The sequence below is a fragment of the Aquarana catesbeiana genome, linkage group LG07 (genome assembly GCF_042186555.1).
Source record: "Aquarana catesbeiana isolate 2022-GZ linkage group LG07, ASM4218655v1, whole genome shotgun sequence".
Taxonomy (NCBI): Eukaryota; Metazoa; Chordata; class Amphibia; order Anura; family Ranidae; genus Aquarana; species Aquarana catesbeiana.
This window is the reverse complement of record NC_133330.1, coordinates 30511745-30583583: the sequence shown is the minus strand read 5'-3', so window position 1 is coordinate 30583583 and position 71839 is coordinate 30511745. Positions and strand designations below refer to the sequence as shown.

The 71839-nt window shown below is 44.8% G+C and overlaps 1 protein-coding gene across 1 annotated transcript; it reads left to right on the top strand.

Moving 5' to 3' along the window:
- The first annotated feature begins 35160 nt into the window (after positions 1-35160).
- Positions 35161-50344, top strand: SEC61A1 (SEC61 translocon subunit alpha 1). The gene is made up of 12 exons (XM_073591897.1): positions 35161-35339; positions 40167-40234; positions 41971-42036; positions 42815-42893; positions 44187-44318; positions 45086-45195; positions 45282-45435; positions 45858-46018; positions 46153-46350; positions 46515-46706; positions 46788-46864; positions 49717-50344. The coding sequence occupies exons 1-12, from the start codon at positions 35333-35335 to the stop codon at positions 49901-49903; spliced, it is 1431 nt and encodes a 476-aa protein (XP_073447998.1). The 5' UTR covers positions 35161-35332; the 3' UTR covers positions 49904-50344.
- Positions 50345-71839: the final 21495 nt, after the last annotated feature.

The window sequence follows — 71839 nt, the reverse complement described above, 5'->3', positions numbered from 1 at the left end:
ATCTCTCTCTCTCCCTCTCTCCCCATCTCTCTCTCTCGATAGATAGAGAGATATATATAGATACTGTATATATAAGAGCGAAAGAGAGAGATATAGGCTCAAACTTGTCTTGCATACACACGGTCGCACAAAGTTGTCGGAAAATCCGATCATTCTGAACGCGTTGACGTAAAACACGTATGTCGGGACTATAAACGGGGCAGTAGCCAATAGCTTTCATCTCTTTATTTATTCTGAGCATGCGTGGCACTTTGTGAGTCGGATTTGTGTACACACGATCGGAATTTAATAGCGGGCTCTCAAACTTTGTGTGTCGGAAATTCCTATGGAAAATGTGTGCTGTAGCCCACACACGGTCGGAATTTCCGACAACAAGGTCCTATCACACGTTTTCCATCGGAAAATCCGACCGTGTGTACGGGGCATGAAGTCTGTAGGGTTCAATATTGAATTGGCCCACCCTTTGCAGCTATAACAGCTTCAACTCTTCTGGGAAGGCTGTCCACCAGGTTTAGGAGTGTGTCTATGGGAATGTTTGACTATTCTTCCAGAAGCACATTTGTGAGGTCAGGCACTGATGTTGGATGAGAAGGCCTGGCTGGCAGTCTCCACTCTAATTCATCCCAAAGGTGTTCTATCGGGTTGAGGTCAGGACTATGTGCAGGCAAATCAAGTTCCTCCACCCCAAACTCGCTCATCCATGTCTTTATGGACCTTGCTTTGTGCACTGGTCCAAATCATTTGCTGGAGGGGGGATTATGGTGTGGGGGTTGTATTTCAGGGGTTGGACTTGGCCCCTTAGTTCCAGTGAAGGGAACTCTTAAGGCGTCAGCATAACAAGACATTTTGGACAATTTCATGTTCCCAACTTAGTGGGAACAGTTTGGGGATGGCCCCTTCCTGTTCCAACATGACTGAGCACCAGTGTACAAAGCAAGGTCCATAAAGATATGGATGAGCGAGTTTGGGGTGGAGGAACTTGTCTGGCCTGCACAGAGTCCTGACCTCAACCCGATAGAACACCTTTGGGATGAATTAGAGTGGAAACTGTGAGCCAGGCCTTCTTGTCCAACATCAGTGCCTGACCTCACAAATGCGCTTCTGGAAGAATGGTCAAACATTCCCATAGACACACTCCTAAACCTTGTGGACGGCCTTCGCAGAAGAGTTGAAGCTGTTATAGCTGCAAAAGGTGGGCCAACTCAATATTGAACCCTACGGACTAAGACTGGGATGCCATTAAAGTTTATGTGCGTGTAAAAGGCAGGTGTCCCAATACTTTTGATAAGAGTGTATATAGCCATTGAAAAAAAAAAAAGCACAATGTGTAAAAAAAAAAAAAAAAAATACAGTGATTAAAAAAAATAATAATATTCAAAAAATAAAAAAAATACAGTGATTAAAAACAAATAATATTCAAAGAATAGTGATTAAAAAAAATAAGATTAAAAAAATAGTTATTAGAAAAAGATAAGGTTAAAAAAAAAATATGTTTCAAAAAAATTCAATAATTAAAAAATAAAAACAATGATTTAAAAAATACAATACAAAAAAAAAATACAGGGATTAAAAAATCAGTTATGTACTCGGATGGTACATGCCATCACAGCCATTCAGGTCAATAATTTCACTTAAGAATGAAAGCACCACTCATCCCCTTCCTCTAATAAAGGTGTTTTTTTTTGTTTTTGTTTTTTTTATCTGGGAGCGGGTACCTTTTTGTGACAGCTAACTGCTCCTACTTCCCTAATTCTCACCTAGGCGAGAATGATCTCAGTCTGGCCCCCCCCCCCCCACACACACACACAACCTCCTGGGACATATCCCATATCCCAGGAGGCTGCAGGACTAATCCCACAGTCTGCTGTGCCTCGTGCATGCACAGTGGAGAGCTGGATGTGAGGCTTCAGGAAGCCACAGCCAGCCCCCATATCCAAGATGCCGGTGCGGAAGAGCCGAAGCCCCCCGGCCAAGAGGACAACAGAGCTGCACTCCACAGGCTGTTAGATGCCCATTCCTTAAAAGTCAGCAGCTACAGTATTTTAGTATTTAAAAAAAAAAACAGGGTAAAGTTCCCATTTAATAGGGATGAGTGAAATTTAAGCATTTTCGCTTTGGTGAAATTTTTAAAATTTGGTGAAATGCATTGAAGTCATTGGGGAGGGTGAAATTAAAGCATATCTGAACCAGAAATAAAGAAAAAAAATTAAATACTGGAGCCTGCCAATTATTAAATGTGGAGGCGGTATTAGTTTGTATTTTTGAGGCTTTTTTTTCCAGCATACGTAAAATGTCTGCTTTTGGGTGGTTTAAATGGTCCCTAAAAGTTAAGAGGCTCTTTTTTTTTTTTTTTTTTTTTTTCCTAAACAATTTAAAAGTAAAATTCCAGCTATAAAAAAATGAAGTAGCGAAGCATGTGTAGAAATAACAAACCAGCCAGTCTCCACAGAAATTAGAAGTTCCTTTTTTGGCCACTAGATGTCGCCATTCTTCTGGGTTGAATGATGGCAAATATTCATCCAAACTTCTCTGTGCCAGGCTGTCATGGGCACACCCCCTGGATGTTTTTTTTTTTTTACAGCAGGGCCATCAGGGAGGGAGGGGGGTGCTAAATAGCTGGCATTCTGCTTTAAATATTTGTTAAACTTTATATATATATATAAGCTCATCAGTCTGCTGCTTCTCGTTTACTGCCCAGTCACAGCCTGGGGAAGAACCAGACCTGTAAGTGTTACTTAGCTGCAGCAAAAAACTCAGGTCTCCTGTCCTGCTAGACAGGGCTGTGCTTTATGGCAGAGCTGTGCAGATCTCAGAACTGGATGGATAGAAAAACAAATCTTTTGTCAGATAAAACAGCTCCAATATGTGAATGTTATCTGTGTGTTTAGCCGTTTGCCTGCAATTTAGATTTTACACATGTAGGGACCACAGACCTAGACGGAGTCACAGTTCTATGCGGACCACCAGCCAGCCGCAGCACAGTTTCTCCCCCTCCTCTGCAGTGATTGGTTGTTAGGACTGCTGGCATCCTAACAACAATGACATCATATGCATGCTCCACCCCCAGCATCGCAGGAGAATGGAAGTAGAACTTCCTCCTTCCAAACCTGCAGCCTGCTCCACCGCCTGCCTTCTGCCAGCTTAGTGCAAAAAGATACACTCCGATGGGGACACCTGATGTACGGGGGCACTTGAAGTAGATACTTTGATGGAGACAGTGGCGGCTGGTGGTTTTTTGTTTGGGGGGGGCGGCAAACAACCACCCCCCCCCTGCCTGCCAGTCCACTGGCACTTACCCCATCTGCGGTGGGGATCGGCGGGCTCATCGGGCAGAGGAACAGGCTGCGGCGGGCATCTGCCAGCGTATCCTGTGTCCTCTTCCCTTCTAAGGTCACGTAGGCTTCCGCCATGTGTCACCTCCCCTCCTCTTAGGCGTCCAAAAGGATCGCCTGACCTTGCAGCCAGTCGGGAAACCGACGGGTAACAGACCCACGCTTCCTGATTGGCGGAGAGGCGATTCAGTGTTAGAAAGTGAATATTCATTTGCTTTTTTAAAACATCTGGGTGGGCACCAAGCGCAATGCTCTGCGCCATGAGTCCACCCTATTTTAAAGCATATTAGAGCCTATGGCTCTAATCAGGTGCTTCAAAAGAAAAACGCCACTGTAATTCACACGACGGGCATCCTGAAAGGGGCCGGATACATGAATAGGGGGTGGCCGTGGCGGCCATGGATAGTTTTGTGCTATGCATGAATCTATCCATTAACCATATGGGGGGGTGGTGTGGATAGAGGGGCCGCCCCTGGATAGGGACATTCTAATAGGGACACCTAATGTAAGGGGCACTCTGGTAGAGACACCTGATGTAAGGGGCACTCTGGTAGAGACACCTGCTGTAAGGGGGCACTCTGATGGGGACACCTGTTGTAAGGGGGCACTCTGATGGGGGCACCTGTTGTAAGGGGGCACTCTGCTGGGGACACCTGATGTAGGGGGGCACTATGGATGTAAGGGGGGGCTCTGGTAGAGAGACCTGATGTAAGGGGGCGCTCTGATGGGGACACTTGTTGTAAGGGGGCGCTCTGATGGGGACACTTGTTGTAAGGGGGCGCTCTGATGGGGACACTTGTAAGGGGGCAGTCTGATGGGGACACCTGATGTAAGGGGCACTCATGTGGAGACACCTGATGTAAGGGGGCACTCATGTGGAGACACCTGATGTAAGGGGGCACTTTGATGGGGACACCTGGTGTAAGGGGGCAGTCTGGTAGAGAGACCTGATGTAAGGGGGCAGTCTGGTGGAGACACCTGATGTCAGGGGGCACTCTTCTGGAGATACCTGATGTAAGGGGGCGCTCTGATGGGGACACTTGTAAGGGGGCAGTCTGATGTAAGGGGACAATATGGTGGGGACACCTGATGTAAGGGGACACCTGATGTAAGGGGGCTTTCTGGTGGGCAGGGGCGGCCCGTCCATTAGGGTCGCAGGGGCGTCGCCCCTTTATCCTTGCGTCCGGCACCATAATCTACATTCATGCGCCGGATGCATGGATTCCAATGGGGGGGGCTTAAAAAAGTGTGAGTTTGGGGTGCAGAGCACTGCGCTCTGAGCCCACTCCGTTGTGTGATAATAGCGAATGAATATTTGCTATTGTCACACTGAATCCACCCCGTCATTCAAGAAGCAGGTCCTGAGACTCGTTTCCCAATTAGCCAAAGCGACAAGTGATCCTATTGGACCACGACGAGGACAGAGGAGGAGACGTGGAGGACGCAGGGGACGAAGCCGTTGCCCAGAGGGAAGCGTTGCCTGCGGGTAAGTACGGGGATCATCGACCAACCAATGGTTGTGGTGGTTGTATGTGGACCCAACCAACCAACCCACAGGGGTGGGGGGTGCGGGTAACCCGACCAACCAGGTGGGGGTGGCTGTGGGTGCATTGTTTGCCGACCCCCAAATATACCACCAGCCGCCAATGCTGGTGGGGACACCTAATGTAAGGGGGCACTCTGGTAGGGACATGAGATTCAAGCCTCTGCTGGCAGAAAATTTTACAGACTGGATAGGAAATAACAGGAAACATTACTTGGACAGGGTTATTGTTGGCTTGAGTTAGTCCAAAGCTATTCAGTTTGATATGATGACACCTGGTACATGGGCAGCCCATATTTTTATCTTTGGGTCCCTGTGTGCTGGTGCTTCGCTGTACACGTACTCGTCGGCTCTGGTTATCTTAACATACAATGGTTCCTCTCTTCTGCCTGAAGCAGTAGAAACACATCATTTGTATGAGAACGGAAGGTTAATTGTGTTCTGGTTTTTAGGCTATGCTCATCTGTCAATGCACGACTGTCGGAAGGACGAGAAACCCTCTGGAGGAAGAAGCTCCTCTGATTGGTTCAGTGTTTTCTTTAAAAAGCTCTTGAAGGTCAACCTTATATAAATCAGCGCAATGGGTTGTCAAGAAAACTAAACTGGACACATAAGGCAAAAGCAATTTCAGGAATAAGTACGACCCTTTCTGCGGGAGGAATAAAATGGTAACGGGGTCCCCAAATCAACTTTGACAATTTTAGCTTCTATCAGCCCACTCAGAAATCCCAATAGCAACACAGAGCACAAGTTGGAGCTCCAGGACTCCTGTTCTTGTCTAGAATTATGTTCTAAAGTTATAAGATATTTTAGCCAGGATGCCCTTACCAAGAAGGCAGTTTGTTTTGCAAAATCCCCCCCTGTTAAATAGTCATTTTAACTGGTCATTCTGCCAACAGAACCCTTGATAGTTCCCTTCATTCAATAGGGTGACAACACAGTGAGATCACTTCAGCCTTGTTACCCTTTGGAGCTATGCCACCCCACACCCATCTCCTACCATAGGCTAGAGTGATTGGCAGCACATGGCTCCCAGCCAGACGGAGAGTACTATGCCTCCACACACCACCGCTCTACACTAGGGATATGCAATTAGCGGACCTCCAGCTGTTGCAAAACTACAAGTCCCATCATGCCTCTGGGTGTCATGCTTGTGGCTGTCAGAGTCTTGCTATGCCTCATGGGACTTGTAGTTCTGGAACAGCTGGAGGTCCGCTAATTGCAAATCCCTGCTCTACACCATCATCTACTCACAGTTCCCGGGATATATTTACTATCAACTTCTCTAAATCTCATTTCACTGTGTGGTTACGGCTGACTTGGAAATATCTCTTCCAGGTAAAAATTTTGATGTAGTAATAATTTAATGTAGAAAGGATGGAAGCACCATAAAATTAATGTGAGTGCAGTGAGTCTTTATTGCAGATGACAAGAGGTCAGAGGAGAAAGCCAATGCGCTTTGAGGGCTCAAAACCCCTCCTTCATCTAAACTTAAAATAAAAAGAGTGATAAGAGAAGATCGAAACGGAAATCTATTAGAATGGTCTAATAGAGAATATAAAATCTAATTTACCATACAGTGGTAGTAGCAATTTTAGTGAGTCACGCCAGTCCGAAATGTGGTTTTAGGGTTTGTTGGCCCACTTTTATTAAAAGGAAAAGCAAAAGTCCTTCAGGTTTCCCATTCAGGGATTTTCACCATCAAAAGCAGAAAACCAAAATAGTAGAGAGCCACTCGGCTCTCTTTATCATCGCTGCTGCTCAGGCCTAAAACCTTGGCCTTTGGCTTTTGACTGATCCTGCTTAGACCATCTCCTCACCCAGCTCTCCTGCGCTCCCTAGGTTCTCCTGGCTCTCAGCGTTTAGTTACAGCACCCTGCTGCACAAGCCCATGTCCTGGCCTCTCAGTAGGAGAACATCTGAAGCCCTGCTGTCTCCAAGCCTGATACCTCCTGGCTTTCAGGTCCCCTCGGGCCTTGACAGAGCAGACCTCTCTTCTGGATGGAGCACACCTGTCTCCTAACGGGAGCCCCGAGCTATGCCCAAACCTTTCATTATAAGGGCTGTGTGCACCTGAACTCACACCACCCTGCTGGTCTTCAGCATTACCTGGACACTGGGTTTGAGATTTCTTCCATGCCAAGACACTTCAAAACCTCCAAACTACGGAGCCCAATCCAGGAATACCAGAATCTGGAGAAATTAGAAAAAAAGTGTTTTCTCTGCTCATAATCAATACTCCCTGAGTCCCACACCCTATATAAGTGGGGACCTGGTGTCCTTTCTGATTAGATAGATACTGATGATCTAGATTGTGAGCTCTAACAAGCAGGGCCCTCTGATTCCTCCTGTAATTAATTATATTGTAACTGTACTGTCTGCCCTCATGTTGTAAAGCACTGTGCAAACTGTTGGCACTATATAAATCCTGTATAATAATAATAAATAGAGAGAGAGACACTGATGATAAATAGATAGATATTCTAACAGTGGCGGTGCATCCATTAAGGGCGCAGGAGCGCCGCCCCCTCTCTCCTGGCGCCGCTCTATCACCATAGAAGGATTCATGCATTGCATGAATCTATCTATGGTCGCCGCTGACATCCCCTTTTCGGGCGCCAGGCACCTGAATTACAGCGACGGGGGTGTTTTTTTTGGAAGCACCTGATAAAAGCCATAGGCTCCCAAAAAAGGTGAACAGCGGGTGCAATGCTGTGCATTCGCTGTTCACTCAGCTGTGTGTTAACACTGAACCCCCTCTCAGCCAATCAGGTGCTTGGGTCTGTTACCTGTCACCTGGTTGGCTGAAATGTCAGGCGCTGTGATTGGACGCCTGATAGAGAGGACGGAAGAAGACATCGAGGAGCGTGCAGGACGCCACCGCTGACCCGCTGCGAGACAGGTAAGTGCCGGGTGATGAACACTGGCAGCATTTGATGGGGCACACTGGCGGAAATTGATGGGCACACTGACAGCAATTAATGGGCACAGTGGCTGCGTTTGATGGGCACAGTAGCTGCGTTTGATGGGCACAGTAGCTGCGTTTGATGGGCACAGTGGCTGCGTTTGATGGGCACAGTGGTTGCGTTTGATGGGTACAGTGGCTGCGTTTGATGGGCACAGTAGCTGCGTTTGATGGGCACAGTAGCTGCGTTTGATGGGCACAGTGGCTGCGTTTGATGGGCACAGTGGTTGCGTTTGATGGGCACAGTAGCTGCGTTTGATAGGCACAGTGGCTGCGTTTGATGGGCACAGTGGTTGCGTTTGATGGGTACAGTGGCTGCGTTTGATGGGCACAGTGGCTGCGTATGATGGGCACAGTGGCTGCGCTTGATGGGCACAGTAGCTGCGCTTGATGGGCACAGTAGCTGCGTTTGATGGGCACAGTGGTTGCGTTTGATGGGTACAGTGGCTGCGTTTGATGGGCACAGTGGCTGCGTTTGATGGGCACAGTGGCTGCGTTTGATGGGCACAGTGGTTGCGTTTGATGGGCACAGTGGCTGTGTTTGATGGGCACAGTGGCTGCGCTTGATGGGCACAGTAGCTGCGTTTGATAGGCACAGTGGCTGCGTTTGATGGGCACAGTGGTTGCGTTTGATGGGCACAGTGGCTGCGTTTGATGGGCACAGTAGCTGCGTTTGATGAGCACAGTGGCTGCAATTGATGTTTTTTTTTTTTTTTTTTTTCAGTTTGTTTCCCCCCTCCCCAAAAATTTTGAGGACAGACAGACATACAGACAGACTCCACTTGTACTTTTCTCTCCTCCAATAACAGGAAACAGTTTCCAATGATTGGACACAAATGTTCCAGACTTGTAGAACGATGAAGATGTAATCATTGTATGGTAAGCAGTGTGAAGGTTTCCCAGATTGGCGGAGATCAGATTATACACAATCACAGCTGCCAGAATTTAAAGAAAGAACAGCTTTATAAATTGCACACAAACAATCTATAATGTAGAAATTATAATCCTCCAATCTGTCCTGGGAGCACCTTGCTTGAAGATGCAGAATTTGGAGAAGGAATTGACTGCGGCACGATTCAGCCAGCTGTATGATTTATTCTGACGCTTTATTTCTCTAACAGCGATTTGCGTTTCAAAACATCCGTGTACTTTATTATTGTTTAGGTAAGCAAATGTTTTCCATCACAAAATAATTATTTAAATGTGATCTGCAGCCTTCCCTTCAGTCTTGCACAGTTGCAGACTCCTCTCACAATGTACATCAGAGGTTGCAGCTGATCAGATAGAGCCCGCCTCATTTCCTGGCTGGAGGACGTCCACCATCACCTAACACTTTTCTCCCCAGCCTTGCCCACCCCTTTCCTTCATTGCATTTCAGTTCTTTCAATCCTGGAGGCGAAGCATCTCCACACTGACCCCCACCCAGCAGGGCATTTTGATATTTGCATAACTTCTCCAAAAAGCGAGCCCACTGCTTGTATCAGGACTGAGGGCTCATGGGAGAAGTACTGGGGCCGGGCGTCGAGATGTTTTCAGGAAGCCCCTCCCACCAGCCATGATCTGCCTGGGGAAGCACAGAGACCCAGTGATGACATCAAAAGGCATGGAAAGAAAATAGAAAGGATTTACTTTTAGCATGTTGAGGGGGAGAAAACAGCCAAGCCAAAATATAGGCAGATTAAGCTTCAGCTTTTAGGATATCTAAAGCTCCCTCCAGGGCCGATGCTTAACTATTTTGCGGGGGGGGGGGGCAGGGTGTCGTCAGTCTTGCCTAGGGCCGCGCGGGTGACAGGATCAGAGAGAGGACTCACGGAACTCAGCAGCTACATTCAGAGACATGGTGCCCGGCTCCTCCACCTCGCCAGCTGTTCCTGCCTCCCCAGCTGTGCCGCCTCCTCTGCCTCCCCAGCTGTGCCCGCCTTCTCCGCCTCCCCAGCTGTGCCCGCCTTCTCCGCCTCCCCAGCTGTGCCACCTCCTCCGCCTCCCCAGCTGTTTGCCACCTTTTCTGCCTCCCCAGCTGTGCCCGCCTCCACCTCTCCAGCTGTGCCGCCTCCTCTGCCTCCCCAGCTGTGCCCGCCTCCCCAGCTGTGCCCGCCTCCCCAGCTGTTTCCTGCCTCCCCAGCTGTGCCTGCCTCCGCCGCCTCCTCCGCTGTGCCCGCCTCCCCAGCTGTGCCCGCCTCCTCCGCCTCCCCAGCTGTGGCGCCTTCACCACCCCAGCTGTGCCCTCTTCTGCCTACCCAGCTGTGCCCGCCTCTTCCACCTCCCCAGCTGTGCCCGCCTCCTCCATTGCTGCCCTCCTCACAGGCTGAGCTTACTTACCCACTCTGTGTACTGGTTTTGAACAGAGCAGCCTCGATCCTCCTCTTTCGGTATCCCCTGCCAGGGCTCCTGGTCCCCCCCCTGCCAAGTGCCCCCCATAGAAAGCCAAGGGGATACTTGTGCATACTTGATCCCGAGCCGGGCTGTTTGTATCTATTCAGACACACTGCCGGGCTTCGCCCAGCTCTCTGCTCACAGGTTTTTACTGACAGCAGCAGGAACATAGGTGTGCGCAGCCTATTGCATTAGGGTGTGCCCCCCAAAGTTCAAACACACATGCACAGTAGAGCAAAGGACGGTGTCAGTAGGGATGAGATTGGTGTCAGTAGTTTTTTGTTTTTATTATTTTGTTTTGTTTTTTTTTATATAATTTTTTTATTATTTTTGTATAATATTTTTTTTAAATTTAGTTTTTTTTGCTTTTTACAATTTTCAGGAGCCCCATTGAGGAGCTTTGGTGAAATAGCAGGGAAAGGTACTGAGGACAGAGATTCCCCAGTCCCTTTCTCTGTAGCCTCAGCTGCCACAGGGGGTTCAGCAGGGGGGATGTGCATCGCACAGGGTGATTAGGGTGTGCCTAAGGCACCTCCGGCATACCCTGTGTGCACACCTATAAGCAGGAACCAATGGCTCCCGCTGCTTTCAGCCAAGCCTGTGAGACCGGGGAGAGGAGCTGCTGCAGTCGTGCACAGCGCTGGGTCAATATCAGGCTAAGGTGAGTATTTGGGCGGAGCGGGAGCTACTATTAAAAGTCTTTTTTTACCTTATTGCAGAGAATGCATTAGGATAAAAAAAAAAATTATGTATATATGTATTTTTTTTGTTAACCTTTCCAAACACTTTAAAGAGTAAGTAAACCCTGATGACGTTGGTGCAAGCGTATATGGTAAATATCTCCTAAACCGTGCAGGTGTAGGAGATATTTCCAGTACCTACAGGTAAGCCTTATTATAGGCTTACCTGTAGGTAAAAGTGGTGTGTAAGGGTTTACAACCACTTTAACCACTTCAGCCCCGGGAAGATTTGGCTGCTCAATGACCAGGCCATTTTTTGCGATACGGCACTGCGTCACTTTAACTGACAATTGCGCGGTAGTGCAACGTTGTACCCAAACAAAACTGATGTCCTTTTTTTCCCACAAATAGAGCTTTCTTTTGGTGATATTTGATCATCTCTGTGTTTTTTATTTTTTGCGCTATAAACAAAAAAAGAGCAACAACTTTGAAAAAAACAAACAATATTTTGTACTTTATTAATATACGAAATATCCCAATTTTTTTTTAAAAAAGCTAATTTTTTCCTGTTTAGGCAAATACGTATTCTTCTATATATTTTTGGTAATAAAAATCTCACTAAGCGTATATTGATTGGTTTGCGCAAAAGTTATAGCGTCTACAAAATAGGGGAAAGATTTATGGCTTATTTATTTATTTATTTTTTTACTAGTAATGGCGGTGATCAGCGATTTTTATGGGGACGGCAACATTACGGCGGACACATCGGACACTTTTGATACATTTTTGGGACCACTGGCATTCATACAGCGATCAGTGCTATAAATATGCACTGATTACTGTGTAAATATCACTGGCAGGGAAGGGGTTAACAGTAGGGGACGATCAAGGGGTTAACTGTATTACCTAGGGAGTGATTCTAACTGTGGGGGGGATGGGACTACCTGGGCGAGGAGAGGGATCGTTGTTCATACTTAGTATGAACAACAGGTTGCTCCCCTCACCATTGACAGCACGGAGACCTGTCTGTTTACATTGACAGATCTATGTTCTGTCTCTGTGTGGAGCGATCGCGGGTGCCAGTCGGTCGCGCGCAGATCGGCTCCGGAATCCCGCTGCGGGCGCGCGCCCCCTAGTGGTCAAAAGGCGAGCCAACGTATAGCTACGATGGCTCGCCCAGGGGAGACAACCTGCCGCAGTAAAACTTCGGCGGCTGGTCGGGAAGGGGTTAAAGCGGAGTTCCGCACAAAAATGGAACTTCCGCTTTTCAGGACCCCCCCCCCCCTCCGGTGTCACATTTGGCACCTTTCAGGGGGGAGGGGGGTGCAGTTACCTGTCTAAGACAGGTATCTGCACCCCCTCCAAGAGGAGATCCTATCATTTATCCTCCCTTCCTCTCCTTTTCTCCATCACTTCGGTTTGTCTGGAATGACCAGTGTATATTGTGGTCATGTGTACTGCTCTAGGCACACTACACATCCCATAGTCCATAGTCCATCTTGGGAGCGAGTAAGAAAGGGTGGCTACGTTCCTATATACAGTGGGATGATGGAAAAAGAATGTAACCATCTAACATCAAGTCAAATCACAAAAAAAATTTGGAGATCTGGAGGAGGCTGAGAGCAATAGAAGGGACTTTTTTTAGGTAAAGAACACATGCTTGAACATAGTTTATATTTTTAAAACCAGAGTTTGGTGGCACTTTAAGTTAGGACCGGTTCACACTAAAACGCATTGCGGCAAACTCGCGTTCGGTGTGCATTTCCGGCACCGCATTCAAAATGCACTGTAGTTGTGATCTGCAACGGGTGTCAATATTAAGTTAATGAAACCATAAACACAGGTGCGTTTACCCACCCCGGAACGCATGGTACAGAAATACCATGAGATCTTAGTTGGAGTGAGTTTCCAAAAGTAGTGCCTGAACTGAATGACTGGGCTGAAAGCGCACCGCGCAGAACTGCATGTGAATTGCACATGAATGCACAGTGCGTTCCTGTGCGATTCCCAATTTGAATTGGCCCTAAGTGAATAATGACAATCATTTAAACTCCAAAGTTTCTGCATTAATTGATGGCTAACATGGCATAATACTATACAAATGCAACCTTATAACTACAATCTCTGTCTCCATCTAGTGGCTAAACAATGTATTTACTGGTAAAGAACTTAAAGATGAACTGCAGTCTGCTCACATAATTTGTAATAAAAACATCTTTGCCATTCTGAAGCTTCCCTCCAACCACTTTGCATATTATTTTATATATACTGTGATTCTGTACTTGCCAAATATGCTGCAGAAATCTCCCTCCACTGAGTCTGGCTGCAATATTTTTAATTGTGGACAGCTGAAGCTGCTGCCTGTTCACTTTCCTGGATTTACACAGAGGCACACCTGCAGCTCTCATTGGCCCTCTTATGACTCATCCACCCTCCCTTCCTGGCAAACTCTTACAAGAGTGAGAGAGAGAGCTGTGCATGATGTCATAAGCCTAGACTTTTTACCAGACAAGAAAAAGGAAGTGGGCTGTATAAGGTATTTACTGGAAGAAAAAAAAATGTTTTACTATCCAAAGTTAAAACAACAACAAGGGCAGAAGATTTAATAGATGGAAAGTTGAAAAAATGACTGAAGTTCCACTTTAAAGCAGAACTTCCGTAATTTTTTCATCTTTGGATAGTAAAACATTTTCTTCCTGCCAGTAAATACCTTATACAGCCCACTTCCTGTTTCCTGTCTGGTCATTAGCCTAGGCTTATGACATTATGTACAGCTCTCTCTGGTGGGAGTTTGCCAGGCAAGGGGGGGGGAGTCATAAGATGGCCAAGGAGAGCTGCAGAGCTGGAGGTGTGCCTCTGTGTATCTGTGTAAATACAGGAAGTGAACAGGCAGCAGCTTCAGCTGCCCACAGTTAAAATGGCTGCAGCCAGACTCAGTGGAGGGAGATTTCTGCAGCATATTTGGCAAGTACAGAATCACAGTACAGTAAAACCTTAGTTTGAGAGCGTTTTGCAAGACGAGCAACATTTTTAAATAAATTTTGACTTGATATACAAGCGATGTCTGAATATACAAGTAGCTTCATGTCACAAATATGGTTACATTTAATGAAGGTACAACATTTAGCAACTCACACGATTGATGATTAAAACAGGGACATGTAAGAATGCAACATCTGGGGTAAAGCTGTCCACATAGACCATCCCCTGCACCACCATCAACGCCACGAGCAGTTCAAGCCTCGCTTTCAGATCGCTCTACTGCAGGGTAGTCTTCCCGGTCACGATTGCAGACTGACAGCGGTGAGAGTCGCCGGTGCGGAGGACGGTCTATGTGGACAGCTTTACCCTGAATACCTGCATACTTAGATGTGCCTCTTTTAATCATCATCCATGCGTCCCCGATCTCTGTGAAGAGCCGCGTCCGCAGCTTTTTAACCATGTGATCGGCTGTGTCCAATCACAGCCGGTCACATGTAAACACTGAGATGCCGGTAATCGGCGTTCCTCGTCTCACACTGACAGAGTGTGTGGCGAGGAGAGCTGATCAGCGGCATCTCCACGCAGGGGGACATCTACACATGTAATCAGGCCACTGATCATCAGTGCCCTGATTACAATATAGTGCCAACAGTGTCATCAATCAGTGCCCACCATTGCCCACAAGTGCCAGCAATCAGTGCCCACCATTGCCCACAAGTGCCACCAATCAGTGCCCATTAGCGATACCAGTCAGTGTTGGCTATCAGTGCCGCCTATCAGTGCTGCCCATCAATGCCCATTAGTGTCACCCATCAGTACCGCCTATCCGTGCGGCCTATCAGTGCCACCTAACAGTACCTCCTCATTAGTGCCACATAATCAATGCCCACCAGTTCAGCCTATCAGTGCCGCCTCAGCGCACATCAGTGAAGGAGAAAAATTACTTAGTTACAAAATTTACTGACAGAAACTAATGAAAAAAAATTTTTTTCTCTCAAAATTTTTGGTCTTTCTTTTCTTAGTAAAAAATAAAAAACCCAGCAGTGATTAAATACCACCAAAAGAAAGCTCTATTTGTGGGGCGTGGTTTTGACATGCAGCAGTGAGGAAGCGTCTCTCCCGGGCTCCGACGCCGACACCTCAAACATAGCACTTTATCGGCTTTTCTCTGCCACCATCTATCTGCAAATGATGCGGAAGAGAACAGGCACGTCCCTGCCTAAAAAAGGATTCTCAGTGGGCTCGATAAAATGCTTCCTGGCCGCGGAACCAGAAGACTCGGCAGACATGGACGGCCTAGGCCGCTCACCTCATGGAGTAAGCTCTGGTACGGGCTCCGCCTCCCCACACAAGCCAGAACACAGACTCTGCTCTCCAGCCTCATCCGCCGGCTCGGAAGGCGAGGAGAGCACATCCAGACATTCGGGGGTCGCGGCCTTGGTGAGTGACTTACCTACCAAAACAGAGTTGGCATCTATGCTGCTGAGCCTCGAACGCGCTAATAAAAAAGAGGTCTCCGCTGTCCGCTCGGACCTCTCCCAAGTGCTGGAGCGCGTGGAGGAGATCGAGCAGCATCTGGATCGCCACGCAGTGGCCATTAGAAATCTGCAAGCCTCCACTCGCAGCCTTACAATAGCTCCCAGAATGGCCTTTTATAAAATCGAGGACCAGGAGAACTGCAACAGGCGGAATAATATCCGGATCAGAGGCCTGTCTGAGGCGACTGGGGATGAGGATCTTCTCCCCTCCATCCGAGGTATCTTTAATGGCCTGCTGGGCCAACCGGCCGACCACCTCTTGAAAATCGACCGAGTTCATAGGGCCCTCCGCCCCCGCACCCTCTCCTCGGATGTTCCTCGCGATGTCATTTGCAGGGTCCATTATTATGAGGAGAAAGAACTCATTATGAAAAAGGCCAGAGATGTAACATCATTGGACTTTGACGGCGCACCACTTTCATTTTTTCCAGATCTGGCCAGAGAGACTCTGGAGCGACGCAGGGCCCTGCGTCTACTGACGGAAAAATTGCACGCTGTTTCCATTAAATATAGATGGGGTTTCCCAGCGGCGCTGATTGCGAACAGAGATGGCAAGACAGCGGTTCTTCGGTTCCCTGAGGAATTGGAAAAATTCTGCATGGATGTCAGCTTATCCACGCCGGAGCTACCTGGATGGGAGGATGTTATACCACCCATACCCAACAACTCTGAACCAAGATGGCAGAGGGTGGATCGTAAACAACGCTCTTCCACCCCCGGAGCTTCACCCCAGCTGGAATAACTCCCAGGCCAGATAGCACGGGCCCCTCTCTTTCTTTACATCTGGACTCGCCGGAACTTTTGTGGCTACAAGTATAACTCTCTCACTTGAGCTCAGTCGGTAGTCTTTTAGTCTGGTATCTGGGCCCTAAAGTATTTCACTGATCCGATGCTGTCACATAGGACAGTTGATATGTTCCAGGTTTAATGTGTTTTATTATAGGTTCTTAGCCATATGTTTATTGTTAAGGATTTTGGGTTTAAGATTTTACAATAAGTGCTGTTTATTAGCGTTAACTTTTGCAAATATGGTGTCGATCCTGCAGCCTCATGACAACGCCCACACCAACTCTTTGTGCCCGTTCCTAGATGCAAGGGATCCCTCACCCCCCCCCCCCTTAAGGGATGCCGGGTGGCCCCATGTCCTCACGCTCCTGCTTCTCTTGAGACGGCGGGTGTGTGGGTGTCGGGCCTCACGTGCGTCCTTCTCATGCACTACAGACTAATGCGTGCACATGCTGACCACTCCCTTGAGCAGTCTCTGATCTTCATGCTGCAAGTTGTTAATTGTTTCTATTTTCTCCGTTTTCTTTTTACTTCCCCCCCTCCATCTTGTCTTCCCACCTCCTGCCTCAGGTCCAGTTCCTCTTCAATACGGTTATCGCGGTCGCCACCTGCTGGTTCCCATGGCTACGGTAAACTTAATATCTTTTAATGTACGGGGCCTACACGCCCTGGGAAAAAGGCACAATTTGTATAGGGAGTTGGATCGCCTGCGGGGTGATGTTGTTTTCCTACAGGAGACCCACCTCACACATACCACCTCTGTAAAACTCTTTTCCCGGCAGTACCCTACATAGTACTATAGTTTATCAGATGTACATAAAGCAAAAGGAGTGGCCATTGGTTTCCATAGGGGTACCTTGTTCACAATGGAAACTATGTTAAGTGACCCAAATGGGCATTTTCTGTACCTCAGAGGCAACCTGGGCAGCATGCCATGTACCCTAGCGAGTCTATATTCTCCCAATCGCGACCAGGCTGGCTTTATTGCTTCCACTCTTAAGAAATTGAGAGACTTTGCGCGCGGGTGTATTCTCCTGGCTGGAGACTTCAACACCCCATTGGAACCTGCCCTAGACACGTCCAAAGGCAGAGCTAGTATCTCACATAAACGTCTGTTGTTCATACGCAAACGTTTACATGAATCTCAGTTAGTAGATGTTTGGAGGATTATATACCCGCGCACAAGAGACTATACCCACTTTTCCCAAGTTCACCACACATATTCTAGAATTGATCTTTTCTTCATTGACCATCATCACATCTCATTACTCAAGAGCGCTCTTATTGAGTCTTCTCCTATCTCCAATCATGCTCTCATCCTGCTTAAAATTAAAATTCCCGCCTTACCACGTAAGTCCACAAACTGGAAGCTTAATGAAACTCTCATAGCTGAGGACATAGATAAAAAACAAATAGCTAAGTAACTATCCCACTATTTTTCGGAAAATGCACAGCCTAACATATCACCAGGAATACTCTGGGAAGCCCACAAGGCCCATATTTGCGGTAAACGAATAGAATTGGGTTCTAGGAAAAAAAGGGAACGAACATTTCAACAATCTAAGTTGCTTAGTGAAATTAAAGAATTGGAACAACAACATAAGGCTAGACAATCTCAAGCAGTATTCCATACCTTGACCTTGAAGAGGGAGGAACTAAACTCCCTTTTCCACATAGAACAGAAGCAGCAGGCCCGCATAGTGGCCCAATGTTTCTATGAATGGGGTAATAAGCCAAGTAGACTATTGGCTCGTTCATTGCAGCAAAAGAAATCTGCTTCCTTTATGTCAGCTCATTTAGTACACGATACCCGAGCTATAGCTAAGGAATTCCGAGTGTTCTACCAACATTTGTATCATGCTCAACACTCTATAACGGATCGGGACACTAAGGGTAAGCTTATCAGGGACTATCTAGAGCGAGCCAACCTACCTAGGTTGTCATCTGACACCTTAGCTACTCTGGATGGGGAGCTCACCACCTCAGAGCTACGCATTGCTCTAAAAGCTATGGCCAAATGGCAAAGCACCTGGCCCTGACGGCTTTACAGTAACGTATTACCGAACCTTCGCAGATATCTTGCTGCCTCGCCTGACCCAATACGCCAATGCGATCTCTGCTGGTGGTGCCCTGACCTGAAACTATTCATGCTCATATTACTGTTATTCCTAAACCGGGTAAAGACCCCAGCAATTGTGGAAGTTACCCCCCCTATTTCGCTGTTGAACATTGATGCCAAATTATACACTAAAGCTATTGCGAACAGACTCCTCCCCCTGATTCCACAATGGGTCTCCAGTGACCAAACAGATTTCATCCCAGGCAGGGAGTTGAGGGACAATTCTCTTTGCACCCTTTCCTTAATGGCCCATGTCCGTAGGTCTTCCCAGCCCACCCTATTACTGTCAACGCATGCGGAAAAAGCGTTTGATATAGTGGACTGGGATTATCTCATGGCAACGTTATCCCACCTGGGTATTGGGACCCCCCTCTTAATTCAAATTGCAGCCCTATATAACTACCCTACCGCCCAGTTGCGCATAAACGGCACTCTCAGCGATCCCTTCACTCTATATAATGGTACTCGCCAGGGATGCCCTCTTTCGCCCATTTTATTCGCCCTATTGTTAGAACCCTTTCTATCCACAGTGAGACATAACCCCTCTATTCATGGGATCGCCCTAGGAGAACTAGAACACAAGTATGCTGCATACGCAGATGACATCTTGTTCTATATACAACAACCCCTGATATCCCTCCCTAGCCTTATGTCAGAATTCTCAACATTTAGTGATATTTCCAATTTTAAAATTAATATGACAAAATCTGAAATATTAAATATTTCTATCCCCGCTAAGGTTGTACTCCAATTGAAACGGTCATTTCCCTTTAGTTGGCAAGAACACAAGATGAAATATTTAGGCATTTACCTCACTTCAAACCCGACAGCCTTATTTTGCTCTAATTTCCTGCCCCTACTACTAGGTCGGACTTGCAGAAATGGTCACAAATGGCTCATTCATGGATGGGAAGGATTGGAGTTGTGAAGATGAATATACTGCCCAGGTTGCTGTTTATGTTCCAAATGATCCCGTTTGGAATTCCTGTGGGTTTCTTTACGATAATTAGATCATTAATTGGTAAATATGTATGGAACAGAAGATGACCCAGGCTTGCTAGGACCCTCCTCGTTAGACCCAAACGGGAAGGGGGCTTAGCTCTGCCTGATCTTAGCTCTAAGCTATGGGTGAACATGGAAATAGAGCTCAGCGGCTCGGATCTTTTCATACAAATATGGATCCATAAGAAATATAGAACCCTGGCCCCAACCACCTCACTGCTTTCACGCTCCACCCTTATGGTGTGGGACTCGTTGAGTAAGGCAAATAAATGGCCATATAACTCCCCTCTCCTGCCTCTGACCGGTCATAATTACTTCCCCCCCAGGGAACATCGATCCCAAGATTCATACCTGGATCCTGGGGACAGTAGCTCTATTACATCAAGTAACCACCCCAACGGGTATTGTTCTCTTGGCTACAATATCACATAATGGTTTGTAGCAAGAGATATACAAATAAACCGCCCCTCTTACTCCACTGCGCCAAAGATAAGTGCAAAGCTGTATAAAAGATGTGTAAATGAATACAAAATGTGTGTACATACACAGTGTACAGTGAAAAAAGCTGCCACTTAAAGTGGAGTTCCACCCACTTTTACAACTCTTCAGCATCCCTCACTAAACTGTGCACTGTAAACAAATTGGATATTTTTTTATTTTTTTTCTCAGCACCTACTGTATATCTGCTGTATTCATTTTTCACTTCCTCCTCCCTGGCCGCGGCCCATCGCATCATTTCCTGTTTGCAATGCCTTCTGGGAAGGGGTGGCAACTTCCTCTGAAACTGCCGTTGCTATGGAAACCTGACCTGAAACCTATTACACTGCTTGTGCTGCACTGAGCATGTGTGAGATCTGCAAGGATGAGATCCAGGAAGAAATACAGTCTGGCTTCAAATGCCCACACTTAAGATGGCCACGGCCTGCTGTAAGTTTATAAAATAACAAACTACTGCTATAAACTAACAAAACAGACCTTAGTTTACAGACTAACTTTACTAGAATACATTAAGCTTGTGTATTATAGGGGTATTTTTATTTAAAAAGTATCATTTCGGCCGGAACACCACTTTAAATAAATACGGAAATTGATCAGAATCCCAAAACTATACCTCTCACATGTGTACAGATAGAGACAGCGGCGCTAATATAAATTGTGTAAAATAATGGGTCAGAGCAGCATAATGCCTATGACCCTCTACTTATACATAAAAATAATAATAATAGTGTCATGAAAAAAATTATTTTTATCATGAAAAATTTTTTTTAACACCCAGTGAAAAGTGTCACTATAGATAATAAATTACAAGAAATGAATGATCAAGCTCAACAGTTGTTTTTCAATCTTCTTGTGTGAAAAATCTTCTACTCTTCCACCACACCACCGTGATAGAGACACCACTCCCTCTGAAGAGCGCACTCACCAGATTGTATAGCCCCCCACACTTGTGTTCGGCAAAACAGCAATTGAACCACACCTGGGTTACATGTGATGAACCATGACTCCAATCAAGCCGGCTCCATATGTGAAAAAAATGAATAAAGTGCTGCACATAGCGTGATACCATTTTGACAGATTTATTAAAATCACTCCAAACACACCTCAATGGTTACACTCACTTTTAAACTGAAACATAAAAACCTTTAAAAAAATCCACAGCAAGCAACAGGATCAGTGATCCAACGGTGCACTGCGGTCACAGCGGACCTGAAGTGTGATCTCGTGTATCTCTCACCCAACCTTCTAAGGCCCAGCCATCCGATCGGTGTAGTCCTCCTCAGACAGCGGCGTCCAATGTCAGTGCGATGGAATGCCGTGTAACCATGCCCAAGACATGTTTCGTCAAAAAGACTTCTTTAAATGGGATTGGCTACACGGACGGTTCATCAATCCTTATATACTATCTATGATCAGTCATGTGACCTCCTGTTCTGCACATGCTCACACATCGTGTCCCCCTGACCGTGAAGTACAGGTACAAAGACTGAATAAATTATTGGATCACCAAACATTTTTACGGTGTGTAGTTAGAATGCTGCGTCCAGCATTACCATATATGACATATGACATATCCTAACTTATAATCCACCACTAGTTACAGTGCTAATGTGGAAAAGCAACCAATAAAAATGAAAAAAAATCACATAACTCTATAGTGTCGCCCATGGATGAGTGGAGATACCGCCAGCTGGCGGCTTTTGTTCATTCTCTTCCGAAACCCATACGGTCCATTTCTGAATTGACACCTATAGAAGCCACTTTCTCTGAGGACCAATCAGTGGAATAACCTGTATCCCACTTCTACCAAGCCCTGCAAATGCTAACCCCCACAAGGGAGCCTACCTTTCTGAATAATTGGGAAAAAGATTTGCACACAGAGTTGTCAGCAGTTCAAAGATCCACCATCCTCGTTATGTCGCATACTTCTTCTGGGGCCTCCAAAACGGGCGGAGGTGAATTACAAACTGCTGACAAGATGGCATTACACCCCTGTGATCCTCCACAAAAACTTTCCTCAAGCATCACAGCTTTGTTGGAGGGGAAGCGGGGAACGAGCAACTCACGCTCACATCTGGTGGTTCTGCCCACTTATCCGCCCATATTGGCTAGCTATATTACATTGGGCCAAGGAGATCCAAGGATCCGAGATCTCAAATGATCTGTGGGTTGTATTACTACATTGTACAGGCAAATCAGTGGGAACATATAAGAAATCCATCACACCGCATCTCCTCAATGTGGCAAAAGCTCTCAATTCCCCGCTTTTGGAAATGACCAATCATACCTACTTTACACCAATGGCTACTGGAAGTAGACCATACATACTACATGGAAGACCTCACTTTCTCCCTTAGAAATAAATCGGACTTAATAAACAAAATATGGTCCTGCTGGTTTGCCTTTAAAAATACATCCACGTACACGGAAATTATGTCTCAACCTAAGTAATATGTTTTTAGTTGTTACATCACGGGAGAGGGATTGGACTGCGGCTGGCTCACACCTTTCTCTCTTCTTCTTCTCTAATTTCTCTCTTCTTCTTTCCTTCACTTACCGACCATGTTCCCAAGGTATTATGTTTAAATAAAGAAAATTATACAGGGAACTGTTGACACAGTTTATGTGTTGACACCCAGTTTATGATAAAGTTGTTACAGAGATTGACTGGATTGTAAGTGATGAGGCCCTTGAACCTCGACACTGGTTACAGATGGTATTTGAATACCACTCTGCCCTTATAATCCTACGCATTTGGTTAAATGGTTGATATGTATACTATGAGGTTTACTCATCAATATGTTTAACTCTTCTCTGTACCATATAATGTACAACGCACCTTATGCATATTACTTTCTAATCTCTAATAAAAACTGATTAAACAAAAAAAAAAAAAAAGAAAGCTCTATTTGTGTGAAGAAAATGATAAAAAATTTGTTTGGGTACAGTGTAGCATGACAGCGCAATTGTCATTCAAAGTGCGACAACGCTGACAGCTGAGAAATGGCCTGGGCAGGAAGGGGGTGTAAGTGCCCGGTAGGCAAGTGGTTAATGTTTTTATTTTTACTCTGTATAAGGCCTCATCCACATGGAGCTTAAAATGGTTGTAAAGCCTTAGGCTGGGTTCACACATATGCAAATTCATCTAATTCGCATGACAGACAAGTGTGACCGACTCTCAGTGGAGACGGCTCACACATGTCGGGGGTGGCCGAGGTCCGGATTGAAAAAGGGTCTGGTGCGTGTTTGGGTCCGGTTCAGATGCAAATTCAGGCAATAATTCGGACCTGAATCGCACCTGAACCGGTGGACAGACACGCACCGGACCCCAGGCAGGAACCCGCGGCCGCACATGTGTGAACCCGGCCTCGAGGTTTTTTACCTTAATGCAAACCTTCCAACTTTTTGAGATTGAAATGAGGGACACCTATAAGCAAAAGTGTGCAGGCATAGGACACATCCCTTGCCACGCCTCCTTAAAGGAAAATTGTACAAAAAAACAAGATTTGTTAAACCCACAAGTGCTTTTTTTACCACTACTATTCCTTTACAGTATATTGGCTTTTGGAATTTACAAATGCAGCAATTTAGAAATCAGATGAAAGGTTTAGCTCTGGGAAACATTTTTTGATAGATAAAAAGTGCATTTTATATACAGCTATATAGATCAGACCAAAATGAGAGACAAATGAGGAGGAATGAGGGACAGAGGGACATTGCTCCAAATCAGGGACAGTTGGGAGCTATGCCTTAATGCATTCTCTGCATTAAAGTAAAAACCTTTTGTAATGAGGATCCCCCCCCCAGCCTTTCCTTATACTTACCTGAGCCTGATCCAGCACCGTGCAGAGGCTCACTCCGCTCTCTCCATCCTCAGTGGACAAACTGAAAACAGTGGCAGCCATTGGCTCCTGTTGCTGTCAATCAAATCTTATGACAAGGGAGCAGGGGGCCAGGAAAAGCCCTACCGTCTGTGTCTATGGACAAGCGGCTTGATAGGGTGGTACTCAGCAGGGGGAGGAGCCACCTGGGGGGGGGGATCCCAGAAGAGGGGGATAGGGTCTGTTCCTCTGTTCTGTGCAAAATCATTGCACAGGGGAAGTAAGTATGACATTTTTGTCATTTTTTTTTTTAAATGTAAAGGTGTAATATCACTTTAAAAAACAACAAACACAACGCTTATACAGGCATTTTTTTATGTCTGTAAAAGCATCTCTATGTTAGCCTGTGCCCATACACACATAGACGTTTACAGGCGTATTTGAAGAGGAGTCTTTATGGGCAGGAAAAAAACAAAACACCAAATGTGTGTTCTGAGATGAGCTTTTGAGCAGAAAAAAATCTAAAAATCTAAAATCTAAACACGCGCTTATCTATGTAAATTAGCCGCTTCCGGACCAGCCGCAGCAGTTTTACTGCGGCAGGCTGGCTCCCCTGCGCGAAATCACGTTACTGTACGTGATCTCGTGAGGTCTGGATAGCAGGCGGCGCACGCGTGCCCTGCTGCACAGCGGGGGTGCCGATGCTCGTGGCCGACTGTCGCAATCGTGACCAGGAGACACAGAACAGGGACTTCCCTGTTCCTATTGGCTAGGAACCACGATCTGTCACTTCCTGTAGTTAGTCCCCTCCCCCTTCAGTTAGAATCACCTCCCAGGGAACACAGTTAATCCCTTCACCGCCCCCTAGTGTTAACCCCTTCACTGCCAGTGACATTTTTACAGTAATCCATGCATTATAAATTGCACTGATCGCTGTATTAATGCCAATGGTTCCACAAATGTGTCAAAATTGTCCAATGTGTCCGCCATAATGTCGCAGTCACGATAAAGTAAAAAATAAATAAATAATGAAAATGCTATAAATCTATCCCCTATTTTTTAGACGCTATAAATTTTGTTTTTTTTTTACCAAAAATATGTAGAAGAATACATATCAGCCTAAACTGAGGAAAATTTTTTTTTTATATATTTTTGGGGGATATTTATTATAGAAAAAGGTAAAAAAAAATGCGTTTTTTTTTTTTCAAAATTGCCACTCTTTTTTTGTTTATAGCGCAAAAAATAAAAACCGCAGAAGCGAACAAATCCCACCAAAAGAAAGCGCTATTTGTGGGGAAAAAAGGACATCAATTTTGTTTGGGTACAATGTCGCACGATCGCGCAATTGTCAGTTAAAGCGACGCAGTGCAGAATCGCAAAAAGTGCTCTGGTCAGGAAGGGGGTAAAATCTTCCGTCGCTGAAGCGGTTAATATTCTGGCTGATACAATGCATTTACGCTCAAACGATATACGTGAATAAACTTGCGTACGTATTGATACATTATAGGCAGAAAATGCGGCTAATTTTCATAAGCTCATGTGCATGAGGCCTTAAAGTGGAATTCTGGTCAAAACCATAAACCAATAACTGGCTTGTGTGAAAGGGACATCGGCACTGATTATCACTGCCCACCCAGTGCTGCCAATCAGTGCCCACCAGTGCCACCTATCAGTGTTTCCTATTATTGCTGCCTATAAGTGCCCATCAGTGCCACCTACCAGTTCTGCCTATCAGTACCGCCTCATCAGTGCCACCTCATCAGTGCCCATCAGTGCAGCCTCATCAGTGCCCATCAGTGCAGCCTCATCAGCGCACATGAGTGAGGGAGAAAAATTAGCTGTTTGCAAAATTTTATAACAAACTATGAAAAACATTTCTTTTTTTTTTTTCAAAATGTTCAGTCTTTTTTCGATTATTTAGCAAAAAATAAAAACTTTATCAACTTGATTCATGTGTTGCGTCACACGCCTTTCTCCCTTATCTCCCTGTGATTGGACACAGCGGGAGCCAATCAGCGGGGCCGGCGGACCCCTTGTTCGCCCGCACCCCACAATCGTTCGTGAGAGAGGCAGAATGGTGGTCTGCCTATGTAAACAAGGCTGTTCTGCCAGAGGGGAAGATGGAGATCTTGTGTTTCTGCTAAGCAGGAACACAGATCTCTGTCTCCCCCCCAGTCAGTCCATCCCCCACACAGTTGGCAAGCACTCCCAGGGAACACATTTAACCCTTTGATCGCCCCTGATGTTAACCCCTTCCCTGCCAGTGTCATTAGTACAGTGGCAGTGCATTTCTTTAGCACTGATCACTGTATTAGTGTCACTGAGTGTTCCAATTTGTCCACCGCAATATTGCAGTCCCGCTATAAGTCGCTGATCGCTGCCATTACTAGTAAAAAAAAAAAATACAAAGTCAATAAATCTATCCCACAGTTTGTAGACGCAATAACTTTTGCGCAAACCAATCAATATACGCTTATTGGAAATTTTTTTAACCAGAAATATGTAGCAGAATACATATTGGTCTAAATTGATGAAGAAATTAGATTTTTTTAAATTTTTCTATTGGATATGTTTTATGGCAGGAAGTAAAAAATATATATACCGTATTTTTTTTTTGTTTATAGCGCATAAAATAAAAACCGCAGAGGTGATCAAATACCACCAAAAGAAAGCTCTATTTGTGTGAAAAAAATGATAAAAATGTTGTATGACCGCGCAATTGTCATTCAAAGTGCGACAGCTCCGAAAGCTTAACATTGGCCTGGGCAGGAAGGGGGTGAAAGTGCCCGGTAGGCAAGTGGTTAAGCAGTTTCTTTTTTTTTTTTTTTTTTTTACTTTACATTAGTTAATAAAAGCTGATCATTGTCAGTGGTAAATGGTTTGTCTCAACCCTCTAACTGCCACTTTTGCTTGACAGCTTGGTCTGTTAGAGGAAGTTAAAAAAATAGCAGTTTTATTCACCAGATCAAAAAAATAATGCATATAAAGAAAATAAATGCAGCCTCCACATCTAGTATTGGTGATTCGCAATGTAGTACATTTTTGCTTTTGGTTTTAGATACAGATTAAGTCTTGTAAAAAGCATCCGCAAAGCCTCAAATGTCATGTGTTTGTTTGCATAAAAAAATTCACACTCCATCCCTTACCAAAAATGTGACCTTAAAGTGATTGTAAAGGTACAAAAAAAACCCCAAAAAAACAAACATATCATACTTACCTCCACTGTGCACTCGTTTTGCACAGAGTGGCCCCGAACCTGGTCTTCTGGGGTCCCTCGGCGGCTCTTCCGGCTCCTCCCCACATCTAATACCCCCCTGGGAGAAGCTCTTCCCCGAGGGGGTTACCTTGCGGGCACGCTCCCGAGTCCAGCATTCGGAGTCCATAGAGGCCGAATGCAGGACTTGGCCCCGCCCCCCCGACGCTCACGTCATTGGATTTGATTGACAGCAGTGGGAGCCAATGGCTGCGCTGCTATCAATCTATCCAATCAAGAGCCGAGAACCCTGGGCAGAGAGACGGCTCGTCCCCGCCGGGTCAAATTCCAGGTGTCAGGTAAGTAAAACGGGGGGGAGGGGGGCGGTCACTGACAAGTGTTTTCTCACTTTAATGCATAGGAGGCATTAAGGTGAAAAAAACACGAAGGTTTACAACCCCTTTAAGCCCAGGTTCACACTGACAGCGGGAATGAAATTGTGTCAGCTGAACTCGCACAATTTCATTCCCGCATGTCAGTCCCGACTTCAGGGGACGATTTCAGAGACATCTGTGCGGGTTGTTGCACAGATGTCAATGGAAATCGCACCCCGAAGTCGCCAAAAGTAGTACGGAAACTACTTTTGGGTATTGGTGCGGCGGCGTGCTGCTTCGGGCGGTGCCATTGCCAGCAATTGCCGCCGATTTGGCATGCGATTTGACATGTCAAATCGCTTCAATGTGAACCAGGGCTAAAGAGGTTGTAAACTGTCCCTGCAGTACTTGTACCTATAAGTAGGCCTAGAATAAGGCTTACCTAATAGGTACTGTAAATATCTCCTAAACATGCGCTGTTTAGAGATATTCACTGTTTACTGCGCCGATAATGTCATCGGTACATGGCCGCCCATGCCGTTTCTTCGGGAGCGAGTGCCATGACCGGCGGCTCCCGGGTGCATGTCACATCACGCGGCTCCAGCCAGTCACAGAGCCGGAGTCTGCCGCCCCGGAAAGGAAGACGGGCGAAGATGGATGCGGCCCGCAGTGGGGATGACGTGGGCTTCATTTGCAGGTAAGCAGAGCTCCCAACTGTCCCTGATTTGGAGCAATGTCCCTCTGTCCCTCTTTCCTCCTCATTTGTCCCTCATTTTGGTCTGATCTATATAGATGTATATAAAATGCGCTTTTTATCTTTCTAAAAGTGTTTCCCCAGTGCTAAACCTTTCATCTGATTTCTAAATTGCTGCATTTGTACATTTTAAAAGCCAATATAAAGGAACAGTAGTGGTAAAAAAAAGTCCTTGTTGATTTAATTAACTTTTTTTTTTGGGTTATTCTCCTTTAAGGGGGTGTGGCAGGGGGTGTGTCCCATGCCTACATACATTTGCTGGTAGGTGTCCCTCATTCCCATCTCAAAATGTTGGGAGGTATGGGTAAGTGTCACATAATGTGCTAGTATGTAATGCATACTAGCACATTATCAAAATTTAAAGGCTGCGCTGCAATAAATGACATAAAACAAATGAAATAGTAAATGCATTTTGACAAATATCCATTTCTATGCGTGAATTATAGCAGTGATAACATGACCCACACAATAATAACCAAAAATTGATAAACAACGTAAAGTCCAAACTGCAAAGTGCACAAAAGTGTATAGTTCATATAGAGGCAAGATTTATGCTAGGAAGAGAGTGGTGAACATCCGAATGGTGTATAGCATATGATTAAAACACTCAGGGTTCAGTGATGATAGAAAGAACTCCTCCACCTATGTAGAAAGATGTCCCCTTACCGACTCCTAAGATCTCTTTTCAGGAGATCAAGCAGGCATATGGCTGTATAACCCCAGCCTCGGGTATGGACCCGGAAGGTGACACTCCTAAAACTTCTAGGATGGAAGTCCTCTGTGTGGCGAATGGTCACTCGATTGTCATGAAAAATAAGTGACAAAGACTCCCATAGCGTAACAAGTTTAAACACTTTATTTAAAAAAAGTAAAAGAATCACACTCACATTATAGTAGAAATCATAATCTCATAAAACAATTGCCGGCCGGCTGCACACTGCTGCCTGTATCTTCCGGGATCAGCGAGGATCGTGGTGACGTCAGCACGTCGCTCCTCCCCACGCCGTTTCGTCAGAGGTGACGTCTTCCAGGGGCTTTTCATCTGATTTCTAAATTGCTGCATTTGTACATTTTAAAAGCCAATATAAAGGAACAGTAGTGGTAAAAAAAAGTCCTTGTTGATTTAATTAACCTTTTTTTTTGGGTTATTCTCCTTTAAGGGGGTGTGGCAGGGGGTGTGTCCCATGCCTACATACATTTGCTGGTAGGTGTCCCTCATTCCCATCTCAAAATGTTGGGAGGTATGGGTAAGTGTTACATAATGTGCTAGTATGCAATGCATACTAGCACATTATGCCTTTACTTTGCAGGGAAAGGAAAAACTATTTTTTTCCCCGCAGGGTTTACTTCCTCTTTAAGGCTGGGTTCACACTAGTGCGAATTGGATGCAGATTTCCCCACATCCAATTCGCACAGCAGGATGGAGCCCGGTTCGCATATCTCTGCAGCCGGCTCCGGTGTGATTTGCATAGGAGCCCTGTGCGTCTTTTGGTCCGTTTCAGGTCCGAATTCACCAAAAAATTTGGGCTGAAATCGGACCTGAGACGGTGAACGAGGACGCACCGCACTCCTGCTGTGAGCCTCTGCCTGCTCATGTGAACCCAGCCTCAGGCTTCAGTGTTTGCTCTTATGTGTCCTTCTATGAAGAGCACACAGCACCCTCCACTGGTCACTGGCAGGTCTTGCAACCTGTATCATTGTGCTTCATTGCAAGAATTGTCTGCTTGTATAATAATATTAACCACTTTAGCCCCCGGAAGGTTTACCTCCCTTCATGACCAGGCCAGTTTTTGCGATACGTCGCTGCGTTATTTTAACTGACAACTGCGCAGTCGTGCAACACTGTGCCCAAATAAAATTTATGTCCTTTTTTCCCCACAAATATTGCTTTCTTTTGGTGGTATTTGATCACCTCTGCGGTCTTTATTTTTTGAGCTATAAACAAAAAAAAGACAGAAAATTTGACAAAAAAAAAATTTTTTTTTTTTCCTTTTTGCTATAAAACATATCCAATAAAAAAAAATTAAAAAATCTAATTTCTTCATCAATTTTGGCCAATATGTATTCTGCTACATATTTTTGGTAAAAAAAAATCCCAATAGGCGTATATTGATTGGTTTGCGCAAAAGTTATAGTGTCTACAAACTATGGGATAGATTTATTGACTTTGTATTTTTTAAAATTTTTTTCTACTAGTAATGGTGGCGATCAGCGACTTATAGCGGTATTGTGGTGGACAAATCAGACACTCAGTGACACTTTTTGGGGACCAGTGACACTAATACAGTGATCAGTGCTAAAGAAATGCACTGTCACTGTACTAATGACACTGGCAGGGAAGGGGTTAACATCAGGGGCGATCAAAGGGTTAAATGTGTTGCCTGGGAGTGCTTTCCAATTGTGTGGGTGATGGACTGACTGGGGGGGGAGACAGATATCTGTGTTCCTGCTTAGCAGAAACACAAGATCTCCATCTTCCCCTCGGACAGAACGGCCTTGTTTACATAGGCAGACCACCATTCTGCCTCTCTCACGAACGATCGTGGGGTGCCGGCGATCATGGGGTCTACCGGCCCCGCTGATTGGCTTCCGCTGTGTCCAATCACAGGGAGATAAGGGAGAAAGGAGGCGCATGACGTAACGCATAAATCAAGTTGATAAATAAAGTTTATTCTTAACAAATAAATGAATACAACGAAAATGACTACGTGTTCATAAAAACAGGTTACAATATTCTCATTTGATTAAATTATGGAAATTATTAAAAAACCAATGCAAGGGTATAGGCTGAATCAATGGCTAACGCGTTTCAAGGGGATTCCTCTTCATCAGAGCCTTGGAAGCCTTGGAAGCCAAAAAACTAAAGACAAAACTTTTTTTTCATTTTGGATAATCCCTGTCCCTGCCATCCCTGTCCTATTAGGGAGATTTTACTTCCTGTCTCATAGCCAAAACCGGAAGTAAAAGGAAAATCCCTGAAAAGCTGAGGTTGTCACCAGAACTAGTGTCCCCATTGGAAGATTTCCCTTCTGTTCCTGTTTTAATGGCAACCCAAAAATTTGGGATTTTCTTTGACTTCACTCGGGGCACAGACACCAATTAATACCTGACAAGGGTTCTTAACGCTCTCCATTTTAGCCAAAATGTTAAAATAAAATTTAAAAAAAAGTTTGGCCTTTACTGACACTTTAAGGGGAACCTGTGAAATTAGGAGTACGAAGACCACATTGTATATTGTATTTTGCAATATTCACTGGCCAAAAAAAAGAAAAATCTGTGTTCTAAATGAACAAATAAAATTTAAATGATCGAATGAATAAGTTTTACTTGAAGATTTTTTGTAAGGCATGATATGATTAAGAAACAACTGAAAATTAACTTCAGTAACACAAAGTAAAGAAATTCCAAAAAAACTTGAGATATTAACCACTTGATTTCCAGAAGATTTACACCCCTTCATGACCAGGCAAAAAAAGTTGGAAAAAAAAACCAATATTTTTTTACTTTCTGCTATATAAAACAACAAAAAAAACCTTAAAAAATCAAATTTCTTCATAAATGTAGGCCAATGTGTATTCTGCTACATGTCTTTGTTTACAAAAATCCCAATAAACTTGTATTGATTGGTTTGCACAAAAGTTATAGCATCTACAAACTCTGGGATATATACTGGAATTCTTTCAAATGTATTTTCTTAATACTAGTAATGGCAGCGATCAGCGACTTACAGCGGGACTGCGATATTGCAGTGGACAATCGGAAACCAACTGACACTTTGTGGAAACCAGTGACACTAATACAGTGATCAGTGCTAAAAATATACACTGTCACTGTACTAATGACACTGGCTGGGAAGGGGGTTAAACATCTAGAGTGATCAAAGGGTTAACTGTAGGGGTGCCACGGATCAAAAAACTCACGGTTTGGATCGTTCCTCGGATCAGGAGTCACGGTTCGGATCATTTTCGGATCAACAAAAAACAATCTCCCCCACTGTAATATCCACAATCTCCCCCACTGTAATATTATCCACAATCTCCTCCACTGTAATATCACAATCTCCCCCACTGCTGTAATATCCACAGACTCCCCCACTGTATATACAGTATGAGTATAGGAATTAGGAAGGAAGACTAGTGTTGTTTAGCCTTACCTTACAGAATAGAAGCTGCCAAGCCGGCCAGATCAGATCCACGAGTTGAGGGGTGATGATGTCAGCGTGCACCGGCACTGCTGGGTGTACCAAGATGGCCGCCGCTCCGGAGCTAAGCCGAAGCCGCGGCCTTTCCTAAGGCCGAGGCAGCGGCGCGGTCCGCTTGTGTGCCGATCCGAACAGGTTGAACCGTTCGGATCACGGATCGGTGACGATCCGTTGCACCCCTAGTTAACTGTATATCTAGCCAGTGTTTTTGTGTAATGTATGTGCTGCTTTTACTTCGGGAAGTGATGGATATTTACTTCCCCCTTGTTTACATAGGCAGAGCTCTGTTCTGTGTCTCTGCCAGATGATCGGTGGGTGCCAGCAGACATCCTGTGCCTGGCACTCGCAGATCGGCTTCTGCTGTGAGAAATCAGAGGCGGAAGTGCAGAATCATGTATATATACACGTTACTCTGTACAGGAAGGCCACCTTGTAGCAGTATATCTGCTATGGGGCGATCCAAAGTGGTCAATAAAGGTCAGACAAACATATATTCATTCTGCTGCAAATCTGGGTCCAAAAAAGAGTCCCCCCCCTCCTTTGCATCAAGGTCCCCATCACAGTCCCCTTTTCATCGGGGTACCCCTCAGAATCCCCTTGTATCAGGGTCCCCGTCAGAATCCCCCCTTACATCAGGTATTCCCGTCTGAGTCCTCCTTAGATCAGGGTCCCCGTCAGAATCCCCCCCCTTACATCAGGTATTCCCATCTGAGTCCTCCTTAGATCAGGGTCCCCGTCAGAATCCCCCCCCCCCCCCTACATCAGGTATTCCCGTCTGAGTCCTCCTTAGATCAGGGTCCCCGTCAGAATCCCCCCCCCCCCCCTTACATCAGGTATTCCCATCTGAGTCCTCCTTAGATCAGGGTCCCCGTCAGAATCCCCCCCCCCCCCCTTACATCAGGTATTCCCGTCTGAGTCCTCCTTAGATCAGGGTCCCCGTCAGAATCCCCCCCCCCCCCCTTACATCAGGTATTCCCATCTGAGTCCTCCTTAGATCAGGGTCCCCGTCAGAATCCCCCTTACATCAAAATCAACCTTACATCAGAGAAGAGACTCCAGGCTGGACAAAACCTTATGTGTGGTCCACAGGGCATGGATTGGAGACACCTAGTCTTGTGGGACAAAAAGCTGTTTAAGGCCGGGGTTCATACTCCTCCGACATGGAAGTAGGATGACTTCTGATCCGACTTTGGCCTACAACTTCATGTCTGAGTTACATGCGACTTCAATGAACAGAATCCGATTGTTCATTGAAAAAAAAAAATAATTTTTTGGAGATATTTATTATAGCAAAAGGTAAAAAAAACCTTGTTTTTTTTGGTGTTTTTTTTTTTTTTTGTTCTTTTTTAAATTGTTGCTTTTTTTGTTTATAGCAGAAAACTTTAAAACCGCAGAGGTGATCAAATACCACCAAAAGAAAGCTCTATTTGTGGGGAAAAAAAAGGACACAAATTTTGTTTGGGAGCCACGTCGCACGACCGCGCAATTGTCAGTTAAAGCGACGCAGTGCCGTATCGCAAAAAATGGCCAGGTCATGTTAAGGGGGTAAATCTCCAGGGGCTGAAGTGGTTAACAAATTACCCGGCCATGGAATCCAGAGAATGACAGTTCTGAAGTGATCAGAGCTGACAGCTTCTGGTTCCATTCGGTGCAGAGATGATCGCCGAACGGATGTTTTGCTGGCCTTCCTATACCCATACCTCCCAACTTTTTTGAGGGTGGGAATGAGGGACACCTATCAGCAAAAGTATGCAGGCATAGGACACACCCCCTGCCACGCCCCCTTAAAGGAGAATTGTACAAAAAACAAGCTTGGTTAAACCCACAAGTGTTTTTTTTTTACCACTACTATTCCTTTATATCGGCTTTTGGAATTAACAAATGCAGCAATTTAGAAATCAGATGAAAGGTTTAGTGCTGGAAAACACTTTTTGATAGATAAAAAGTGCATTTTATAGACAACTATATAGATCAGACCAAAATGAGGGACAAATGAGGAGGAAAGAGGGACAGAGGGACATTGCTCCAAATCAGGGACAGTCCCTCCAAATCAGGGACAGTTGGGAGCTATGTATGACACCCACCATGGGAGTCCCCGGGGACTCAGGAGGGACGGGTGGCCCTGGGATACATATTGGGGGAGGGGGGGCTTCACCTTCCACCACACAGCTGCCAGTCAGCTTAGAAAACGTAAACAAATTGCCGTTGTGTACATGCCGGAGGCCCTGATTGGATTAAGGGGTTAGGATTTTCTTTTAGCAAAAGTGTAGCTGTCCTTTAAATATTCTCTTTCCTGTATAGGGGGAATGTGGTGGGTGAAGCTGACCCCTGGCTTCTTATAGAGCTTCTGCATTCTCCACAAGAAAAGTAGAAGCCATATAAATAATAATGAGTGGTAAAGTGCGGGCCTGTGGACTCCCCAGCCATGTCACCCCCACTACAAAGAAGAAACAGCAGTTTTGGGTGGACTGGCCCTTTAAATTGTATCAGAGTATGTTATCTATGGGCCAATAGAGCTCCTGTAACAACACCTGGCTGACTACTGCTCTCCCATTCCACAAATATACTACGTGGTGGACCCTCCCTGTGCTGCCTCTACACCCCCCCTGTATACATAGGACGTGTCCATTGATTCTGCCCAAAACCAACATGGCGACTCACACCTTCAAGGTGACGCATATCTTTGGACCAATGGCAGAAGCGCTAGTCAGCTCTCGCTCGCCCAGCCGAACCCCTGTACCGGAAATGACGTTCTTATCGCCGGCGCCATTTTAGAACAGGGAAATAGTACAACAAACCAATCTATGAAAATGACATTTAGGATGATTGCGGCAGGACATTTAAATCAGTAAAGTCGCGGCTGTGCTGGGCCTTACGCACTTTTGCAAGGGAATGCTGGATATTGCCCCAACGTACGGACTTGCTTGCCAGGACGTAAGATGGCCGGCGGCTCGCTCGCCCCCTGCCCTTGTGTGGAATGCCGCTGAGCGTGGCAGGAAGCGGAAGTGGCTGGCCTCGGCTATCCCTCTTTTTCCGGTATCTGACGTGTGTGTGAGAGCGGTGGTCGGGAGCGGTGACGTGTCTCGGGAGAGTCTTCAGAGCTGAGAGCGGCGGCGGTCAGTCAGTCCGAGGAGAGAGCGCGGCGCCTGCACACCGCTCCGAGCCGCCAACATGGGCAGTGAGTACCGGGGGGGAGGAAGGGGAGAGCCCGGCTCTCATCTACTACAACCACACAGAGGCCCGGATGTCTGCCCTGTGTATGGGGGACACGAACATCATCCGACACCTATAGATCATATATTCGGGATACTAGTGTGTGGGGAGATATATATGTATATATAGATATATATGTATATATATATATATATATATATATATATATATATATATATATATATATATATAATCTCTATCTGAATGATGCTCTCTCCCTATCTAGATAGATTTTATATATATAAAATCTATTTTAATAACAATATGTATAATCCTGAATGCTTCTCTTTATAATTAAAGGGAAACATTTTATTTATTATATATATATATATATATATATATATATATATAATGCATTGACATTCATAGGGAAACGCGTAAGTGCTCAAATTAATATATACAATTTTATATATATATATATATATATATATATATATATATATATATATATACACACACACACACACACACACACACACACACACACACAGCTGTTTTTTTTTTTTTTTTACAATACAGTATGTACAGACCTGAATACATATATATTACGCACAGCTCTGGAATATGGAATCCCAGAACAGGCAATTCTTGTTCCATTAGTGATACAAAGTAACAGCAACTGTTTGGAACATTTGAAATAGTTACTTTGTATTAAGGATGAGCTCCGGCGTTGTTCGTACAGCCCACATGCAGAGCCCGCCAGGAAGTCGGCACTGTGGAGCGCTAATCACAGGCAGCGAGACATTTTCCCGATCTCCAGAGCCTCACATCAGGACAATGTCTCGCTGCCTGTGATTAGCGCTCCGCAGTGCCGACTTTCTGGCGGGCTATGCATGTGGGCTGTGCGAACAACGCCGGAGCTTATCCTTACTTTGTACCCTACATAAAATTGGGGGAAAAAAAAAAATGAAGTTGTGCTTCCAACTGCCAGTTTTTGGGTTCCTCTACTTAGAAGGTGGAATGTCAGTTATCCTTGTGTTGCATTGATTTAATAGATACCAGAGAACTAAACATGCTGATTTATTTATATGTATATTGGATTTTCAAAGTAAAGATTCATAGCATGATACAGAGATTTCATAGATATATAGAGAGAGAGATCAAATCTCTGTATCATGCTATGAATTTTTACTTTGAAAATCCATCTTTGATCCAACAAGCAACTGTACAGTTTCAAGCAACACTCTGCTCTTTCTCAAGCCAATGCTTGAACATGGATTTAGGAAGTAAATATTAGTCACATTATACAGGAGATCTCATCCTAAGTTTTTATGGTCGGTGGATTGATTGGGAGCCCACGGTTGATGTGTGTATGTATATATAAAATTTATTAGTGAGTCACCTTCTATGTCTCCAGCTGTATAACCGAGATAGTACCAATGGTGGGCTCCTGTTCATACATCCCGAATCAATAATCAAATGATAATGAAGGATATGATCTCCAATGCAATGCCCTTTCATTCCAAAGTGCAATTACATACACATGTTTAAATGGTAACAGTGGTAGTTACAAGCATCCCTGTTACCATTTAAACATGTGTATGTAATTGCACTTTGGAATGAAAGGACATTGCATTGGAGATCATATCCTTCATTATCATTTGATATTGATTCAGGATGTATGAACAGGAGCCCACCATTGATACTATCTCGGTTATACAGCTGGAGACATAGAAGGTGACTCACTATACACACATCAACCGTGGGCTCCCAATCAATCCACCGATCATAAACCATAAAGAGAGAGAGAGATCTCTATGTATATATTGTATATTCTCCTACACAAAGACGTCGCACAGATATACAAAATTAATACACATATTTTTGGTGTGTATTACATGTATACTATATTTACACTATAACAACTATATTTTTATTAAGGCATATAAAGACCTGAACGTCATGAGAAAAACACACACCTATGGAATCCCAGAACAGGCATTCTTTCTTCCATGTAGTGATCCAAAGTAACAATTTGAAACTTTTAAAACTGTTACTTTGTATCAATACATGAAATTTAAAAAGGGAGAAAAAAAAAAACAATTCTGCTGCAACTGCCAGTTTTTAGATTCCTATACATCTGATGTAGAATGTCAGTTATCCTCTCCCTGTATGGATTCAGTAGAGGCCTGAGAAGTGCTGCTTCCTGCACACTCTGTAGGTGTGTATTTGTATCTATAGAATTATTATTTTTTCCAAAAGATGGAGCGGCACATGATTCTTGGAAGATGAACATGCAGTGTTGAAGTTTTATTTCAACCTTTTCGATGAGGCATAAACTCGGGAAGATGAGCTTATGATGAATAGATAAAAGTACTTTTATCTTTTATGGAGATACAATAAATTTGGACTTTTTTAAAGCGCACGTGAGGAGGTGCGGATTGTCCTTTTATCTATTCATCACATTGACAGCTGAGCAACTGCACATCCTGCACCCGACAGCTCAGGAGGAGTATCATTATCTTGGGGTAGTATCACCTTTTCTTTGTTTATGAAGATGAGCGTGTGTCTTGTCAAAACAAAACTTCATGTTTGTTTGTTTTTTTTGTTTTTTTTCACCTTTCGAGACCCATGACTGCCACTCCATCTTATGGAATATGAATACACAAACCACACACATAAAGACCTCAATGCTCAGATAAATCTCTTTACTACACATTCATGGTTTGTATTACACATCTACTGTATATACACATATTACAACATATAATAACCTGAATGTTGTAAAAAAAAAAGAACAAAAAAAAAAACGCACGCACATATATATTACACACACAATCAATGGACTCTGTGTATATATCAGTTATTGGTGACAAGATCCATTATCAGTTTGGTGTAGATGGTAGTATTACAGTCCCAGTATTAGATGTAGAGACATCCTAGAGAATGGAATCCAGGAGTACGGACCAGTTCACACACTTTAGGTGCTTTAAAAATAAAATCTCCTGCTTGCTTCATGTTTGATGCAGCTTGATGAAAACCCAAGTTCTATAGAGCTCAGTGGTCGCACAAGCGCTTGTTTGCACCAGATGCAGTTAAATGTGTTTTTTAAATATAGTAGGAGCCTAGTTTACAGTGATCATGCAGACTGATTCCTCCCTCAGATCAGGAGTGTTCAGCATCTGTAGGAAAATTTGGGAAGATCGCTACATTGGATACTTTTATGTTAGGGATATGCAATTAGCGGGCATCCAGCTGTTGCAAAACTACAAGTCCCAATGTAACAAAAGAGACTTCACCGCACAGGTATGGATTCAGACTAGGTGTAAATGAAATAGTTGCCTCCAGGAAGAAAGAGCCCCAGGTGCTGGCTAATGCTGAGCCAAGCAGGAAGTATACGAGAAGATCTGGACCGCCGCACACCGGGAGAAATTGCAAGTGTCTTTATTGTAAAAACTGGATCATAAAGCACACAGGACACTATAGTGAAAAACAGCTGAAGCGTTTCACACTTATGCCAAGTGCTTACTTATACCTAAAACTACAAATCCCATCATGCCTCTGCCTCTGAGTGTCATGCTTGTGACTGTCAGAGTCTTGCTTTGCCTCATGGGACTTGTAGTTCTGCAACGGCTGGAGGTCCGCTAAGTGCATCTCCCTGCTTTATGTGATACATTTTTACTACTTCCTGTGTTACAGAATTTTAAATGTAACGATATTTGATCATGTTACTTAGCGGTTGTGTGAAGCTCTGCACAAATTGTGGATTTGATAAAGCAGATATTTAGATTTTTAACTAATTCCAGTTGGAGTTGGTGCACAGTGTTAGGGGTTGGGAATGCGAGGTTCCTGCACCAAGTCTTAAAATCGGACAAGGAGAATCCATATTAGTAGAAATCTCCATACTTTAAATATGGATTTGTTTAAATGTTCAAGTCGTCGTAACGGCCAAAATCTATGAGGTATGGGTTAGTGTGAGTTGCTCAGTATTGACCCATACTCCTTATTGATTTGGTACTACCCATACTCCATATTGATTTGGTACTACCCATACTCCATATTGATTCAGCAGCAATTCTCAGTACTACCCATACTCCATATTGATGCAACAGTTCTCAGTACTACCCATACACCATATTGAAGCAGCAATACTCAGTACTACCCATACTCCCTATTGATTCAGTACTCCCCATGTTATGAGTCAGAGTTGTGGATTGCTGAATCTTCTCAGCTCTGATCATGTTGTACAAGTAAAGACTTTGCACATACTTGTATTTGACCTCAGGCTGCTCAGCACAAGTGTTGATGGTAATGGCTTAGAATCCTAATATGAAAATCTATACATCATGCCTTAAAGAACATGTACTTGTCATACTAACACAATGGATTGTTATTGTGACAGGGCAGAACTTTAAAGTATCTCGGGCACAAGGCAGCTGTGGGGCCCAAATCTCCCCCTACAGTCATTTGTCAAGATTCTTTAAAATATTGACTGTTCCCCTTGTGTCCTTGGTAACGTACCCGCATTCAGGTTTACCCGTCACATCGGAGACCAGTTTTGCGGCACCACTTGACTGAATTTCCGGATTCGGACATCACTATATCATCTGGTAGTTTGCCATGAGCAGCCTGTATGCCACTTATCAGAGTTTCCTCAAATATTTAAGTTGTGAATGCAAACAAGATTGAATTTCTCTATCATCTCTATTACCGATATGAAGGTCAAATTCAAGTACATAGCTGTTTTTTATTGTAATAATGCCAAACTAGGTGAAAATTACTTGCATACAGTAAAACCTTTTATATGCTTATCTAACCCCTATCTTTTTTTTTTTTTTTTTTTTTCTTGCAGTCAAATTTCTTGAAGTAATTAAACCCTTCTGTGCAATTTTGCCAGAAATCCAAAAGCCAGAACGAAAGGTATGTGCCCTTTACCATGCTTGTCTGCCATTGCTCTGTTATGGTTGCTCAATGTAGTAATACTGTATTAAAGAGGTTGTAAACCCTCGTGTTTTTTCACCTTAATGCATCCTATGCATTAAGGTGAGAAAAGAACTGGCGGTCACCGGTCGCCCAGCCCCCTCCCCATATGTTTTACTTACCTGAGCCCTGTATTTCCCTCAGCGGAGACAAGCTGTCCCTCTCTGCACGGGGTCCCAGGTATTGATTGGATAGATTGATAGCAGCGCAGCCATTGGCTCCCACTGCTATCAAATCCAATGGCGCGGCCGAATCCGGCATTCGTGTCTATATACGCAGAATGCAGGACTCGGGGGCACGCCCACGAGGTAACCCCACCGAAGAGGTGGATCGGGCCACTCTGCAAAACAAGCTTCACAGTGGAGCTAAGTATGACATGTTTGTTATTTTATGACATGTTTGTTATTTTAAATTAAAAAAGAAGGGTTTACAATCACTTTAATGTCATTGTGTTGCAGCTTTTCTTTAAATAATGGCTCTGTCTACAGCATTGTGTTGATAAACTGTTATTTAACAGCACAATGGCCAAGTGGTTAGCACTTCCGCATAGCAGCACTAGAGTCAGTTCAAATCCCAACCACAGCACTACCTGCATGAAGTTTGCATGTTCTCCCTGTGCCTGCGTGGGTTTCCTCCGGGTATTATGGTTTCCTCCCACACGCCAAAGACATGCTGGTAGGTTAATTGGCTCCTGTCTAAATTTGCCCCTAGTATGTGTATGTATGAATGTGAGTCAGGGACCTTAGATTGTAAGCTCCTTGAGAGCAGTGATTGATGTGAATGTACAATATATGTAAAGCGCTGTGTAAATTGTCTGCGCTATATAATTACCTATAAGTAATAAAAAAATATGTAAAGTTCAGGTTGCCTATTTAAATAAGAATTCCAGGTATTGATATTTTTGCATAGTTACAATGGTTCAGCTTGGATCAATGTAACTATACATACTTCATACCTGTGGGGTCCTCCTGGAAGCTGGCAGTCACTGTATGGACACCACTACTCCAGTGATCTCCTTTAGCTTCCGGGTCCCGTGTCGAGCAGCTACCCTCCTGCATTGTAAACACAGGAGGTTATCTGTTCAGCATGTGTGCCATTTTTCTCTGTGCATTTTCACAATGAATTTCCCAGGGGGGTCTAGCATGTATGATATATTTATATTAACATTGCTCCAAGCTAAACCAGTATAACTATGTAAAAATATCCATACCTGGAATTCTTCTTTAAAAGACTTCAGTTGCCCCCTCCAACCCACTTGCTGGGCTTTTTTTTTTTTTTTTTTTTTTTTTCATCCCCTCTAACCTGTTATGTAGGGTTTTCTTTAGAAAACATACAGACCTGCACACGAAACTCCAGAGTTGCTCTTCTGTCTTGGTCCTGCGCCACAACCTTTCCTTCCTATGTCATCAGGAGCCGGCTGTCTTTCGGGTTCTTGCAGTCAGTGCCTAATGACGTGCCACCAGGTCAACCCTAGAGCCACTGTGCAGACTCCTGGGATATGTGATGGGAATATCCTAGGATGCTGCTGGAGTTGCCTAGGCAAGAATGGAGGCAGGGGAGATAATGTAAACTAAAAAGTCACATTTTTAGGGGGGGGGGGTTGCAGGGTATTATTGCCCATTTTGGGAATGCAGGTCTGCTTTACATTAATTTCCATCTGCTTTCTGTGTTTACAGATCCAATTTAAAGAAAAAGTATTATGGACGGCCATCACACTCTTCATCTTCTTAGTATGCTGTCAGGTAAGTACACAGATGATGGTGATCTTGAAGTACAGAAGGAACAGCTAATGTCTTAATAAAAACTACTCTAATCATAAAATAAAGTATTTTTGGCATGCTAAAAACAAACGCTATTCTGTTATTAAAAAGAATGATATGCATTTGATCTTGTATGGTCATGTGATGCACTCATTCTTTAACCTCTTGTCTACTGGGACCTCCCACCGCCGCGCACCGCACAAATTTTGCGCAGTTATTTATCAAGCACATTTTCATGATAAAGATGCATTTTAGGAATTTTAGTGCAATCAATACAACACTATTATACCTTTTTAAAAAAAAAAAAAAAAAAAAGATGGGGGCTTGTTGATCCCATGTGTGAGCAGGTGGCAGGTCCTCTTTATAGAGACATTGGGGGTCTATTAAAATGGAAGAGACCAGGAACCACCATAAGCGCCACCAGCAGGGAAAGGGGGGGGGGGGGATGTTAAAGGGTAAATGTACAGCGCAGGGAAAGTGCTGTCACCAAGTATAAAAAATGTAAATACAATAGATGAAGAAGTTGCCCCTCCAATACTGCATTGCCAGGGAATTTTGGCAGTGGGGGAGAGGACTACTACAATCGTGTATTTGTACCCATTTCCTTTTTTGACAATGGGTTGGCACTTTTACGACAGTTTTCATTATGTCTTTTTTTTGCCCTTTTAATTTTACAAATCTATACTTAAATGGTTGTTATTGTGTTGTGGTGTGGAGGTTGCTGCTTCTAATCTGCATTATTTTATTTTTGTTTTCCCAGATTCCCCTCTTTGGTATTATGTCATCAGACTCTGCAGATCCATTTTACTGGATGAGAGTTATCCTGGCTTCTAACAGAGGTATTGCAGCTTCACTAATAATTCTCTGGCGCAAACAAAATTGAATCTTTTAGTGCCTTCTTGTATGTAGAGGACCTGTTTTGTGAACCCTGCATGACAGCCGACCAAGTTTTTTTAATTTTCGTTCCTCAATCTGCAGTGGGAGCAAAGCAAGAAATTTTCCTTTTACAAACTACACTTTCACTTTTGTTGCCGTTTAACGATTGCTTTTATTACATGGAATTAGGACTGCCCAGTTTAAGAATTATGTTGTCTGTCTTGAGGTTGCTGTATTTTGTAGGGGCCACCTTTACACATTGGGGTAGATTTACTAAAGGCAAATGGACTATGCACTCTGCAAGTGCAGTTCCTCCAGAGCTTAGTAAATGAGGTGCAGCTTCACTTTACAAAGAATACCCAATCACATGCAAGGAAAATAAAAATAAAACAGCATTTTTGCTTGCACATGACTGGAGGATGGAAGTCCGTATAGAATCTCCTCATTTACTAAGCTCTGGAGCAACTGCACTTGCAAAGTGCACAGTCTGTTTGCCTTTAGTAAATCATTTCTATTGTGGCTTTTAAAGAAATGCTGATACTTAGCCTGTTAAGAGCAAGGGGATGATGTCTGCACCTAGCCCAGCCACAGCGTTTAGGCCTTGGCTGCTCAGGCCCGACCATTGTCACCTAGTTGAGGTCACGTGCTTCATTAGGGAGGTCCCTGCAACTATGGCAGAGGAGCTTGCCTGGGTAAGTATACAAGCCAGGGAGAGGGACTATATGCAGACCCTATCACTTTGCCCTGAGTGGGTAGTGACTTTGTTTTATTAGAGCTGATGTCCAGGTTTCCTGTGACTTTAAATAGTTTGGGCGTTTTTCAAGAGCTTTAGCTCTAAAAATAGCACCTGTAAAGCGCCTGAAAGAAGCCTCAGCTGCAAACCCAATGTGAAAGCCAAAGGTGCTTTCACACTGGGATGCTGCGCTGGCAGGGCGTCAGAAAAAGTCCAGCCAGTAGCTGCTGCAGCAGCGTTTTGCGGGTGGATTTAACCCCTTTTCGGCCGCTAGCAGGGGTTGAAACCTCCCCGCTAGCAGCCAAATAGCGCTGCTAAAACTACGGTAAAGCGGCGCTGAAAATAGCTCCGCTTTACCACTGACGCCCGTAGCGGCACAGTGTGAAAGGGCTCTTATGTTAAAGAAAATACAGGCTGCCGCATCCGTGGTGACAGTACTGCTCCTGTGTTCTTCAGTGTGTTATCAGATAGAGGACCTCCAAGGTCTGAATTCCTGTGATGACCCTTTCCTTTTTGCTTTCAGGTACTTTGATGGAGCTAGGTATCTCTCCAATCGTCACCTCTGGTCTCATCATGCAGCTTCTGGCCGGTGCCAAGATCATTGAAGTGGGAGACACACCAAAAGACAGAGCATTATTCAATGGGGCACAGAAATGTAAGTTCAGTTATGACAAATCAAGTTTATTTGTGCTTCTATAAAGTGTACATTCGGGTTACGTTTCCTCTTTCTCACAGAGCAGTGCTGGTCAGTGACTTGCCGCCTTCAACTCATTAAAGCGGAGCTCCAGGCTCCTTCAGAAAAAAATTATTTCTGCAGCTACAAATACTGTAGCTGCTGTCCTCGCTTACCTGTCCAGGAATCCAGCGGTGTCCTCACCGCGGGCCGATTTTTCAATCGGCTTTTAGGTGCTGCCACCACAATCTCCACTAAGGAAAACTGGCAGTGAAGCCTTGCTGCTTCACAGCTGGTGCGCTACTGCACAAGTGTGAAGCGGGTTGCGCTCTGTGAATTGGCTGGCTGCGGGGGAAGGATGAGGGTGGCCGAACGTCCGGCAAAGTGGGAGCGGGTACCTGTACCTTTTTGGGTGGAGCTTTGTTCAGTGTCCAAAGATGTTCCAAGGGCTGTAAGAAGTCCAAGCCAAATTTAATAGCAGCCATTCTGGGGACTGAGTAGTTTGTTCTGTATGGTTGTTGTTTAGGTCTTAGCAGCCCCTTTGTTAACAATTATTTTTCCTACCTGATTTCACAGCTACATTGTAAATTTAGTTTGTGGTTCTAAAGGCTGAAGGTTTTTAACCTTCATGCATTATATGGTAACAAACCTTCGGTATGCAGCTCCCCTCTCCAGCCCAACTTTAAATAATTTTTCACTTTTTTTTTTCTCTAAAATCTGCAAGATTTAACTATCGCCTTTTCTTGTAGTGTTCGGTATGATCATCACAATTGGCCAAGCCATCGTCTATGTCATGACGGGAATGTACGGAGATCCTTCAGAGATGGGTGCTGGCATCTGTCTTCTCATCACTATACAGGTAAGCCATCAGTTCAGGCCATTTCTGAGGACTTGAATTCTTTCCCATCCTCTATGCAGTTTATACAATTTTATATTTATTTCCAGCTCTTTGTTGCCGGTCTCATTGTTCTGCTCCTGGATGAGCTGCTACAGAAGGGTTATGGTTTAGGCTCTGGAATCTCCCTCTTTATTGCTACCAACATCTGCGAGACCATCGTATGGAAGGCTTTCAGCCCTACTACAGTAAACACTGGCAGAGGTATAATACATAATTATTTTCTTTTTAGTGCTACATGTGATTCTGATTGTAGTTATGCAGATTACCTTTATCAGTGTGTTCATGTTTATAAATAAGAAGTATAATTGAGTCCTATAAGGTTATAGTTTTGTATTGAATATTTAAAGGTGTTTTTTTTTTTTTTTTACTGAACTTCATTGCTCTTCCTGGCCGGTCTGTAGATCCTGATTGAAAGCTGTATACTCACTGCATGTTTCCCCCTGTAATTGTAATAGAAATTGTGCAGCAAGGATACAGATTCAATTTTATTTTATATATGTAATTAAAAAAAAAATCTTTATTATAAATTGATCATTTAAGCCAGAAGAATACATTTTAAATTAGGATGGTCAACATATTTTCAGTATGTTCCCTGTTATTTAAATTGTTTTGTCTGTTCACAGGCACAGAGTTTGAGGGAGCCATCATCGCTCTTTTCCACCTGCTCGCCACTCGTACTGATAAAGTCCGCGCTCTCCGAGAGGCTTTCTACCGCCAGAACCTGCCCAACCTCATGAACCTCATTGCCACCATCTTTGTCTTCGCTGTGGTTATATACTTCCAGGTGTGTACAGAGTATTTGCCTGCAGTCTTTATACGCACAGGATCTTTAACCCATTCTTTAGGATAAACATAAACCACAAACGTCTCTTTCTGTTGATCTGATTTTATAGTTTTAATCTGTTTGTCTCTTTGCAGGGCTTCAGAGTGGACCTACCCATTAAATCCGCCCGCTACCGTGGCCAATACAATACTTACCCCATTAAGCTGTTCTACACCTCCAACATCCCCATCATCTTGCAGTCCGCTCTGGTTTCCAATCTGTACGTCATCTCTCAGATGCTGTCGGCCCGATTCAGCGGGAACCTGCTTGTCAACCTCCTGGGCACCTGGTCTGTGAGTATCCTGTAACCACCTGTGACAGTAACAGTGCCCCTATGGTTGTGCAAATATTTGGTGCTTTCTGTCAAAGCAATCCTATCCTGCTTAAAGTTTGCTGGTCATCTAATGTTTGTTGAAGAAAACTTACTTATGGGCCTCGTTCATCTTGTATCTCCTAGGATACCTCTACTGGTGGTCCGGCTAGGGCGTACCCTGTAGGCGGCCTCTGTTACTACCTCTCGCCGCCGGAGTCGTTTGGTTCGGTGCTAGACGATCCTGTCCATGCTGTCGTTTATATAGTCTTCATGCTGGGCTCCTGCGCCTTCTTCTCCAAGACATGGATTGAAGTGTCTGGTTCTTCTGCTAAAGATGTAAGTTTGTAACCCAGGACCCTGCTTTCGTGTTGTTGCTGTAAGGTCCGATTGTATGAACTCTTCTGTTTTTGTCTGCAGGTTGCAAAGCAGCTTAAAGAGCAGCAGATGGTGATGAGAGGACACAGGGAGACCTCCATGGTGCATGAACTTAACAGGTGAGTCAGCAAAGCGTAAGCTTAGCCGTCAGTTTTCCTCTGTTGTAATCATCAATTGATGACTTAAAATGTGTGTGAATGCTAAAGATCCCCAATTATTCAGTCCACTATAAATAATAGTATAATATTTATGTTTTTGTAATAAAGTACTAAATGGCTTAAAGAATAAGTTAACTTAAAAAAATAAAATAAATGCACATATTTTGCAAGTAAAGAAATGTGCATTTTTTTTTTTTTTTTTGCAGGAGCCTGTAAGGCATTGCACCAGCAGATCGCTGATATCATGCAGGTCTCCTGTAGACCTGTCGGTCTATCTGCTTGCTCGCACCTCGTACGAGGAAGTCGATATCTTCTGATGGGAAGAATCAAATTGATGAACTACCACGGTGCTGACACAGCACTGTAGTAGATCATTGAAACCTACAAGCAGACAGCAGCAAAGGATATGAGGACTAGTTCATTCACAGAGCTCTGTGTATGAATGACGTGGGCGGAGCCCCGCACGACCACGTTGTTTCAAAAAGTGACCCCTAGTACGTGGAACTTCTCTCAGTACTTCTCACAGGGAGAACATGCAGCGGACAGCGGCTGTAGCAATGGAAACGTGTTACATGTTCGACCCAAAAAAATGGGTGTAACCTGTAACATGTTCCCAAAGGGGAACTTGTGCTTTAAATCAGCTTTTTACAACCCTTCAACACAGAAAAAACCCTTTTAAATAAGTTTCTGCTCTCAGGGGATTCCCTGTTTAAAAGTGACTATATTTACAACCTATGATACATTAGTGTGTGGTCAGTGGGATGAATGCTTCTTACAGATAGCTAAAATGGTGTTAGTGGGAATTTTTATGAGAGGCAGAAATTGCTCATTGCTCAAGGAACCCCAAGCAACCCTTTGGAAGTTCCCTGGTTGACAAACCCTGGGTTAAATATTAACTTAAAAAGCAGACATTCCAGGATGGGTTGGGCTGACACTTATGGTGATCTGCAGCTTTCACTTCCAGCACATCGGCAAGGAGTTTTTTGCTTCATAGAAAAGCACTACGGGCACATTCCGTAGTTCCGATCAGTGAACTGACCAGTTAATTATATGATGTTATTCCAAAAATAAAAGCGCAATGAGCAGCAGCAAAGAGGGCCTGCCTGGACCCTTTTTATTTTACACAAGAATGTATGGGTGTAGGCTGCAGACTACTAAGCTGGGCATGTAAAAAATCATCTTTGCTAGTGGAGTGGCCAAAGCCTCAATGGCCTTCCCCTCGCTGTGAAATATTTCTGGATTTTTTTCATTATAAAAAGTGGAAGGGTTACCCACAGCAGCCAGTCAGTCTCTTGTTTCATGCAAAGTTAATAAACTGACCAATTGCTTCATTGCAATGCAGCTTCCCTTTCAGTGTCACATGTGCTGCAACTAATAACTGAGGATGTGAGAGTGGGAGCAGGTAAAGACACAGCAAGACTTCCACTTAAAGTATAACTAAAGGCAACTTTTTTTTTTTTTTTTTTTAAGTATTGGATAGAGTGGGGATGGATTAGAACAGCGTTTCTGAACTCCAGTCCTCAAGTCGCCTCAACAGGTTATGTTTTCAGGATTTCCCTCAAATGCAACGGCTGTGGTAATTACTAAGGCTGTGAAACTGATCATATTACCTGTGCCAAATAATGGAAATCCTGAAAACATGACATGGGGCGCCTTGAGGACTGGAGTTGAGAAACTCTGGATTAGAACACCTGCCAAATTTTATTGCTGCCTGAGCCCCCCAGTTAAGGAGACATTCCCCCCCCCCCCATCTCTATTTGTCCTGTTTTACCATTATTCAAAATGAAAGTAAAAGAAAATCACAAATTATGGGTTGCCCCCAGAAAAGTAATATAGGGGAAATCTTTCAATGGGGGACACTAGTTCTGGTGACCTGGGGTTCCCCAAGGGCTACCCTTAACCTCTTCCCGCCCACGATAAAGCTGAAAGATGGCTATAGCACGGGCTTAATTTGCTGGGATGGAAGTCGTCCTGTGATCACGCTGCCCATGTGACCCCTTCGGACTCGGCCCTTTACCATGTGATCAGCTGTGCCCATCGACAGCTGATCACGGAAGTAAACACAGGCCGGTTATCGGCTTTTTTTTTTTTTTTACGCTGACAGCATGAGGAGAGCTGATAATCGGCTTGTGTTAAAGTGGCATCGGCACTGATCACTAATGTGTGCTGATGAGGTGACATTGATAAAGGAGAAAAATTACCCGTTTGAAAGATTTTATAACAAATCTCTTTTTTGGGTTTTTTCATTTAGCAAATAATAAATAAACCCATAATGAATAAATACCACCAAAAGAGGTCTATTTGTGTGAAAAAAAATTGTCATATGGGTACAGTGTGGTATGACCGCGCAATTGTCATTCAAAGTGTGACAGCGCTGAAAGATGAAAATTGGCCTGGGCAGGGAGTGAGCAAAAGTTCCCAGTAAGGCAAGTGGTTAATTGGCAGGGATTTCCTCTCACTTCCTGTTTGGCTAAGGAACAGGAAGTGAAGGGAAATCTCCCAAATGGGACACAGATGGCGGAAAAAAAAATCTAATATCCACCCTTACTGTATTCAAAATAAAGTTTTGCCTATAGTTCTACTGTATTGCATGACTGATGCACACAATAAATTGCTCAGGGGATCTAAACAAATGGGCAAGTTGTTCCATTTTCAGACCCTGAAAAAAAAAGAAGCAAATAGGGGGAAGCTTTAAACAGCTGTGTCTTGAAAAAAATTTTAATTTTAATTTAGACCAGTGTCCATTGAAGGTTTCACTTCCAGATATTTGTAGTCTGCGTTCATTTTAACCAACTTTTGTTTTTCTTCTTTAGGTACATCCCAACAGCTGCTGCGTTCGGTGGTCTCTGCATCGGCGCCCTCTCTGTCCTGGCAGACTTCTTGGGTGCCATCGGCTCTGGTACGGGAATTTTGCTGGCCGTCACCATCATCTACCAATACTTTGAGATCTTTGTCAAAGAGCAGAGCGAAGTGGGAAGCATGGGCGCTCTTCTCTTCTAAAACAAAAGACCATCCCTCCACATGGCCAGTCCTCCGAGCAGGATGTGCGCTGATCACGTGACTTGGAACAACTGTTTTAAAAGATCATATTCCAAGGACTTCAGAGAGTGTCAGGCGCGTCACCCAGTTGGTGTCCATTCACCAAATGCCCCAGTTTTGTTTTTTTTTGTTTTTTTATTTTCCTTATCAGTTTCGGGCCATTTTTTAGAATTGTGGACTGTGTGCAAGGACTTAATTTTTTTTTTTTTTTTTTTTTTTTTTTTGTTTCATTTCAGAAAAATATTTTAATTTTGCCTAATTATGAGCATGAGTTCAAAAAGGGCACCTATAAAAGTCTCCTAGAAGACTTAACTCATCCCGCCGGTTATCGCTTCTGTACAGAGTTGGAGCAGAGCTGTTGGTATTATCATTTTTTTTCAATAAAACTATTGAAAACCACAAGTGTCCATTGTGTATCATTAATGAGTTCTTTTAAGTTGGAGTGTTTTTTTTTTTTTTTTCTTTTATATTTCCCACCTGTAACATGTACTGTTCAATAGTTTAAGGCATGTGTGAAGAAATGTGTAAAGAAAGAATGTTTTCAAAAATATATCATTTAACTGTTTTTATAGATTTACAAAATGCAAAGTGAGTGAACAGAAGAAAACTATCAATCAAATCAATATTTGGTGTGACTACCCTGTAGCTTCAAACCGACATCAATTCTTACACTTGCACAAAGTCAGGGATTTTGTAGGATTACAGTCAGGTCTAGAATTGAGCAATTACACCAAGCAGGTGCTAATGGTCATCAATTTCATATGTAGGTTGAAACAGTCATTAACCACTAGCCGCCCAGCGCACGACGATGTACGTCAGCAGAATGGCACGGCTGGGCAAATGGGCATACAGGTACGTCCACTTTGAATCGCGGCATTAGTGGGGGCGCGCACCGCATACACGGTGCCCCTGGATCCCGGGGACTCCATGTCCGCCGGGGGGGCATGCGATCGTGTCACTGAGCGGAAGAACCGGGAAGATGCCTTGTGTAAACAAGGCATTTCCCTGTTCTGCCTAGTGATATGATGGGGATCTACTGCTCCCTGTTATCGTGAGCAGTGATCGCTGTCATGTCAGTGGTAGCCCATCCCCCCTACATTTAGAACACCTCCCTAGGACACACTTAACACCTTTGATCACCCCCTAGTATTTAACCCCTTCACTGCCAGTGTCATTTTACACAGTAATCAGTGCATTTTTATAGCACTGATCGCTGTATAAATGACAATGGTTCCAAAAAGTGTCCAATGTGTCTACCATAATGTCGCAGTTATGTTAAAAATCAAAGATCACCCCAATTACTAATAAAAAAATGCCATAAATCTATCCCCTATTTAGTAGATGCTATAACTTTTGCGCAAACCAATCAATATGCGCTTATTGCGGGGTTTTTTTTTTTTTTTACCAAAAATATGTAGAATACATATCGGCCTAAACATAGAGAGAAATTTTGTGTTATATTTTTTTGAGGGATATTTATTATAGCAAAAGGTAAAAAATATATATATTTTTTTTTTCTCAAAATTGTTGCTCTTTTTTTGTTTATAGCGCAAAAAATAACTGCAGTGGTTATCATATACCACCAAAAGAAAGCTCTGTTTGTGGGGAAAAAAAGGACGTCACTTTTGTTTGGGTGCAGTGTCACACGACCATGCAATTGTCAGTTAAAGCGCCGTATCGCAAAAAGTGCTCTGGTCAGGAAGGGGGTAACAAACAGCTGTGTTGGAGGCCTAAAACTGGGCGAGAAACATCCAAACTCTGCTACTAAGGTGAGGTTGTGGAAGACCTTTTTATGTTCCAAGTCATACACCATGGCAAGACTGAGCACAGCAACAAGACGCAAGGTAGTTATACTGCAGCAGCAAGGTCTCTCCCAGGCAAAGATGTCAGAGCAGACTGGGGTTTCAAGATGTGCTGTTCAAGCTCTTTTCAAGAAGCACAAAGAAAGGGGCAACATTGAGAACCGTAGATGCAGTGGTCAGCCAAGGAAACAATGCAGCATATGAAAAAGACATCATGCTTACTTCCCTTCCACATTGAATGATGTTCAGCAGTGCCATCAGCACAGAACATGTGGAAACCAGGGAGACCAAGGTACAACCATCTACTGGTCTGAGAAGTCTGGCCAGAAGTGGTCTTCATGGGGGAATTGTGTCCAAAAAGCCTACAACATGGAAACAAGGCTAAGTGACTTAACTATTCATGAAAACATTGGAACTGGGGTGCACAGAAATGGCAACAGGTGCTCTGGACCAATGAGTCAAATTTTTGAAATATTTGGCTGTAGCAGGAGGCAGTTTGTTGGGGGAAGGGCTGGAGAGCGATACAATGGGGTTTATTTACTAAAGGCAAATCCACTTTGCACTAGAAGTGCACTTGGAAGTTCAGTCGCTGTAGATCTGAGGGGGACATGCAAGGAAAATAAAGAACAGCATTTTTACTTGTAGATGATTGGATGATAAAATCAGTAGAGCTTCCCCTCATTTCAGATCTTCCCCTCAGATCTAAAGCGTCTGCGCTTCCACGTCCACTTGTAGTGCAAAGTGGATTTGCCTTTAGCAAATCAACTCCAATGAGTGTCTGCAGGCAACTGTGAAGCATGGTGGAGGTTCCTTGCAAGTTTGGGGATGCATTTCTGCAAACAGAGTTTGGAGATTTGGCCAGGATCAATGGTGTCCTCAATGCTGAGAAATACAGACAGATACTTATTGACCATGCCATACCATCGGGGAGGTGTGTGATTGGTTCCAAATTTATTCTGCAGCAGGAAAACTACCCCAAACATACGGCCAATGTCATTAAGAACTATCTTCAGTGTGAAGAAGAACACAGAGTTCTGGAAGTGAGGGTTTGGCCCCCACAGAGGCCCAATCCCATCATTGAATCTGTCTGGGATTACACGAAGGGACACAAGGATTTGAGGAGGCCGACATCTACAGAAGATCTGTGCTTAGTTCTCGAAGATGTTTGGAACAACCTACCTGCTGAGGTTCCTCAAAAACTGTGCAAGTGTACCTAGAAGAATTGATGCTGGTTTGAAGGCAAAGGGTGGACACACCAAATATAGATTTGGATTTCTCCTTCTGTTCATTGACTTTCTATTTATTTAATAAAAATAAACTAACAATTCTATTTCTGAAAGCATTCTTCATTTACAGCATTTTTTCACACCTGCCTAAAACTTTTGCACAGTATATGTCAGGTGTTTTTTTTGTCTGTAAAAACCTGAGTGCTGTTTTAAAATACTAAAACTCTATTTGGGTTCCAATAGCATGATATTTCCTTGGCAAAGCTTTTGCTCCTTGCTCATATCTCTGACTAAGCAGGGGGGGCATGTTGGACCTCAGCAGAGACCACTGCTTCCACATAGAGTCCTTTGGAGCATGCTGGCAGGGGACAGGCTTTTCTACTGGGGCTGTGGCTGCTTTCTAAAGAAAACCATTGGTAAGACTTTGAGGTTGACTAAAACCGGCGAGTGCATAGAAACCAATCAGCTTCCAGGTTTTTTTGGTCAAAGCTTAATTGAACAACCTAAACCTAAACCAGGTACCTCCACAGATCAAGGCCAAAGATCATCAAGGATCTGTGAGATCTTATCAGGCTCCTCATCAGAGACTGAGGACATGCCCGAGCATTTGTCCAACTATCATCTGATTGAGCCATATGTTACGGCCATAAAGGAGGCCATAGAATGGGATCAGGACTCAAAATCTCCAGAGAAGGTTAAGAGATTTTTTCCTAATTTAAGGAAGCAAGGGCCATCCTTCCCATTTACGCAGGAAATCCGGGAAATAATGGAGGACGAATGGGAGAAACCCGAGAGAAACGCGAGAATCCAAAATCGCTTTAATAAACTCTATCCCTTTAACCCATCAGATGCCTCTTTTTGGGAATCGGCACCAGGGATAGATGCAGCCCTACAACGCCTTGCAAGGCATGGCTCCCTCGCGATGGAGGATTCCACCACATTTAGAGATCCCATGGATAGAAAGACAGACGCTGATCTTAAAAGAATATATGCGGTTGCAGGAGCAGCCTGTCCCCCATCCATAGCCCTAACATCAATCTCAAGAGCCCTAAAAGTCTGGGTTTTAAATGTGGAAATGGCACTGAGGGCTGGAGGAACTCAACCTGACAGCAGTCTATTTGGCCGAGTCTTCGATAGATCTGATCTTTGTCTAATTCATTAATTAAAAGTGTGGTGTAGCATGAAATTAGAAGAGTCTTTGTTGTCTCTTTCCCTCCCTATATTGGCTTTGGTATATCCCATAGTGTGCTGATGGGAGGACGACCAGAAAAACGGAAAATTGTTATACTTGCCGTAATTTTCCTTTCCTAGTCCATCCTCACGTCAACACAACTTTGCTTCCCTCCCTAAGTGGCCTGTCGCTACTACAAAAGAACACGAGGGGGAGGGCAGGACAGGAATTTATAACGTTGGAAGAAGGTGGTCCTGAGGGTTAATGAGGAACAGTTAACCCATAGTGTGCTGACGTGAGGACGGACCAGGAAAGGAAAATTACGGTGAGTATTGATAACAATTTTCCGTTTTTCCTCCACACAACTGCCGCTCACTGGATAGTTTCTCTTTTTCGGACCATTCTCTGTAAACCCAAGAGATGGTTGTGCGTGAAAATCCAAGAAGAGCAGCAGTTTTTGAAATACTCAGACCAGCCCGTCTGGCACCAACAACCACGCCACGTTTAAAGTCACTTAAATCCCCTTCCTTCCCCATTCTGATGTTCAGTTTGAACTTCAGCAAGTCGTCATCACCACAACTAGATACCTAAATTAATTGAGTTGCTGCCATGTGATTGGCTGATTAGCAATTTGTATTACTAAGCAATTTTACAGCTGTATAATTAAAAGTTGTCGACATTCTGTTGGGTAGTGTACTGTACATGAATGCAAATTTCTGTTTGACCACTAGAGGGCACTGATGCCTCAGGAGTAAAATGTTGCAAAGTTTGTAGCTATATAATACATCAAAAAATGGAAGTGCCTTTGGAATTGAATGTCATGCAGACGTGATTCTTGGACACCTCAGTGTTACTGCAATGGAAAATACAAATATTTAATCCTGAACCGAATTCCATAATAGTTTCCCTATTAGGGATGAGCCGAACACCCTCCGGTTCGGTTCGCACCAGAACCTGCGTCCGGAAGTTCGCACAAACTTTAGAACCCCGTTAAAGTATATGGGACTTGAACGTTCAAAATCAAAAGTGCTAATTTTAAAGGCTAATATGCAAGTTATTGTCCTAAAAAGGGTTTGGGGACCCGGGTCCTGCTGCAGGGGACATGTATCAATGCAAAAAAAGTTTTAAAAACGGCCGTTTTTTTCGGGAGCAGTGATTTTAATGATGCTTAACCACTTGCTGCCCGCCCGCCGTCATACGGCGGGACGGTGCAGCTGTTGTTCTGGGCAGCCGTCATATGACGGCGCAGTCTTCCAGGCAGCCCAGGGGGCGCGCGTGCGCGCCCGCCGCATCGCTCGGGTCCCCGGTGCGCGTGCCCGACGGCCGCGATGTCCGCCGGGCACCCGCGATTGCCCGGTAACCGAGCAGGGCCGTGGATCTGTGTGTGTAAACACACAGATCCATGTCCTGTCAGATGGGAGGAGACCGATGGGGTGTTCCTCTGTACAAGGAACACCCCATCGGTCTCCTGCGCTTGTGAGTCCCCTCCCCCCACAGTTAGAAACACTCCCTAGCAACATATTTAACCCTACAGCGCCTCCTCCTGGTTAACCCCTTCATTGCCAGTCACATTTATACAGTAATCAATGCATTTTTTTAGCACGGATCGCTGTATAAATGTGAATGGTCCCAAAAGTGTGTCAAAATTGTCCGATGTGTCCGCCGCAATATCACCGTCACGATAAAAATCGCAGATCGCCGCCATTACTAGTAAAAAAAAAAAATAATAATAAAAATGCTATAAATCTATCCCCTTATTTTGTAGATGCTATAACTTTTGCGCAAACCAATAAATATATGCTTATTGCAATATTTTTTACCAAAAATATGTAGAAGAATACGTATCGGCCTCAACTGAGGAAAAAATTTGTTTAAAAAAAAAAATTTGGATATTATAGCAAAAAGTAAAAAATATTGTTTTTTTCAAACTTGTCACTCTTGTTTTGTTTATAGCACAAAAAATAAAAACTGCAGGGGTGATCAAATACCACCAAAAGAAAGCTCTATTAGTGGGGAAAAAATGATAAAAATTTCATCTGGGTACAGTGTAGTATGACCGCGCAATTGTTATTCAAAATGTGACAGTGCTGAAAGCTGAAAATTGGCTTGGGCAGGAAGGGGGTGAAAATGCCCTGTATGGAAGTGGTTAAAGTGAAAAAAAAGTGAAATATTCCTTTAAATATCGTACCTGGGGGGTGTCTATAGTATGCCTGTGAAGTGGCGCGTGTTTCCCGTGTTTAGAACAGTCCCTGCACAAAATGACATTTCTAAAGGAAAAAAAGTAATTCAAAACTGCTTGCGGCTTTAATGTAATGTCGGGTCCCGGCAATATGGATGAAAATCATTGAGAAAAATGGCATGGGTACCCCCCCCAGCCCATTACCAGCCCCTCTGAGTCTTGTATGGATATTAAGGGGAACCCCGCACCCAATTTAAAAAAAGGAAGGGCGTGGGGCCCCCAGGCCCTATATACTCTGAACAGCAGTATACAGGCGTTGCAAACAAGACAGGGACTGTAGGTTTGTTGTTAAGTAGAATCTATAATTTTGAACAGGTACATTTTTAAAGTGTAGCTCCAGCCAAAAAATCTATTTTTAAGCTTTTTGGAAAACTTAGGGAAGGGTTATCACCCCTGTGACATTTGTTTTGCTGTCTGTGCTCCTCTTCAGAAGATTTCATCTCACTTTTTGTCCCAATGACAAATGTTTTTTTGAAAATTTGGGGTTTTTAGTGAAACAAGGATTGGTGATAAAGTATCAGTGGAGAGGAGATACGTTTTTCCCATATTAACTCTTACAGGAGAGAATTTCCCTTCCTAGGGGTAGATTTCATCTCACTTCCTGTTGTCTCCTTCCGTTTGCAAGTAGGAGTCGTTTGTAAGTTGGATGTTTGAAAGTAGGGGCCTGCCCTATATACTCTGCAGAAATTGGGGCCTTAGGTGTTGGTGTTGCCACAACACTGTAGGCCCTCACAGTTACTCTTGGTGGGTGCTGGAACTCCCTGCTGTGAACTATTATATCAAGAATTGTAATTACATGCCATTGTTGAACAGTGGTAGAAAAATTGGGCCTTAGGCACTGGTGCCACAACACTGCAACCCCTCACAAACACTCTAGTTGGAGCACAGGAATAAGCTCTGCAACAAAGTATTGCATCAAAAATTATAATTACACGCCCCTGTTAAACAGGGGCTGAAAAATTAGGCCTTAGGCACTGGTGCCACAACACTGCAACCCCTCACAGATACTGTAGTTGGAACGAACCCTCCTGCAAAATATTGCAGCAAAAATTGTAGTTACACGCCCCTGTTAAACAGGGGCTGAAAAATTGGGTCTTAGCCACTGGTGACGGCGCCCAGAACCATAAATGTTCTTACAAGCTATCAGCATGATCATTGAGGAGGAAGAGGATAGTCACTCAGCATAACAGGATAGTCACACAGCATCAGCATAGGCAGTCTTGAAGGGATCTGACATTTCAAAAAAAAATAATTCGGTTACATCAGCATCAGGTGCTTGGTAGCTGGTGGTGATCCAAGACTGATTCATTTTTATGAAGGTCAGTCGATCGACCGAGTCGGTGGACAGGCGCACCCTGTGATCGGTTACAAAGCCTCCAGCAGCACTGAATGTGCGTTCTGAAAGAATGCTGGATGCAGGACAGGCCAGTAGCTCAATTGCATACTGTGCAATCTCTGGCCAGTGATCCATCCTCAAGACCCAGTAACCCAGAGGATTTACGATGGGAAAGGTATCCAAGTCAGATCTTGCCCCTAGGTATTCCTGCACCATGTAAAACAGACGCTGGCGATGGTTGCTGGAACCGATCATACCTTGGGGCTGCGGACTAAAAAACTGTCTGAAAGCATCGGTCAGACGGCCACCTTCTCCACTGTGACTGAACAAAGCCTCAGCAACACGTTGTTCAGGAGGACCAGGAAATTGTAACCTCTCAGGCTCTGGAAACGCGTTGCACAAACCTTTCTGCAAGGCCTCCCGAAGATGTTTTATCCTCTGCTCCCTCTGCGACGGCAAGATAAGGTCCGCAACCTTACCCTTGTAGCATGGATCAAGGAGGGTTGCCAGCCAGTAATGATCCCTCTCCTTAATACCACGAATACGAGGATCCTTCCGCAGGCTTTGCAGGATCAGTGAGGCCATGCAGCGTAGGTTTGCTGAGGCATTCGGTCCCAAGTCCTCTGGGTCACTAAGGACGACATGATCCACAGCCACCTCCTCCCAGCCACGTACAAGTCCATGGGTTTCTGAAGACTGCTGCTGATGCTGAGTGCTAAGCTCCACCTCCATGCTGGAACAATCTTCCTCCTCGTCCTCTTCCTGTGTAATCGGAACACTGTCTGGATAAAGGGGACCTTGAGAGGTAAGGAAGTCCTCCTTTTCCTGCCTCAAGTGCCCTGTGCATTATTCCACGCAGCGTGTGCTCCAACAGGTGGACAAGAGGGACAGTGTCACTGATGCATGCACTGCTCACCATCCTCGTGGCCTCCTCAAATGGTGACAGGACAGTGCATGCATCCCTGATCATGGCCCACTGGCGTGGGGAAAAAAAAAGGACATCCTGTAAGCCCGGGTACCTGCCCAAGAACCGCTGCACCACCAAGGACGTGGGCCAAATAGGGCACATTGGTCAGTTGTCCCTGTCGGAGGGCGGAGAGGAGGTTGGTGCCATTGTCGCAAACCACCATTCCTGGCTTAAGTTGGCGTGGCGTCAACCACCTCTGAGCCTGCCCCTGCAGAGCTGAGAGAATCTCTGCCCCAGTGTGGCTCCTGTCCCCCAAGCACACCAGCTCAAGCACCGCATGACATCTTTTTGCCTGCGTACTTGCGTAGCCCCTTGAACACCTACGGAGCTGGTTCCGAGGACAAAGCACAAGAAGAGGCCATGGAGGAAGAAGAAGAGGAGGGGGTGGAGGAGAGAGGTTTGTCAGAATCACTAGTAGCGGCACAGTGGTGTAGTGGATAGCACTCTCGCCTAGCAGTAAGAAGGGTCGCTGGTTCGAATCCCAACCACGACACTACCTGCCTGGAGTTTGTATGTTCTCCCTGTGCCTGCGTGGGTTTCCTCCGGGTACTCCGGTTTCCTCCCACACTCCAAAGACATGCTGGTAGGTTAATTGGATCCTGTCTAAATTGTCCCTAGTATGTATGAATGAGTTAGGGACCTTAGATTGTAAGCTCCTTGAGGGTAGGGACTGATGTGAATGTACAATGTATATGTAAAGCGCTGCGTAAATTGACGGCGCTATATAAGTACCTGAAATAAATAAATAATAAATAAATAGTAACATTTTGGAGGCATGGTGGAGGAACAACCTCCATCACTACTGCACCTTGTCCTGCATCCTTCCCAGATGCCAGCAGAGTCACCCAATGCGCTGTTAAAGATAGGTAACGTCCCTGTCCATGCCTGCTGGATCATGAGTCAGCGGTAATATGCACCTTACCGCTGATCGCCCTGTCCAGCGAGGCCAAGACATTGCCTTCCACATGCCGGTAGAGAGCCGGAATCGCCTTCCTTGAGAAAAAGTGGCGTTTGGGAACCAGCCACTGAGGAACCGCACATTCCACAAACTCACGGAAGGGGGCAGAGTCTACCAACTGAAAAGGCAGCAGTTGAAGTGCTAGCAATTTAGCCAAGCTAGCATTCAACCGCTGGGCATGAGGATGGCTGGGAGCGAACTTCTTTCTGCGGTGCAGCAGCTGGGGTAGGGAAATTTGCCTGGTACAATCTGACGTCAGTGTACAGATAGCAGATTGCCCGCAAGTACTTGACTGTGACACACCTAATTCTACACCTCCATTCCTGTCAGTGCAGGTTTCAGAGAGGACTGAAGGTATAGTGAGGTTGGAGATCCCAGCTGATGAGGAGCAAGGAGAGGTCCGCTTTGTTCTTTGGTGTGGGTCTTTTAGGTACGCTTGCCAACGAACTGCATGGCAGGTCGACATATGTCTGGTCAAGCATGTGGTGTCCAAGCGGGTGATGTTTTGGGCACGCAAGATACACTTGAGACATATGTTGCAAATAGCAGCGGTGCAATCTGATGCACTCATCTCAAAAAAGGCCCACACCAAAGAACTTTTGGAATAACGCGCAGAGACAGCAGCGCCCTGCACATGCGGAGCTTTGGGGTGTGATGCAGTCAGTGTGCTGCCGTTAGGCTGGCCCTTGGAGGGCATCCTGCCTCGTTGGAGATGTGCCTCCTCCTCCTCTCTCCTATCAGGCACCCATGTGGAGTCAGTGACTTCCTCATCATCCCCTCCCTCCTCATCACTGGAGCAAACCTGACAGTATGCTGCAGCTGGAGGAACATGACTGCGAGATTGCTGTCCTTGGTCACCCCCGCTCTCTGGGCTCACGTTACTGCCTTCCTTCAGCTGGGTACCATCATCGGAGCCTTCAAAACGCTGGGCATCCTCCTGGAGCATGTACCCAGCACTGTGGTCAAACAGTTCGGAGGGCTCCTTAGGAGGACATGGCGGGGCTAGGGAAGGAGTGACTGATGCCATTGAGCCGAGGGAAGAGGCCGCATTGGCAGCTGCTTTGCCAGACAAAGTACCCTGAGCCTGGGTGAGAGAGGATAAGGACGGCTTGGTCATCCACTCTACCAAGTCTTCGGCATGTTGCGGCTCAACACGGCCAGCTGCCGAAAAAATGGACAAGCGTGTCCCATGGCCACGTGCTGATGAGGATGCACCGTGTCCACGACCAGCACTGTTGCCTCTAGACACAGAGCCTGCTTGCCCTGTTTTATAGGCTTGTGACTGTCTGCCTCTCCTTGTTGGCCTTCCAGACATACTAATGACCTGCAGTGAGATGTAGCTGCACAAAGCTGGGATGTATATATACTGATTATACTTCAGCTAGCAGAATCAACTGCCTGCCTGTAGTATTATTAGTATGAGAACACCAGCAATTGTCTTCAGGTAGCTTTAGGTGCACACTGTGCAAAGGACACAGTACACTAACTGTAAATACTGCAGCTGCCTGCCTGTGGTATTAATAGGATCAGAAGAACACCAGCAATTGTCTTCAGGTAGCTTTAGGTGCACACTGTGCAGAGGACACACTACACTAACTGTAAAAACACCTGGCTGCCTGTCAGTATATTAGGAAGAGAATAACAGCAACAGATCTAGCTAAACTGAATACAGAGTATATATATATATATATATATATATATATATATATATATATATATATATATATATATATATATATATATATACATATACACACACACAACACCTAGGATGCATATATACAGTATATATACACAATACACTGTAAGTGCAGCTAACTGACTCGCCTGCCTACTCTATCTAACTTAAATCAAATGACACTGTCTCTCTATCTCTCGCTCTGCCGCCGTAACACACTACACAAAGCCGCCACGCAGGCGGCCTTATATAGTGTGGGAAGTGTACTAAACCCCCTGAGCCATAATTGGCCAAAGCCACCGTGGCTTTGGCCAATTACGGCTCTCTGTACAGACGGCGCTGTGATTGGCCAAGCATGCGGGTCATAGTGCATGCTTGGCCAATCATCAACCAGCAATGCATTGCGATGCCGCAGTGAATTATGGGCCATGACGCACCACTCGAATTTGGCGCGAACAGCCCATAACATTCGCAATTCGACAAACAACCGAACAGGCGATGTTTGAGTCGAATACGTGTTCGACATGCTCATCCTTATTCCCTATATACTGTAGAGAGGAATTAATGGTCAACTTCCAAATTGAACTGGTCCTGATTTACCAACCAGAAAAAAACGGGGCAATTGCCCCCTCCGAGAATGCGGGTGAAGAAGTCTGTTGTTTTTCAAAAGCACAAGCTCTTCTACAGATGTATCAGTTTACATGGATGAGACAAATCATTTACCACTGACAGGGGTGCTTAACAATGATCAGCTTTTATTTCTTCCCCTTATCTACGCTCCCCGATAGAGACCCAGTGATCCAAAATTAGGTGTGCAATGAAAATGGAAACATTCTATTAGAATATTGATGAGGGGGGAGGGAGGAACTACAGAAGGCAAAATACAAGCAGATTAAACTTCAGCTTGAGCCCCGGTTCACACTGATGCGGGAAACGCACAAGATTTGCCGCATTTCCCCGCATCTCATCGCACTGCATTGCAACCGCACTTTGACCTTGCGATCTGTTGCCAAGGTTAGATTAATGGGACCCCTAAACAGATCGCAAAACGCAGTGCGATTGTCAGAATTGCATCACATTATTCATTCCTCAATTTTTGTTATTATCTGTTCTATGCAATATGATAAGCAATACCAATTAATTGTATTAATTTATACAGGAATGTATTTTGTCAAAAATAATAAAAATTTAAAAGTTTAAAGGAATTGCATCACATTGGGGGGAAAAAAAAAAGGGTCCTGCACCATTTTGGTTTGGATGCGATGCAATGCGATTTGAGCCATACAAAATGTCCTGTGCAAATCCCATGCAGTGTTACAGTGTGAACCCGGGCTGCAGCAATTTCCTTGCAGCTTCTTCGAGGATACAGGCTGCACTGCCTGACCTACAGATGGCCACTAGAGGGAGCACCTAGAAATCTGTGTATAAAATGCCATGATGAAAACAAAACTGTGTACCAAAATAAGGAAAACTCTTCTTATAATGGAAAGTAGAGGATGTCTTCTCTGTAAAGACAGCTGTGAGGCTTCCAGCCACCTTCACCTCATCCATCCTCCGCTGTCAGGACAAGGGCGGCTGGAGCTGGATTGAGATCCCCCATAAAGCAGAGAATATACAGTATCAGTCAGCCGGCCCTCTGTGACCTCCACAGTTTGTGCTGAAGTTTTCTATTACAGAATATATTTACAGCCTGGCATTAATACTCCGCCGATGACAACCTCCCTCCTCCCCGACAACCCTAAATCATATTTACTGCTGTCGCCCAGCGAAAGGTTTTCCTGCCGGACAGCCTGGCTCAGCCGAAGATGATGGATGGAGGGTGCCAGATCCAGGGGCTGGAAATTTCCTCTGAACACGGAGGGGGTACAACGGGCATGATGGCGACTTAAAGTGGAACCGTACACCATATTTAGCGCCCGGCCACAGCAGAACACAATACGGGAAACCCACGTTCAAAAACGCACTGCAGTTGCAACTTTGGTGGGGTCCGGCGAATGGGCTGCAATCCCACTGCACCCAGATCACATGTGAATTGCACAGAAACACGCGCCACATTTTATTTAATCACCTTAACTACTTGCCGCCCGTGCTATAGCCGAAAGACGGCTGCGGCGCGGGGCCTTAATTGCCAGGAGGGGCGTCCATGGACGTCCTCCCGAGCAAGCACTGTCTGCGGGACCTTGCGGGTCGTGTGCGGCTCACTCAGCGATCACTGAGTCTATGAGACTCGGCTGATCACAGATCGATCCCGACCCATTACCACATGATCAGCTGTCAACCAATGACAGCTGATCACGTGATGTAAACGGAAGATCGGTAATCGGTATTTTTTTTCCCTCACGCCGACAGCGTGAGGGGGAAAAAAAGCCGATCACCGGCTTCTGTCAGAGGGACATCAGAAAGCCACGGCTGCATTTTCTGTGCCACCAGTGTCAGCTGCCAGTACCCACTGTGCCACCTATCAGTACCCACCAGTACCACCTACCAGTGTCCACAGTGCCTCCCATCAATGCCCACCAGTGCTGCCAATCAATGCCCATCAGTGTCTCATAATCAGTGCCACAGATCAGTGCTGCCTATCAGTGCCACCCATCAGTGCCCATCAGTGTCGCCTTTCAGTGCCCATCAGTGCCCATCAGTGAAGGAGAAAAATGACCTGTTTTCAAAATTTTATAACAAACTATGAAACAGTTTTGTTTTTTTTTTTCTAAATTTTCGGTCCTTTTTTGTTTTATTTAGCAAAAAATAAAAAAAACAGCAGCAATTAAATACCACCAAAAGAAAGCTCTATCTGTGTGAAAAAAATTTCATTTGGGCAAACAGTAGCATGACCGTGCAATTGTCGTTCAAAGAGTGACAGCGCTGAAAGCTGAAAATTGGTCTGGGCAGGAAGGGGGTATAAGTGCCCAGTAAGCAAGTGGTTAATATACCATATATTAAAAAACAAAACAACAAAAAAAACAGAAGAGGTGAATGAGCATTTTTGGAGCACCGTTCTGCTTGTGTGCACAATGTCTTGTGATTGAGCTGTCATCGGAAAGCCCAGATCACAGGCAAAAATGCACAGAGCCAAGCAGAGTGGCTCTGTGCCTTGTGATCACCTTGATGAACAATCATAGAGACCACAAATGTAAACAAAAGCATATAAACAAACACTTTCCTTCCTTCTCTGCCACTGATCCTTTGTAAGCGATGCTGCCCTCACTGAGCACCAATGAAACACTGAGCAGAAAAGGGGCACACAGAGGGCATATTGACCATAAAGGGGGCACACTGACCATCAATGATATGTCGTTAAAACACCATTGACCACCAACAGTAATGGGGCACTCACCTCTAATCACCAACATTCATTGGGCACTCACCACTGATCAAATACATTTAAGGGGCACTCACCACTAATCATCAACATTTCAAGAGGCACTCACCACTGATCGCCAACATTTAAGGGGGCCAATCACCACTGATCACCAATATTTCAAGGGGCACTCACCACTGATCACCAGCATTTAAGGGGGCACTCACCATTAATCACCAATATTTAAGGGGCACTCACCACTGATCGCCAACATTAAAGGGGGCACTCACCACTGATCACCAAATATTTAAGGGGGAACTCACCACTGATCGGCAATATTTAACAGGGACTCACTACTGATCTCCAACATTTAAGGGGCACGCACCACTGATCGCCAACATTTAAGGGGCACTCACCACTGATCGCCAACATTTAAGGGGCACTCACCACTGATCTCCAACATTTAAGGGGTACTCAACACTGATCACCAACATTTAAGGGGCACTCACCACTGATCGCCAACATTTAAGGGGTACTCACCACTGATTGTCAACATTTAAGGGGAACCTCACCATTGATCATCACCATTTAAGAGGGCATTCATCATTGATCGCCAATTTTTAAGGGGCACTCACCACTGATCGCCAACATTAAAGGGTACACTCATCACTGATCACCAACATTTAAGGGGGCATTTCGCCACTGATCACCAATATTTAAGGGGGAACTCACCACTGATCGGCAATATTTAACAGGGACTCACTACTGATCTCCAACATTTAAGGGGCACGCACCACTGATCGCCAACATTTAAGGGGTACTCACCACTGATTGTCAACATTTAAGGGGAACCTCACCATTGATCATCACCATTTAAGAGGGCATTCATCATTGATCGCCAATTTTTAAGGGGCACTCACCACTGATCGCCAACATTAAAGGGTACACTCATCACTGATCACCAACATTTAAGGGGGCATTTCGCCACTGATCACCAATATTTAAGGGGGAACTCACCACTGATCGGCAATATTTAACAGGGACTCACTACTGATCTCCAACATTTAAGGGGTACTCACCACTGATCGCCAACCTTTAAGGGGCACTCACCACTGATCTGCAATATTTAACAGGGACTAACTACTGATCGCCAACATATAAGGGGCACTCACCACTGATCGCCAACATTTAAGGGGTACTCAACACTGATCACCAACATTTAAGGGGGCACTCACCACTGATCGCCAACATTTAAGAGGGAATTCATCATTGATCGCCAATTTTTAAGGGGCACTCACCACTGATCGCCAACATTTAAGGGGCACTCACCACTGATCCCTAACATTTAAGGGGTACTCAACACTGATCACCAACATTTAAGGGGCACTCATCACTGATCACCAACATTTAAGGGGCACTCACCACTGATCCAGTAGTGTATTTAGGTTTTGTGCTGCCCTAGGCCTGACTAAACTCGTGCACCCCCTAATTTAAATATGACCCACCCCTTCCTTTCAGGGCCACAACCCTTTGCTGTTTAAGACCCGCCCTGAAATTTTCGAGTGGTGACACTAGTTCTGAGGGCCTGGGGGGGGGGGCAATGGATTTCCTTAATTTTCATAGATTTCCTCTCACTTCCTGTTTGGCTATGGGGCAGGAAGTGAAGGTAAATCTCTGCAATGGGACAAGGATGGTAAAAAATAAACTGACAGGAGTTGTAACCCTCCCTTACTCCAGCCAAAATGAAAAAAAAAAAGTGTTGCCTATAGTTCTACTTTAGGCACAAATTTCTGATAATTTTATGGAGAGGAATATATAACCAACTAAGAAGATATAACCATGCCAATGGTGCAGCAGAAAACATATAGCACAGTGAGGAAGGTTTGTGGTCTAGGATGAGAGGGCAGTCAAAATTAGAAGCGGCCCCCCCACCCCACAGTTGCAGAATGCCAGCCGCCCGCATACCGGAAGCAGTGCGGGTGCTTTATGGGGGCGCTAGACTAATTTGCCTCTCAGCCCAGTCCGCCCCATAAGACTGGTGCTACACTAACAATGTAGCGCAACCTGGCGGGGACTCTTTTCGTGCTGCCCCCCTGCAAAGTGCTGCCCTAGGCCTGAGCCTTGTCGGCCTAGGCCAGGATACAGCGTTGCACTGATCACCAACATTTAAGAGGGCACTCACAACTGATCGCCAACATTTAAGGGGGCACTTACCACTGATCGCCAACATTTAAGGGGGCACTCACCACTGATCGCCAACATTTAAGGGGTACTCACCACTGATTGTCAACATTTAAGGGGACACTCACCACTGATCATCAACATTTAAGGGGCACTCGCCACTGATTGCCAACATTTAAGGGTCACCCGCTACCGATTGCCAATATTTAAGGGGGCACTCACCACTGATCACCAACATGTAGGGGGAAACTTGGCACTAATCACCAACACTTAAGGGGCACTCACCACTGATCGCCAACATTTAAGAGGGCATTCATCATTGATCGCCAATTTTTAAGGGGCACTCACCACTGATCGCCAACATTTAAGGGGTACTCACCACTGATCACCAAAATTTCAAGGGGCACTCACCACTGATCGCCAACATTTAAGGGGGCCACTCACCATTAATCACCAACATATAAGGGGATACTCGGCACTAATCACCAACACTTAAGGGGCACTCACCACTGCTCGCCAACATTTAAGAGGGCATTCACCAGTGATAGCCAATTTTTAAGGGGCACTCACCACTGATCGCCAACACTTAAGGGGCACTCACCACTGATCGCCAATATTTAAGAGGACACTCACCTCTGATCGCCAACATTTAAGGGGGCACTCACCACTGATCGCCAACATTTAAGAGGGCACTCACCACTGATTGCCAACATTTAAGGGGCACTTACTACTGATCGTTACCATTTAAGGGGACACTCACCACTGATCATCAACATTTAAGGAGGCACCCGCCACTGATTGCCAGTATTTAAGGGGGCACTCACCACTGATCACCAACATTTAGGGGGCACTCACCACTGATCATCAACATTTAAGGGAGCACTCACTACTGATCTTCAACATTTAAGGGGCACTTGCCACTGATCGCCAACATTTAAGGGGGCACCAGCCACTGATTTCCAATATTTAAGGGGCACTCACCACTAATCCTTAACATTTCAAGGGGCCAATATATAAGGGGGCACTCACCACTGATTGCCAACATTTAAGGGGGCACTCATCACTGCTTGCCAACATTTAAGGGATAATCACCACTGATCGGCAATATTTAAGGGGGCCAACCACCACTGATCGCCAACATTTAAGGGGTACTCACCACTAATCGCCAACATATAAGGGGACATTCACCACTAATCACCAATATTTAAGGGGGGACTCACCAATGATTGCCAAAATATAACGGGGGATTCACCACTGATCGCCAATATTTAAGGGGTACTCACCCCTGATCACCAACATTTAAGAGGGCACTAACCACTGATCATCAACATTTAAGGTGGCACTCACCACTGATCACCACCATTTAAAGGGACATTCACCACTGATCGCCAGCATTTAAGAGGGCACTCACCACTGATCAAATACATTTAAGGGGCACTCACCACTAATCATCAACATTTCAAGGGGACACTCACCACTGATCACCAATATTTAAGGGGGGCAATCACCACTGATCACCAATATTTCAAGGGGCACTCACCACTGATCGCCAACATTTAAGGGGGCACTCACCACTAATCACCAACATTTCAAGGGGCACTCGCCACTAATCACCAGCATTTAAGGGGGCACTCATCATTAATCACCAATATTTAAGGGGCACTCACCACTGATCGCCAACATTAAAGGGTACAGTCATCACTGATCACCAACATATAAGGGGGCACTCACCACTAGTCACCAATATTTAAGGGGGAACTCACCACTGATCGGCAATATTTAGCAGGGACTCACTACTGATCGCCAACATTTAAGGGGCACTCACCACTGATCGCCAACATTTAAGGGGCACTCACCACTGATCAAATACTTTTAAGGGGACACTCGCCACTAATCGCCAACATTTAAGGGGCACTCACCACTGATCAAATACTTTTAAGGGGACACTCACCACTGATCGGCAATATTTAACAGGGACTCACCGCTGATCAAATACATTTAAGGGGCACTCACCACTGATCGCCAACATTTAAGGGGCACTCACCACTGATCACCAACATTTAAGGGGCACTCACCACTGATCGACAACATTTAAGGGGTACTCAACACTGATCGCCAACATTTAAGGGGCACTCACCACTGATTGCCAACATTTAAGGGACACTCACCACTGATCAAATACATTTAAGGGGTACTCACCACAATCATTAACATTTTAAAGGGGCTCTCACAACTGATCACCAACATTTAAAGGGGCACTCACCACTGATTGCCAATATTTAAGAGGGCCATTCACCACTGATCGCCAACATATAAGGGGGCACTCCCCACTGATCGCCAACACTTAAGGGGACACTCACCACTGATCGCCAATATTTAAGGGGCACTCACCACTGATCACCAACATTTAAGTGGGAATTCACCACTGATCACCAACATATAAGGGGGCACTCGCCACTGATCACCAACATTTAAGGGACACTCACCACTGATCACCAACACTTAAGGGGAAACTCCCCACTGATTGCCAACATTTAAAGGACACTGACCACTGATAAAATACATTTAAGGGGGAACTCACCACTGATCATCAACATTTAAGGGGCACTCACCACTGATCATCAACATTTAAGGGGCACTCACCACTGATCACCAACATTTAAGGGGCACTCACCACTGATCGCCAACATTAAAGCCAACTGATCTGCAATATTTAAGGAGGCACTCACCACTGATCTCCAACATTTAAGGGGGACTCACTACTGATCACCAACATTTAAGGGACACTCACCACTGATCAAATACATTTAAGGGGCACTCACCACAATCATCAACATTTTTAAAGGGTACTCACAACTGATCACCAACATTAAAAGGGGCACTCACCACAAATCACCAACATTTAAGGAGGCCTAACCACTAATCATCAATATTTAAGGGGGCCAATCCCCACTGTTCACCAACATTTCAAGGGGAATGCGTGTCTCCTAACTACGCATGGGTGCAATTAAGAAGTATTAGCACCACAGGAGCAATGCATGTTTTGGTGCGTTTTCAGGAACATGCATGCATTCCTGGACCTTTCACTATTCCATTCATTACTATATATTATCCAGTGGAGTCCAAAGCTATTACATATAAATAGTGGATTATTTTATCCCCTGACAATATCCTAATGCAACCATTACCAATAGCGCCCTCCTATATTGTGGCGCCATGTTTTGGCACGTTTTGTTGTGCTACAAAACGTGTGTCTCCTGGCTGCGTTGGAGGAGCAATTAAAAAGTAATGGTACTGCGAGAGCAATGCGGGTTTTGGTGTGTTTTCGGGAAGGCGCGTTTCTGTGTGCGTTCCTGGAAACGCGCAGCCGCGAAAGAACTTTTAACTATTCCATTTATAGCTTTGGAATCCACTGAATACATAGGAATAAATGGAACAATGAAAGGCCCTTTTGCACCTGCGTGTTCCAGGAATGCACGCAGAAACGCGCGTTCCCAAAAACGCGCCAAAACACTCAGGGCTTCTGCAGTGCCATTACATCTTCATTGCACCCCGTGCGCAGTTATTAGACACATCATAACGCCCATAGCGCCACAGTATAGGAGAGCATTATTGGTAATGGTTGTATTAGGATATTGTCAGGGGATAAAATAATCTGCTATTTATACTTTATAGCTTTGGATTCCACTGGATATATAGGAATAACGTATAAATGGTGATCTATTTTAACCCCTGACAATAGCCTAATACAACCATTACCAATAACGCTCTCCTATATTGTGGCGCCATGGGTGTTTTGGCGCGTTTAGTTGTGCTACGAAACGCGTGTCTCCTAACTGCGCATGGGGTGCAATTAATAAGTATTAACAATGCATGATTTGGCGTGTTTTCGGGAATGCGCGTTTCTGTGTGCATTCCTAAACCTTTCACTATTCAATTTCTTCCTATATATCCAGTGGAGTCCAAAGCTATAACGTATAAATGGCGGATTATTTTATCCCCTGCCAATATCCTAATACAACCATTACCAATAACGCTCTCCTATATTGTGGCGCTATGGGTGTTTTGGCGCATTTCGTTGTGCTAACGAAATGCGTGTCTCCTAACTGCGCATGGAGTGCAATTAGGAAGTATTAGCACCGTCGGCGCCATGCATGTTTTGGCGTATTTTCGTGAATGCGCGTTTCTGCGTGCGTTCCTGGACCTTTCACTATTCCATTTCTTCCTATATATCCAGTGGAGTCCACAGCTATAACGTATAAATGGCGATTTATTTTATCCCTGACAATATCCTAATACAACCATTACCAATAATGCCCTCCTATATTGCGGCGCCATGCTCATCCTGACGGGCAAGGGAAAAGGGGGGGGGGGTGTTTATGAGCAAGAGACGAGTGAAAAGGGGGTGACTGACAGATTAATAACTTGCTCCCAACTGAATCAAAAGCCAACCACCCCCCCTTCTTCCCAAAACGCAGCACCCTTTCTGAAAAAGCGTGGCAGAAGACCGCGGCGGAAAAAAAAAATATTATCAGCTTGTCCTTTCAACAATGATTTATTATTTGGGTTTTGTTATTACGATGTGCCAGTTCCTCCCCCCCACCCCCCTTTCCAACCTCCACCCCCTCCCTCTTTCGCCCGCCAACCCCCATGACAGAAGGCTGATAGCCCCCGAAGTCATTTATATTTAGTCATAAGGCTAATATGATTTGGACACTCGCGGGGGGGGGGGGGGGGGGGGGGGGGCCATCCTCCTTCGCCTCCGTGTCTTGCTCTCCTACTCCAACCTCCACCCCCCCCCCTTTTTTTTTTTTTTTTTTTCTTCTTCTCCCATCGCCAACCTTTCCCACATTGTTGCGTTTGGTTGATGGCCCAGCTACGCTGACAGCCCTTGTAACAAAAAAAAAAAAAAAAAAAACAGTAGTCGATCTTGCTTGAGCTTTTCACCATTAATCAAACTGCCCACGGATTGCAAAGTAACACTGACAGGTCTTTATCTAGCCAAGAGGAGAGCTGGCAGATATATTTTCTTACGGGAAGA

What these genes read in the sequence shown, in the direction of transcription:
- SEC61A1 (XM_073591897.1), top strand. An exon ending in TATCCTGGCTTCTAACAGAG is followed by an intron (nt 42,894 to 44,186) that starts GTATTGCAGCTT and finishes TTTTGCTTTCAG; the next exon opens with GTACTTTGATGGAGCTAGGT. An exon ending in CTGTGGTTATATACTTCCAG is followed by an intron (nt 46,019 to 46,152) that starts GTGTGTACAGAG and finishes GTCTCTTTGCAG; the next exon opens with GGCTTCAGAGTGGACCTACC.